Source organism: Benincasa hispida, chromosome 4 (assembly GCF_027475165.1).
Source record: "Benincasa hispida cultivar pf3 chromosome 4, pf3_genome.v1.1, whole genome shotgun sequence".
In the NCBI taxonomy this organism is placed as follows: domain Eukaryota; kingdom Viridiplantae; phylum Streptophyta; class Magnoliopsida; order Cucurbitales; family Cucurbitaceae; genus Benincasa; species Benincasa hispida.
This window is the reverse complement of record NC_143481.1, coordinates 29,330,514-29,402,602: the sequence shown is the minus strand read 5'-3', so window position 1 is coordinate 29,402,602 and position 72,089 is coordinate 29,330,514. Positions and strand designations below refer to the sequence as shown.

Below are 72,089 nucleotides of genomic sequence, written 5' to 3'. Positions count from 1 at the left end.
GGGATTTTAACCCAGCAGGTGCCACATATCAGCGTGTTATGTAAAGGATCTTTGATGATATACTACATAAATGTGTTGAATGTCATATCGATGAACTTGTAGTGAAGTCCAAGAAGCGACATGACCACCCAAAAGACTTGAAGCTTGTCGTTGATCGCCTAAGGAAATATCAATAAGAATGAATTCCCTTAAATGTGCATTCAGCGAGACTTCAAGAAAGTTTGTTGGGTTTGTTGTAAGTCATCGTGGAATTGAAATCGATTAATCTAAAATTGATGCTATCTAGAAGATGCCAAGTCTAAGAAACCTACACGAGTTAAGAAGTCTTCAAAGTCACTTGGCCTACATCAAAAGGTTTATATCTATTCTTGCAGGTTGATATCAACCATTTCAGAGATCGATGAGGAAGGATACAATCTTTGAATGGGATCATACATGTCAAAACGTGTTCGATAGCATAAAGAAGTATTTACTAAACCCTCCGGTCTTGAGTGCACCTATAGTTGGAAGACCATTGATATTATATATTGCTACTCAAGAAAGATTTCTTGGAGCATTACTTGCACAAGAAAGGGAGAAGGACAAGGAATGTGCACTCTATTATTTGAGTAGAACTTTGACTGGAGCTGAGTTGAATTATTCTCCGATTGAAAAAATGTGTCTCGCTTTGTTCTTTGTGATAGATAAGTTGAGACATTATATGCAAGCCTGTACTGTACATTTGATGGGGATGTACATGGAAGTACACAATGATTTGGCTTGAAAATGGCTCTACACATTATATGTTGAGTATCAAGTGCTCATCATCGGCTTACAAATGGCTCTACAGATCAGGATAACATACATGAAAGTACATAATGATTTGAAGTTAATTGTGATTTAGCTATCACGCCAGTATGATCTTAAACATGAGGATTTAAAGACTTAATTCATTTTTGCTAGAAGATTGATGGATAATTATGAAGGTATAATGCTAGAACATATATCGAGGACAGAAAATAAGAAAGCAGATGCATTGATAAAACTAGCCACTACCTTAACGATTTTAGATGATGTACCTATAAATATTTCTTTTTGTCAAAAGTGGATCATTTCGCCAATTAAAGATCAATATGGAGAAATCGATGCAATATTTGTTTGTATGATTGAAGAGGAAGATTAGTGACAATGCATTATAGATTATCTGCAGTACGGAAAGCTTCCCATAGATATTTGACATAAAGCTCAAATACGAAGAAGAGCTGCTTTATTTATCTACTACAATGATAACTTTATTGGCATGAAGGCCTCTTTCTCCAATGCTTAGGGAAAGAAGAATCAGCAAAAGCCTTAGTATAAGCACATTCAGGTGTCTATGGTGCTCACCAGTCTAGACCAAGGCTCCAACATCAATTAAAAAGAATGGGCTACTACAGGTTCACTATGATCCATGACCCAATGTAGTATGCAAAGTGATGTGAAGCTGTTGGGATTGGTGTCCTAATTCTTTCGGAGTCTCATTGTTTTGTAAAGATACACATTGTTTAATGAATAAAATATGTGTTATTTAATTCTGACATTTACTCATATCCAATAAACAAAGCTCCTTGGTTATCTTATGTGAACTTAAGCATGTATATGTGATATACATGTGGATCATGCCCTAAGTCATAACCTAAATAGGTTTGTAGTATAAGGATTAAGGTGGGATACCTGATCCTGGTGACACTATGGATACGACCCGCTTTGTAGAGGTTTTCAAGTGTTGTAAACTACTACAGATGGTAGATCTTAACCATTCATGTGGAGATGTGCGAGTGAGGGTATCCTATACAAAGAGTTTGTATAAGACCTGGACCACGAGATGACTAAACTCTGTATATAACACCGTTGATACTAGAGACTTACATCTCACCTAAACGACCATAGGTGACATGACCTCAATCTTGAGTGTTTTGGGAACTCTTGCCTTTGAGGGCAGTCCTTTGATTAGTATGGGTGAGAGTGGCCAGATTGCCAACTCAACATGCCTACCTTTTTGGAGACTTGTCTGATCTGGGAGTTGGGAACTGGGAACTCAATCACAAGATAGAATTCACTCCTTTCCCAAAGCAGGGATAAGTAGAGAGATTGCTCCCTTAAGGGCTGATTTCGGGGATTGAACATAATGGCCACAACTTCTCTTTGGAAGAGAAGACTCAGTCATAGTAGGACTATGACTTATGTTCATTAGAGGGATCAGTGGTACTTAAGAAGTTAGATGTAACTGTAAGGACATAACGGTTATTGACCCAGTTGTACTTACGAGTGATATGTGTGTTGGGATTGGTGTCTTAATTCTCCCGAAGTCTCGTTGTTTTGTAAAGATACACATTGTTTAATGAATAAAAAAATGTTATTTAATTCTGGCATTTACTCATATCCAATAAACAAAGCTCCTTGGTTATCTTATGTGAACTTAAGCATGTTTATGTGATATACAAGTGGATCATGCCTTAAGTGATAACCTAAATAAGCCTGTAGTATAAGAATTAAGGTGGGATACTTGATCCTGGTGACATTATGGATACGACCCACTTTGTAGAGGTTTGTAAGTGTTGTAAACTACTACAGATGGTAGATCCTGACCATTCATGTGGAGACGTGCAAACGTGGGTGTCCTATACAAAGAGTTTGTATAAGACCTGAACCACGAGATAACTAAACTCTGTATATAACGCCGTTGATACTAGAGACTTGCATCTCACCTAAACGACCATAGGTGATACGACCTCAAACCTGAGTGTTTTGGGAACTCCTACCTTTGAGAACGGTCCTTTGATTAGTATGGGTAAGAGTGGCCAGATTGTCAACTCAATATATCTACCTTTTTGGGGACTTTTCTGATCTGGGAGCTGGGAACTCAATCCACAAGATGGAATTCACTCCTTTCCCGAAGCAGGGATAAGTAGAGAGATTGCTCCCTTAAAGGCTGATTTCGGAACTTGAACATAGTGGCCACAGCCTCTCTTTGGAAGAGAAGACTTAGCCATAATAGGACTATGACTTATGTTCATTAGAGGAATTAGTGGTACTTAAGGAGATAAATGTAACTACAAGGGCATAACGGTTATTGGCCTAGCTGTACTTACGAGTGATCTGTGAAGGTTTGTCGCACTGCTGATTGGTTAAGATAGACACATAATATATCTATGGTAAGGAGAGTTCAGCTATCAGTCTTTAGTGGAGTGCCTGACAATTAACTGATGGTGGATCCCGTGACTAAAGAGTTTAGTCAATTATTCCCATGCCTAAAGAAGATAAGGACTATGGTTTAAATGTGACATATGATGTGATTTTAAACTATAGGTTATAAATATAATATGATAAGTTAGTTATTATATTTATTTATAATTAAAATAATTATGAGATAATTGTGGGTGGTTTCTCCTTAACCATGCATGAAAATGGGAGGTTTTATTCAGTTTTCATAACTGAAGGATAAAAAGAAAAATGTTTTCAGTTTTTGAAAAATAATCGTTGGATCTCTTCATTAAGTACACAGCCTATCGTTTAGCTCACAAGAGACTACATGACAACCTTCAAGTATTTTTCTAAACGATCGTGTACACGCGTCATTCTCTAAATGATTGTGTAGCTTTTTACTAAACGATCGCGTGGCAAGCGAGCTTCACTAAACGATTGTGTAAACGATTACACTTGATTTCCTAAACGATCGTGTACCTGCTGAAATTTTATTAAACGATCAAGCACAAAGTCTAGGTGGTAGACACTATACTCTCCTACTTGTTTGGTCGTTGAGTTCGATCGTTGTTTGCTCCAAATCTCTACCAAATCCAATAGAGCCCACACCTCCTGGATTCTCAATCCGAGAATACCAAGGTTGCTGAGTGGTGGTGTCCGAGAGGTTGCCTGTTCGTGGAGAAGGTTGTTCATGATTGATCAGACGTTTGGGTAGACGATCGTAGCGACAGTGAGAGGTGTTGATCCAAGTCTTCATGAGAGCGAGAGACCTGTGAAAGAAAAGTTCTTCAAAGGTAAGTCTCTCACTTCTTTTGTTATTAATGTCTAAAGCATGCCATAGTTTTATTGAAGATGCATAACTAGTTTGTAAGTTTGTGAATACTTGTAATTCTGTCACAATAAATTTGGATCGAGCGTGCTTCCGCTCATAGATTCTCTTTTATAAGAGCTCCTTCAGTTCAAGCCTATTGAAATTAACCGTTAAAAGAAAGAAGACAATTACAAGTTATTTTAACTTAAAATTTTAACTATATCATCAAACAAATTGTATCAATTTTTGATATCATGGTGACTATCTTAGGATGCGCAAGTATACCTTGAGAAACCAATAGAGATAATGACGATTATATTCACAACAAATTGCCCAAAATAATGATGGATTTCAAACAGTTCTAGGATACTGAAATTTCCAGCAGATTAACAAATTGTTATAACATAGTGAAGGATCCATATCAGTTCAAAGTTGCAATAGATATTAAAAATTAAACTAGATTTGAATGTTAAAGGATTCCCACAACTTTGGTTATCTTCCCTAAAAACCAGTAGAGTATAATAATCGATTAGCTACCAGTTCACATTGCCAAACCAATGACATGGTTCCTAATTTAAGGCATAAAAAAATGGACGAAGTAACTTACTTGGATCTCTGTGGATCTTTTTAAGAAACAATGAATTGAATCTGAACCAAACATACGTACACAAATAAAATAAATTTTCAATACAAAGATACTTTGAGGCCTAAAAGTCCAAAGAAATGTTAACTACTCCTGTCATCAATTGCATTGGACAAATAGCAGAAGCTTAAACACTAAAGTTTCTTAATAATTTCTTGTACTTTCTCTCAAATTAAGAAAGATTGAAATGGACTGGTTGGGTTATTCAACCAATAAAAGAGAAAAAACACATACCAACGCTACAATAATCTGGAAACTTGGAATATTAAACATTAAGATGATCACCATTCTTAACCAATTCGATGTCAAATTAAGTAGATCCAAGGAACATGAAGTTCTTAATAGAAATTAGAGTCCATGTTTTAGTTATGTAAAATGATTAATGATCCATGCAACACATAAATGTTTTTCAAAAAATTGTTTGTTGGGATCAAATTTGCTATCGATAGATATTAAATTTTGACTATAGGCCAAAGAAAATTCTTCTAGTGCAAAAAGAAAAAAAAAAGTAATAAATAAAAGAGAGTGAAATATTTAAACTTTTCAAGTTGAAAGAAAAACTAAATAGTTCAATGAAATGCTAGCCAAGTACAAAATTAGTAACATGGCTCAAATGAACCTTTACACACACACTACTAATACTTCTACTACATGGAGAGATTATGTGTGCTCTACATCAGAGCTCTAGGAGACATTAATAACTCTCTTATTAAGCATTCTAGACGTGAAGCAAATCTTGAGTCAAACTCCCACCAAAGCCTCAAGCACTTACTTATCACAAAGCTGGCCTAGGGGGTTAAGTTCATGTTAAATGAAGAACCAAAATACAAACATGCATAATAACAATAAATAAGAAAATTAAAACTGACAAGTATTCAGAGCTAGAAGGAGATGGATAATTTGTTTGCCTATTCTAATATTCAAGCATTGGACTATAAGTAAAGAATTTCGATGATTTTTGTGATTAGGTATCCAATACATGCCAATATAAAATACCCAAGAAGATAATCAAAACAGGGGGAACAACCATTTCTAATTTACATATTCACAATATAGCAAGAGTAAACCAATATCTCATCACCATAACAAAGAAACGACCAAAAGAAAAAAAAAAAAAATAATAAGGAAATAGCAAAGATACTCCAGCAAATTCTAAAATGTTGCTTCTCTCCCTCACATAAACCCTCCTCATTCAGCCTTGGTTCCCACTGTCAAATTAACTAACTTCACGTCCCTCCTTCACCTGTCCATGTGAAATATCTTTCTTACCCATCCTCTTATATGTATGATAAATTGGAGGTCTTAAAAATATATTGACAGATCATGGAAATTCAGGGCCAAGAAGATGGAATTGGATCGTGGATTCAAAGTTTGGTCTAAGGAAATATTTGAGAACTAAAGGATGGAGAGTCAAATTTCCTTATCAATCATCAATCTATACTAAGAAGAGTCTCACCTCAGAGTTAACAAGAATTGGAATGAAAGATAATTTCTTTCCAAATTACAGTTCTACTTTATGCTTCAAATCATTACCCCAGAGTAGGCTAAACATAAATGGTCAGGAAAATTACACTATGACATTAGTAATTCAGGAAGGAGGAAAAAGCCCTCAAATGAAACTAGCGACAAAACGAAAAAATAATAAATAACCTTAGTCTACTTGCTTCATGAACTCAGCTATAACCCTGCTATAACAGTCCTCACAACAGCTGGTGGAACTTTTACACTCGATCTAACCTGAACACAACATTGATTAAATAAGAATAAATAAAAACAATCCATCAAAGAGAGAATATCACAAAAAAAAAAAAAAAGGTTCAATTTCAAGAAGAAATTTTAGAAAACTCACTATGGAATTGGGCTCTTCAGTCTCGAAAATCTCCAAGTCCGCAGGAAGTTTATCGATCTAAGAGTTAAGATCGATGGAAGAAGGTGATGGATATGGCCGATGATGGATTTTTGGGTACTTTTGACGAGAGAGGGATGGGTATGGTGTTCGAAGGAAGAGGGAGAGGAAAAATGCACTCATCTTTTGATACGTGTTAATCTCTATGCATCGATGGTCATGCGTTGGACTGAAGAATATGCAATATGCGTTAAGCGCGTATGCGATGACCATGCGTTCCTGTCACAAGTTTTCTTGCTTTCTCGCCAAGTATAACAAGAATGCAAGTTTCACGGGATGATCTAAGGTCGAACACAGGGACGCGTAACTAAATAATGTTTGTGAAGTAATGTATTTGAGGCGATGAATAAAAGTAAAAAGACAGAAGTTAATGAACTATGTGCTACTCCTACTCCTAACTAAACAGATTGAGCAATGGAAGTTTGACGTTGAGAATTGGTAGAGATGCAGCAACTGTTAATGCGTAATAAGGTGAATGAAGAGATAGAATTGTGGAGGGAATGAATTCGCCACTTCATTATGCTCGGTCGTAAAAGTAATCCCAGCTCGCCACACTAACGCATCGCACACCTCTTGATGATCGACCACATACTTATATCTCTATAACGCATGGGTGCGTTGAGCATAAGATTGTGCCTATCTCTAGGAACAATGCTTACTTTGCTTTAGTGTGTTCCACTACTTACTCTCTCAGGCAGTTGGTTGTAGCTAATCAACTCATAGACAAGCATTGCGATAGCCTCACACCAAGCAAAAAGGCTTAACTCGCTATACTCGTGCAATGCACATCTCTCGGTGGTTTGCTACATGCATCATATCCCTAGGCCACATGACTTAGTATGTGACTTGTCTTTGACACTTAACTAAATGATGAATGTAAACGATGATAAAGAAGAAGATGATGATGAAGAGGGTGCTGAAGGAACTAAGAGATGCATTGATTACAAAATGTATTAATGTCTTAAGCCAAAATGTAATATAATACAGAGATAAGAGAAGAGGAGGAGGGCTAGATATAAGCAATCTCTTTCTTTTCATCCAAAATGCATCAAGGTTGCTAGTGTTGTTAGAGATGATGCCCTAAACTCTCATGTCCTGTACTTTGTAAACACAGTTTTTGAACAAACGCTTGTGTTGTATAATATATGATATTTTCTTCAATTTTGTCTATGAACATTGGATGTTTTATTTGCTTTACCACAAACCAATAAACTAAGATCCCTGGTTGTCGTTTGTAACTTAAGCATGTATGTGGAGACATACAAGTGGATCATGTCTTAAGTGATAACTAAAATGGTCTGTAGTATATGGATATAAGAGGGAAACTTTATCCTGGTAATGCTACGATGCGGCCCGCTTTGTAGAATAGTTACAAGTGTTGTGACTTGGTACAGATGGTCTGATCCTGATCATTCATATGGAGACAAGCGAGCGGGAGCGTCCTATACAAAGAAGTTTGTATAAGACCAGACCACGAAGTGTTATAGTCTCATTATATAACGTCGTTCATGACAAAGACTTCACTTGACTAAGATGACCATAGGTAACATGACCTCAATCCTGAGTGAGTTGGGAACTCCTGCCTTTAAGGGCGGTCCTTTGATTTGCATGGGTGCGAATGGCTAGATCGTCGACTCAAACCTACCACTTTAGGGATTCATCTGATTTGGGAGCTGGGAACTCAGGTACACAAGATGGAATTCACTCCTTCCCCGAAGCAGAGGTAAGTAGATAGATTGCTCCCTCATGGGCTGATTCCGGGCTTGAACGATGTGGTGCCACACACCTTCTCATGGCCCGAGAGGTGTCCACACATAGTAGGAATATGTTGTATTGTTCATTAGAGGGATCAGTGGTACTTAAGAAGTTAGATGTAACTATAGGGGTAAAATGGTAAATTGGCCCAGCTGTACTTACGAGCATCTGTGAAGAGTTATCGTACTGTTGATTGGTTATATCCGATGGACACAGAAATATATATGTGGTAAGAAAAGTGTAGCTATTAATCTTTAGTAGAATGCCTAGCAGTTAACGGATGGTGGATCGCGTGGCTAAAGAGTTTAGTCAGCTATTCACGTACCGTTGAAGCTTCAAGCCATAGGTCCATAAGGTCCTCTTGGTAGCTCAATGGATTCAAGTTGAGAACCAGTTTTTGGGTCAGTTTGAAATGTTCAAATTGACAAAAGGGAGTTCAATTATATATGGTTAATTATATATGATATGATTGACATTATATATGAGATACATTATTTGGAGAAAAATGATATAAATATGATTTATATCTAGTGGAGGAGAAAAGACTATGGTTCATATGTTGCATTTGATGTGATATTAAACTGTAGGTTGATGAATATAATATAATTATATTTATTATTTATTCTTAGAAAATTATAGGATAATTATGCCGGGATTTTCTCCATAACCCTGTGATAGTGAGAGGTTACATTCAATCTTCATAACTGAAGAATAAAATGAAAATCATTCTCATTTTGCAAGACATCAGTCATTCGCTCACATCTTGGTGTATACAACCTATCGCATAGTAAATCGAGAGTCTACACGATAGCTCAACGTTTCTAAATGATCATATACACGCGTGCAGCTTACTAAACGATCGCATAGGATTTGCTAAAGGATTATCTAGCTTTTTCCTAAACGATCGCATGTCTGAGCATTTACTAAACGATCATCTATACGATCGTGACCTATTTACTAAACGATCATGTACCTCTTCCTAAATGATCAAGCATTGTCTATACGATAGACATCAGACTTCTCTCACTTGCTTAGTCGTGGTATACGATCTTCTCTTCCTCCTTTCCTCTGTTAAATCCAACAGAGCCCACACCTCCTGGATTCTCACATCGAGAATACCGAGGGTTCTAAGTGGTGGTGTCCTCCCTGTTGCTATGTTCGTGTGGTGTCCGTTCATGGGTAGACAACCGTGATTTGGTGAACGACTAGAGTGGACGTTCTCAGCGAGAGTGAGAAGAGCAGTCCTTGTATGAGAACGAGTTCTAAGGCGAAGAAGGGCTCTTCAACTGGTACATTTCTTGTTCTCTTGTTGTTTAAGTTTCAAAGCATGTCAGTAATTTGTTGAATATTGCATATCTATTCTATTTGATTATGAATGCGTTAATTCTATCACAATGAGTTTGGAACGATCTCGCTTCCGCTCAGAGGTACTCTTTGATAAGAGTTCCTTCAGTGGTGCCATGGATGGATGGTGGAGAAGTCTCTCTCGAGCCCTATCTCTGGCAAAACTCCGATCGTCACTCGGAAGGGGCTTTAGAGGTGAAGAACTCTCAAAGAATGTCTTGCTTATGCTCTCATCCGTGATCACAAGAATCTACCTAAGGCAGAAACTCAGATGGTTTGAAGTTAAGCTCCACGGCTTTATTTATAGAGCTCAAATGCCAACAACATTGATGATTCCATTCTGACTCACTGCTACTTTTGTCGCGGTATGGGAGTGAAGGATCTCTTAACTAAGAGCATCTATGAGCGCATTTGGATCTTTCCGATTTCATTGTGACCAAAATACAACATACACATTCTAACAGATAGTTATGCAAATAAACACTAATTAACGGCATGCTTCGAACAATAAAACACAAGGGAAAGAGTTCTCATACCAGTTAAAAACTCTCTTCAAACATCAAACTCAAAGTAGCGGAAGAACCTCTACACGCTCTATCGCCCAGCAAATCAGTCGGCTGTGGCAGCACGATCGTTTACATGAATGACAGCAACTCAAACGAACACGAACAAGTAACAGTGGGGACGACACCACCAGTTGGAGCCCTTGGAATTCTCGGAGTGAGAATCCAAAGTTTGGTCTTTGGTGAATTTGGTAGAGGTAGGAGAAAAGACATATCGTGTAGACGATAAGCAAGTGGGAGAGAAAAAGACAGTTATCGTATAGCAGAGATGCTTATCGTTTAGACAAAGATACATGATCGTGTAGGTTTTATTAAGCGATTGTTTAATAAAAGGTAGACGATTATTTAGAAAACGCGGTATGCTATGCGATCGTTTAGAAAAGCTAAGCGAACGTTTAGGGACAAACATGCGATCGTTTAGGTGCTGGTGTGTGATCGTTTAGATGATGAGACTCTATCGTATAGGCTCTCAAGCTAAACGATCGTTACGTTTACACACCGATTACGAATTTTCGAACCCTTTGCAAAATGAAACAAATTTTCATTTCATTCTTTGGTTATAATAACCGACTACGGATTCTCCCACTAACGCACGACTGAGGACAGGTTTTTGGCCAATTATCATACAAATAATAATTGAATATAATCATATTATATTCTTACCCTATAGTTTGGTATTACATATCTACTATAGTAATTTCTCCTCCACTTGATACAAATCATATTTATATCTAATTTCCTCCAAAATAATGTATCTTATACATTTAGTCAATTATATCATATATAATCGAACTCCCTCTTGTCAATTAGAACATTTCAAACTGACTTAAATACTGATTCCCAAATTTATCCAAGCTACCCAAGGGACCTAATGGACCTGTGGCTCGAAGCTTCAACGGTACGTGAATAGCTGACTAAACTCTTTAGCCACGAGATCCACCACCCGTTAACTGTCAGGCATTTCACTAAAGACCAACAACTGAACTCTTCTTACCACAAATATATTTCTGTGTCCATCGGATATAACCAATCATGAATACGATGACCATTCACAGATGCTCATGAGTACAGTTGGACCAATTTATCATTTTGCCTCTGTAGTTATATCTCACTCCTTAAGTGCCACTGATTCCTTTAATGAACAATACAACATAGTCCAACTATGTGTGAACACCTCTAGGACGAAGAGAAAGTGTGTGGCGCCACATGATTCAAGCCTTGGAATCAGCCCTTAAGAGAGCTATCTACTATTTACCCCTGCATTGGGGAATGAGTGAATCCCATCTTGTGTAGCTGAGTTCCTAGCTCCCAAATCAGACGAATCCCCAAAATGGTAAGTTTGAATCGGCGACCTGGCCACTCCCATCCATACAAATCAAATGACCACCCTCAATGGCAGGAGTTCCCAACTCATTCAGGATATGGTCATCCTAGTGAAGTGAAGTCTCTGTCATGAACGGTGTTATATAACGAGATGTTAACACTTCGTGGTCAGGTCTTATACAAACTCTTTGTATAGGACGCCCCTGCTCGCATGTCCCCTATATAAATGATCAGGATCAGACCATCTGTGACAAGTCATAATATTTGTGACCATTCCACAAAGCGGGTCACATCCGTAGCGTTACCAGGATAAGGTTTCCCTCCTATATCCATATACTACAGAGCATTTTGGTTATCACTCAAGGCATGATCCACTTGTATGTCACCACATACAGGCTTAAGTTACATACAGATAATCAGGGATTTTATGTTTATTGGTTTATGGTAAAGCAAATAAAACATACGACTGAGCAAAATCAAGATGTGAAGTAAATATCATATATTATACAACATAAGCGTTCGTACAAACCATTTACAAACTACAAGACATGAAACTTTAGGGCATCAACCCCAATAGGGAGATGTTAGCGTCACCTTATCTTGTTGATATTCCCAAGGTATGCATTCATGCTAGTTTCTCCTAAAGTGTCAACGCATTCCACCCACTTGGCAATCAATCTTCCATCACGATTATCACTCTGTGGATGCAGCATTCCATGCAACGAACTAGTTTCCATGAAAATCAACGCATGTGATTAACCTTGCAGCGGTTTGGGATTGACGCATGCGATCAATTCCCGCAATAGCTACAAAAATAGACACTTTGATGTAGAATAATGCATCATATAAGGTTAGTGAGGATTTTTGGTGTTGGTATCGACGCAAGCTCACTTTTTCACATGAATTCTTGGTATTATTAACGCATATTCTGCTTATTAGCCCTCATAATTCTATATAAAAGGCTACAATAGCTTGTATTTTTACAAGCTATCATATGGCAATGGGTTTCTGCGCGAAGGAGAGAGTGTAAAGAAAATTTCGAAGTAAACATATCAAGAACATGAATAATTATTGAAACAGAGTGTGAATTTATGACGTCTATACTCATAATATTCCATTTATATATTGAAAGTGATACTATCTGCTCGAACTTATACCAAATTTGAGAAGTCCTCACAGTTCTCAACAAACATATAAAGAAAACCAATAATCCCCACTCATAAAAACCCAGTAGTAATCAAATCACCAATAACTTCCACGAATGGTATGGATTTCATTCCAATCGCCAAATAGAACAATCTGGAAATTTTATTTTAAAAGAGAAATTAGCAAGAAATCCAAAACCCAAGATTTGGGAAAGTAAGATGGATATATTGATTGGCTCTTTGATGAATGCGGTGGCCTGGACGAGTTGCCAACAAACATGTCAAAATAAAAGTTCGGTGAAAAAAGAGAAATATACTAACTATTTATTTCACAATCCGTATATAACACAATCCTTCGACCATCATGAATAATCAAAATTCATAAGTTAGAATAACTTGCATCGGAAGTAGCTGACATCTTCTTTGTTTGGAATCTAGTTCGATGAATAACCATAAACAATTTTGAAATCATGCTATAAGAAAACCAATAGCCTCCATAGCTTAGAGTGAAGAGGATTAAGTAGGAAGGAGACTGAGTGGGAAGAGACGAGCGCGAAGAGTACTGAGGAGATTGAGTGGGTTACGCTTTTTCTTTTTCGAGATTGAGAAAATAATGGTGGGAGAGACAATTTTTTGGGGAAGTAGGTGTCGCCCAAATTAATTAGGGATTTCATGTCTCCCGCCTTTTTTTCCATCCTATTTTTTATAGCCTCTATTATAAAAGGTTATCCCCAAGATGCTATTAAATGGATTATTTCTTATAGTGGAGATTAATTAATTAAATTAATCAACATTCATTAATTGTAGATCACTCCACTAAAGACACACAGTTGTACTCTTCGCATTGTAAATATATTTATGTGTCCATGGATATAACCAATAAATAGTAAGTCGACCCTTCATGAATCGCTTGTAACTACAACTGAGTCAAATTATCGTTTTACCCCAGTAGTTACATCTAACCTCTTAAGTACCACTGATTCCTCTCATAAACAAACAGTTTATAGTTCAACTACAAACTAATCCCTCTCAAGCCAGTGAAAGGGTGAAGCCTCAATGTTCAAAACCTGGAATCAGCCCTTAAGGGAGCAATTCATCTACTTATCCTAAAGACGGGAAGGAGTGAATTTCATCTTGTATATCCATGTTTCCATCTCCCTAATCGGATAAAGCCCCAAAATGGTAGATTTATTGAATCGACGAATCTGGCCACTCTCACCCATACAGGTCAAAGGATCACCCTCATAAATAAGAGTTCATAACTCACTCAGGATTAAGGTTGAATCACTTATGGTCATCCTACGAAATGTTAATCTCTTCAATTAACAACGTTATAAAGAGTTACTAATCATTTCACGATTCGGTCTTATACAATATCTTTGTATAGGATACTCCACTCGTATGTCTTCACATGAACAATTAGAATCAAATCGCCTATAACACTTTACAACTCTTGTAATAATTACAAAGTGGATCGTATCTGTCTGTCACCAGGATAAGGCACCCAACCTTATCCATATACTACAGACCATTTAAGTTATTACTTAAACATGATGCATCTATATGTCAACCACACACATGTTTAAGTTATATAAAATAACCTTGGATCTTATTAGATTTAGTTAATGTAATTTAAATGTCGAATAAAATAACACCTTATTTTATTAAATAATAATTCATATATAAAATTTCCAAACTATGAGAACGATGAGATTTAAAGCATCAACCTTAATAGTTCGGATCCAAAAATTCGTCCCAATTCAAGCCCGTAGTGAAAAATTTGGGCCGAATAAAAGACTGGGCACAAGCCTAAACTTTAGCTCAAACCCAAAAGGGAGTTGGGCCTGAGACCACCTAAAACCTATGGAAATCCTTTTTAAAAAGAAGTCTTGCCCTTTCATTTTTAGAGGGGGAGAGGGAGTGGGTAGAATTGACAACGAAGTGCTGAAGCTTTAGAGATCAAAATTAAATCTTTGAAGCTCTCAAGACTTTAAAGTTTTAATCGATCTCGAGATTACTACCTTCTGAATATTGAAGACTTGGAAGACTCAACCTTACTTGAATTCTAGAAGATTGAAGCTCAAATTGATCTCAAGTTTACAACCGTCTGAAGATTAAAGACTTGGAAAGCTAAAATTTCCTTGGATTCCAGAAGATTGAAGTTCAAATTGATCTTAAATTTATAATTTCCTGAAGATTGAAGAATTAGAAGTTTTAGACTTTATCCTACATTTAGGAGAAAGCATAAAAGTATCAAATATTATAGATTGTATCCACTATACTATACTAAAGTCAATACAAATCCCACGAATTGAATTTCTCTACAAGTCTCATGTGAACAACTGTTTACTTGCTTTAATGTATGTTGGGAAAAAATCATCACTTGCAAACCCCTGAATAAAATTAGAAGAGTTTTTTATAGCTAGAGAATTTAATACTCGATCTCCATAGGAATACTTGATCTTGGACCATTTTACTATACTATATGTATTAGGAAATGATGAATTTTCAAGAGTTTCTCCAAGGGAATAGAGCTTGATAATGTAGAAGAGTCTTTGCCACCTTTTGTAGATGCTCTACGGTTAAGGTTTTCTTCAAATCAAGACGAGAATCCTTCCTTAGCAATTTAGTCGAGAATAAGGGAGATTTGATTTGATTGAAGATTCTATAGATTCCAAGATTTCTATAAAAAATTTCCATCTTTAGTGTTAATGTCTGTTAATTAATTTAAAATAGTTTAAACATTATAATTAATTAAGTTTTACTATTTTTCATGACTATTAAAATTAAATTCAAAATTTCACTACAAACTATTTTAAATTAATGATTAGACATTAACACCAATAACTGAAATTGAGTATTTAATGAAAATTGAAGATGAACAGTGTAAATCTTGAACCTAGGGGCCGATAAGAAACAGAACTCAAATCTCGATAGTAAAATTGTAATATTTTGAAACATAGAAACTAAATTAAAATCAAACTTAAGACTTAAGGATTAAATATGTGACATTTCTTTTAAATGTAATTTTTCCAAAGAAAAGTTAGACATATTCAATGTAACGACTCGACTCCTTAGGATTTATACTAGGTCGTTACCACATGCATGCATACATTTTAAATTGACACATTTTCATGATTTGGTAAAAGTCAATTAAATACTATAAATTTAAATAACTTTATTAAAAGTAAATAACTAAATTTATTTAATAGAGTACCCTTAAAACCATAAAACAAAACTAGAAAATTCTCATGAAAAATTCAAAAGCATAAATACCAGAATTTCAAGTTCAAACATCAAGACTGGAAATTTTAAAACATAAAATCCTGAAAACATGAACAACAGTATATGACTAGTCCTAGTGGCTCGATCACGGATTTCGCTTGTCATTCGCCAGCATGCTCTTACCTTTACCTGAAAAATAAACATGAGAAAGAATGATTATAAAATACTCAATAAGTAACCCCATTATCCGGGTCAAGTTAAGCATCTATGTTCTCTATATGCCACTCTCTAATGGGACGTGTAAAAACTCTACTTTCTGATAGGATGTAGAAGCATGCAACGAAAGCAATCAGAATCAATAAGCACTTTAATTACAATTAATTTGAGTTCTAAAAAGCATGTAAAACATATTTCCACAGACAAGGGTTTCAAGAAGATATATCTTTGAAGAAGCCTCCAAATCCAAGTTGCTCTTCACGAAATCTCAGTTTCAAATCCTTAGTGAACCACCAAGAGATCTTCTCTACTATTCTCAGCCTTGAATTTGAATGGTGGAACTCTAGATTGAAGTAAAATGTGAAAGGAATAATGGAGGGTTTCAGTAGAAATTTTTTTCTACAGAAGTTAGAATTCAACTTCAATCAATCCCCTTAAGACAAAATTGAAATAATTTTATATATCTCATACATGCAGCCATTACGATTGAAGCTAAATGTCACTTTAATTTTGACTTTCAAGTGGGCTAGGCGTAGGAAATGTGTAAAAATACACCAATTTCCAAAATGTTGGAATTTTCCACTATCTTATTAATTTTCAATTTTTTATTATTAATTTAATTAATTCAAAATTAATTTATCAATTTGTGAAATTGAAAAAAGTGAAAATTAATTTGATTTTAATTAATTAAACAATAATTTAATATCAAATATTAAATTAATAAAACACCTAATTTTAAACATAAATCCTATTATGTAATTAATATTTAAATATTATAAGCTCTCCACTTTCGTTTAATTTTGATAAATTAAACATTAATTATATCGAATATAATTATTCAAACCCTAATTTGCATTTGAACATTTCAAATTCAAACCCTAATTTAATTTGAACGGTTTAAATTTAAATTTATTTTGAACACTTAAAATTGAAATCATTTCAAATTCACTCAATTTACTAATCAAGGTGTTCATGTTTTACAAACTAGTAGAGGAACCTTATGGATCTACAGATCACGAGCTCCAAAGATTTAAGATTAATTAGCTAAACTCTTTAGTCTGAATTAATCAATATTCTTTAACTATCGAGTCACACCACTATATTTTAGTTGCACTCTCCTCACTGTAGAATATATGTTGTTGGGATTGGTGTCCTTATTCTCCTGGAGTCTCGTAGTGTGTAAACAGTTTGTACATATTGTTATTAATAAAATAAGAGTTATTTTATTTGCATTTACTCATATCCAATAAATAAAGATCCGTGGTTATTTTATGTAAACTTAAGCATGCATATGAGATATATAAGTGGATCATGCCTTAAGCAATAACCTAAATGGTCTGTAGTATAAGGATAAAGGAGGGATACATTATCCTTGTGACACTACGGATATGGCCCGCTTTGTAGAGATTTACAAGTGTTGTGAACTATTGCAGATGGTCTAATCCTGACCATTCATGGGGAGACATGCGAGCGGGGGTGTCCTATACAAAGAGTTTGTATAAGACCGAACCACGAGATGATGCGTCTCTTTATATAACATCGTTGATAATTGAGACTTACATCTCACTTAAATGACCATAGGTGACATTATCTTAATCTTGAGTATTTTGGGAACTCCCGCCTGTGAAGGCCATCCTTTGATTAGTATGGGTGAGAGTGGCCAGATTGCCAACTCAACAAGCCTACCTTTTTTAGGATTTGTCTGATTGAAGAGTTGGGAACTTAGTTACTCAAGACGGAATTTACTCCTTCCTCGAAGCAGGAGTAAGTAGATAGATTGCTCCTTTAAGGGCTGATTCCAGGTTTTGAACATAGTGGCTACACCCTCTCTTTGGAAGTGAGGACCCAGTCATAGTAGTACTATGATTTATTGTTCATTAGAGGAATCAATGGTACTTAAGGAGTTAGATGTGACTATAGGGGCAAAACGGTAAATTGGCCCAGCTGTAGTTACGAGCGATCTGTGAAGGGTTATCGCATTGTTGATTGGTTAAGATGGACACATCAATATATCTGTAGTGAGAAGAGTGCAGCTGTCAGTCTTTAGTGGAGTGCTCGGTAGTTAACAGATGGTGGATCTCGTGACTAAAGAGTTTAGTCAGCTATTCACATACCGTTGGAGCTTCAAGCTACAGGTCCATAAGGTCCCCTTGGTAGCTCAATGGGTTCAAGTTGAGAATAAGATTTTGGGGTTAGTTTGAAGTGTTGAAATTAACAAGAGGAAATTTAACTATATGTGATATAATTGGTGTGATGTATGAGTTCCATTAAGTGGAGGAATTAATGTAAATATGATTTACATTAAGTACCATAAAATAGAAAAAGAACTATAGTTTATATGTTTCATGAGATGAAATATTAAAACTATAGGTTATAAATATAATATGATAAGTTGGTTATCATATTTATTTATAATAAATTAATTATATGATAATTAATTCTTTTTCTCTAATAACCGATTGAATGGGAAGTTATTGGTAGTTTTATGGTAACCGTGAGATAAAAGGAAAATTGTTTTCCTAAAATTAGGAGTTACTTCATTTGGAAAGTACTCACGGAGACAAGCTATCAAGTGAAAGATTTTCACTAAGCAATAGCATTGAGAGACTACATGATCAAAAAGCGATCGTTTAGAGTTGACTATACAATAGTCATTCAGCTAATCATTGCTACACGATCGAGTGGCTAAGTCTATACGATAGGCTGTTGTTTACTAAATGATCGAGCACATCGTCTATACAATAGACTAGCTTCTTATCTCCTACTTGCTCGATTGTCTACTCAATCGTAGACCTCCAGTCTCTTCCTCAAGCCAAGATTATACAGGGCCCACAACTCTTGGATTCTCACATCGAGAAGAGCAAGGTAACCATTGTGGTGGTGTCCTTACTCAATTCGTGGATCGAGTAAGACTCAATTGGGTTTAAAAAGCTGTTGGCTATTCGTGTTGTTTGTGTGGTGGTCGTTGCGTTCGTGTGTTGTTGTCTTTGGACGCATTGTAGATTGCTTGAGAGATTCTTGAAGAATGGTTCTTCAAAGGCATGCATCCTCTATCCCTTGTATTATTATTTGGCATGTTGTAATTTCTGTATATGCATCTCCTATTAGTTTTCGTTTAGACTGTAATTGTTTTGTGTTCATTTCGAATGGAATTTGGAACGTTCCCTTCCACTTCTCATCGAAATTCTTGTGTTTTATTTCTACCTGATTTAACCATAATTAGTAAGTCGGCCCTTCATAGGTTGTTCATAATAACGACTACGTTAAATGTTGTTTTACCCCCAAAATTATATCCTGCTTCTTAAGTTCAAATGAGCCTCTAATGAACAATTGGTTTGTGATCCAATCACTAAACCAGATCCCTCCCGGGCCAATGAGAGGGTGGGGTCCCTTGTTCAAGACCTAGATTTAGCACTTAAGAGAACAACCTTCCTCCTATCCCTAAATCGAGTAGGCATGAATTCCATCTTGCACCCTTTGTCCCCAGCTATCTACCCGGTCTTACCCCTGAAATGGGAGGCTTATTGAGCCAGCGCTGTTGAGCCAACCCTCACCTATGCAAATCTAAGGATAATCTCGAATAAATAGGATTTTATAGTTAGCTTAGGATTAAGATCAAGTTACCTAGTTCATCTAAGTGAAATAGTCAGTCTTTAAATAGTAAACAATGTTATAAAGTCAGAGTGACTTATTTCTTGGTTCAATCTTATGCAAACTCATTGCATAAGACGCTCTCACTCCTCATGTCAATACATGAACAAATCAGGATCACTTCATTTGTAGCACCTTATAACAAATTGTAACAACTACAGAGTGAATCGCATCCAATAGTGCTACCAGAATAAGGCACCCAACCTCTTTCATATATTATAGACCATTTTGGCTATTTACTCGAATTTGATCCATCTTTATGTCTCCATATAAAGTTCAAGTACTCATGTAATAGTAATAAATCTTAGTTTATTGGATTTAGTCTTTACAAGTGCAATTTACATATTCAACAATAATTTCATTGAATAAATGCTAAATAATATCTTTATTGATAAAAGAAAATGTTTCACTTTACAAACTGCGAGTTTTAGGACATACAACCCAACACGTTCCAGGAGATAGCTAATTAGTGCATAGTTGAACCCACTCTACCGTAGATTAGGTATACCCACAAACCTCTGGTGAATCCCAAAGGAGATCACTACCTCTGGTGAATCCCGATGGAAACACGAACCTCTGGTGAATCCCGAAGGAAAAGTAAACCTTTGGTGAAATTCCGAAGGAGATACCACCTCTAGTGGGTATCTATTTATGGGTAGGGGTAATTATAACTATCATAAACATAACGTTCATCATAAAACATAGTCTGACAAATATGCAAATACATATCATCATGCTCAATGTTCATCTAGAAAATCATATAAACAAAATAATTTAATTCAATCTTGCACTCATAACATGCTTCAAACGTAATCAAGTTCAACTTATATATCTTCATGCATCTAAATACAAACAGTCTTAGGGTCCTCAGAATTATTCTTAAATTTATTGTTTGGCACAGAGGTGGTTCCAGTAGTAGAATTACTCATCTTGATATTAGGTCCAACCAAAAAGAAATTGAAACTTTGTGAAATTCTTGAATTCTTAATCAAGCCTAAACATAAACCAAGCTTTAATCTAAGACCTAATTCCAAACATCCAGATATTACAAAATATTTCCAAATAACCTTGCCTAAGGTGTGGTTCATTCGAATTCACCTCTAAACATTGAATTTAAGCCCAAACAATTATTCGAGCAACCAACCCCTTATAATCTCCACAATCTTTGAATTAAATCCTAGTAATAAACCAAAATAAATTTTAACCTTTAGGATCACACTCCTACGCGTTCAATCATGCCAAAATCAGCAACAAAACTTAATAACTTAATTCGTATAAATTACATTCAAACCGAACAAGTCACAAAGTTCAAATCATACCAAAATTCTTGCTAGAATCACCTTAACTCTACTGGACAGCACGTTGTTCGGACTCCGAGACTAGCGTGTCATGACCGCTCCCAGCCCGAGCAAAGATAATTTATTTTTCCCGATCTAAGGCTTATATTACAAAGGTAGCAAAGTGGTAAGATCGGGGTCGAGTCCACAGGTCCACAGGGAGACTGTTGAATTAACTTAGACCAATTAATGAATTCCAAGTAAAAATGAGGGTTTGATGATTCTTGATTTTGTTTACAAAATAAATTAAAAACCAAATAGAGAAGAATAAATAAAAGTTAGCATAGAAAAGAGGATTGAATCAAATTAATGGAAAATCTTGGGATTAGTTTGTATGCTTTTTATTTTCTATCATTAGATACGAGTTAATTTCTTCAATTATGTGAACCCTTCAACCTATTAGAAATTCTAATAGCCCAATTAGCCAATTTTGATAACAATCTAAATCAACCCTAATTCAGTTTTAAACTTTTCCTTCTCAGCGACATACAGTTAAACCTGAAAAGCATTAACTAAAGGGTTCAATTGTCGAGACACACTACAAGCCGGACAACCACATCTTATAGCATGATTTATTTGGGAAGGATTATACTAGGACATACATGAATTTGGCTAGAAAAAGTATAGACCCTAAACATGCAATCCTAATACGTGCAACTTAATCAATCAATTATGTACAAGCTAGAATGATTTTGCATACAAAAAATTCAATAAATTAATTTGTCAGAAAATTCACCAAATTTCTATTATTAATAAATCAAATCCACCCAAAGGGTTCACAACAATTGAATAAATAGTAACTTAAAGAATTAAGACATACAAACTATCCCAAGAAAATTATCTAGACTTTAAAAGGCATATTGGAATTACAATGATCAAAGGAATGGGTCGAGGCTGACTATGACGATGATCGATTGGAGATTTGGCTTCAATGGCTCTTAAAATTGAACCAAACTCTCAAAATTCACTCTATTGGGAAGAGGAATGCATTAGGCGGTTGCTTGAACTCTTTTCTCTGCTTGTCTCTAATACTGAACACCAACGCAATATTTATAAGTTGGGCTCAGTGTCGCAACATTGGGAAATAGCATTGCAACGCTTGCTTGTATCGTGCGTTCATCAATTTTCCGTCAACCGTCGTAGCATTGCAATGCTTGGAAGGGGCGTTGCAACACTGAGTGTACTGCCTTACAGCGTTGAGGTTTAAGCATCGACATGTGTTGCAACGCTTGCGATGGCTTAATTCTAAAGCGTCACGACGCTTGGGGCAGTGTTGCAACGCTGCCCTGCACTTGATGCTAATGCCTTCCAGCATCGAATGAACATTGAACCAAGGCTTGTGAAGAGCATTGCGATGCTGAGTGTTTTTCCAGAAGCTCGATACTTGCTGATTGCTTACTCGATATTGGTTGCTTGCTTCCTCGGTGCTCAATGCTTGTTTTCTTGGTGGAATCTGACTCGATGGTACTCGATAGTCGACCGTACTCAATGGCAATTTGGCAATCTTAACTTCTTTGAAGCCTGGATGCTTAAATCAACTCTTAATTACTTCAAATTAACCTCGTTTGGCCCTAAATCACCAATTTCATCTCATGATTGCTCAGTACCTACAAAATAGGAATATAAATATATAAAATCTGATAACGAGCTAGAATTAAGGTAGGAATAATAGCTCTTTTTTAGAGCTAACAAATGCTAACGACCTCTTAAACTCCTTCAAACTTTCACATCACACCTCCAAAATCATGATTAAAATGATAATTAAACACATCATTTATTGGGTATTCAAGATTCTCAACAAACCCATGACAATCATTTAGAACTTACCCCAAAACTCAAGAATTTAGTGTAAACAATGGCGAAGGAAAATCTTCGCGATAGACCGACGGTGGTGGCGAACTGCGGTGGCCGGATGGGTAGAGCGTCGTGAAAGAAAGAGAGTCAGCTTTGTAAAAGTATATCAGCATGTAACGGAAGCAACAAGGATCAATAAGCACTCTAATTCATTAATTTTGTCAGAAAGTAAAGTATGCTCATTTAACATAAGAGGGTTTGAAGTCATATCTTTGTAGAACTCTTCAAGATCTTGATTCTTAGCTACAATCTTCTCTGAAATTTGTTGTGAACCACCTCAAGATCTTCCCCACTATACTCTTAGAGCTTTAGAATGAGTTGTGGGACTCAAGAACAACTTGAACGAAAAGAAACTTGGAGTGAAACTCACTGCTACAACCCACTTTGAAGAACAATTCTTCAACACGAATTTTCCTATAAAAACTCTTTGAATGCATGCCTCAATTCCACTTCAATCTTCTTTATTTATTGCAGCCCTCTCAAGCAAAGAAGATGGTTACATGAATTACAGCTCATGCTTGAAGTTAATGAAGCAAAATATAAATGGGTTTTGTGTGAGCTAGTTGAAGATGGTAATGGGGAAATCCAAATTTCCATTTTGTGTAAATTTTTCAATTTTTCGAAAAAAAAAAACAAATGATTTCAAAAAATCAATTTGATTTTAAAATTTATTAATTTTGTAAAATTAATTTCATAAATTAATTTTCTAATAAAATTAATAAATAATTATTTAAATAACTATTTAAATAATTCAATTAATTTAATATCAAATATTTAATTAATTTTTACATAAATTCACCTTCATATATTTAAATATAAATTCTCCTATTCTGTTTAATTTTAATTTGAACGTTTCAAAATAACTTATCATGCTACTCTAAAGCTAATCTACTTACGAGCTAGTAGGGGGACCTCGCGGAACTACAAATCATGGGCTCCAACGATCCGAGATTAATTGGTTGAACTCATTATATCGAATAAATCCTCATTTGTTAACTAATGGGTCACTCCACTAAAGCCCATGGTTGAACTTCCCTCACTGTAGATATATTATGTCCACTTGATATAACCACAATTAGTAAGTCGATCCTTCACAGGTTGTTTGTAATCACAGTTGGGTCAAGATCACCGTTTTACCCTTGTGAATACATCTCGTTCCTTAAGTTCCTACTGACCCTCTAATGAACAATTTTGATTCATAATACCTATGAATCAAGTCCTTTCTCTATCAAGAGAAGGTGGGGCCCCGATTATTCAAGACCTGGAATCAGTACTTAAGTTGATCCTGTTTATGTCACCACATAAAGTTAAAATATTCACATTATAGCCATAGATATGTTCATTGGATTTTCATAATAGAATGCAAAATCAACGACTTTATTGAATAAATTACTCAATAATATTTTATTGATAAATAGAATGTTTAACATGAACTGCGAGTTCTAGGACATTCCCAACAAGCTTGGCATGAACGGGTTCAACAGTGCATGGCTGGGACTCTGACTCAGATCTAGCAGTACGCGAGTGGCTAGAGGAGACGATTGCGCGGCGCGACTACCAAATCTACTAGTCTGAAGGTCTAACAGTGTTGAGGCTGGGTGAGATCGGCAGCTAGCGTTGACCAAATCAGCAAGCTGGAAGAGGGCGGCACAACTGGAACAAGCGACTCGTACAAATGGCTCCTCGACGATCGACCGTGGGATGCGTGGCTGAGACGACCAATGCCTGAAAAGGGGGCGAGCAACGACGACCCTAGGGTTGCGTGAGGAAAAATGACCGTGAGGGGGGTTTCATGACGTGGGTTTGAGGATTGAAGAGAGAGAGGGTGGTTTAATTTAATTCTTCTTTTTTTTTTTTTCCAAATTCTCTCTCTCTCTTTAACCTAAATAACACCTTACCCTTCGATATATCTAATTAATTTTTTCCCCTTTTCTTCCTCCAAATCCAAATTTTCCCTTCTCATCTTCAAATTCCAAATTCCTTTAGAAAAATTCAAAAAAAATAAAAATATCTTCTTAACAATCTAAGTAAATTCAAATCTAACATTTCAAATCTTTTCCAAAATTATTTTAAATCTTCCATCCATAAAACAAATTGAATTATCTTAATAAAATAATCCAATCTCTATTTGCAGGCCAAATTAAACTCTACTTTATACCAAAATAATTAAATCGAATTTAACTTAACCAAAAACTTAAATTTTGAATTTCAATTTATCCAAAAGTCTTAAATAAATTATTGCTTAATTACCTAATAAATTAGGGTGTTACATTCTACCTCCTTTAAGAAATTTTCGTCCTCAAAAGTTTTAATCCTGAAAAACCCGAGATACTGTGACCTCATCCCATCTTCTTGTTCTCATGTTGCTTCCTTGAACTAATGATTCTGCCAAATAACCTTTACCAATGCCATCTCTTTGTTGTGCAAACCTTTCACCTCCTTGGCAAGGATTTGAATAGGCTTCTTTTCGTAACTCAGGTTCTCATTCAATTGTAAAGGCTCATAATCCACAATATGAGATGAGTCCCCCACGTACATCCTCAACAAAGAAACATGAAAAATATTGTGAACTGTAGAAAGAGATGGTGGCAAGGTCAGCCAATAAGCTATGGGACCGATCTGTTCCAGGATCTCAAATGGCCCAGTGAATTGAGGGTCAACTTTTCCTGCCAAATCTCAACACTCCCTTCATAGGTGCCACTTTAAAAAATACTTTATCACCTACCTTAAACTCCAGATCTTTAGGCTTAACATCAGTGTAACTCTTCTGCCTACTTTGAGCTGTCAACATTTGGGCTCTGATCTTCTGTATCGCCTCATTGGTGGTTTGCACTAACTCTAGACCCAACAATTATCGTTGACCAACCTCGTCCTAATAAACAAGAGACCTGCAACTCCTCCTATATAAGACCTCAAATGGCACCATGCCAATGGTAGCCTGATAGCTGTTATTATGAGCGAACTCCATCAAGTACAAGTGGGAATCCCAACTCCTTGTAAACTCCGCGCACATGCATGTAACATATCCTCCAAGGTTTGGTTTAAACGCTCAGTCTGACCATCAGTCTATAGGTGAAAAACCGTACTGAAATCCAAACAAGTATCCAATGCTGTCTGAAGGTTCTTCCAAAAGTTGGATGTAAAACGAGGGTCCTTATTAGACACGATGGACACCGGCACCCTGTGCAATCTCATCACCTCTTTCATATACAACTGCGCCCACCTACTCATAGAATACGTAGACTTACCTAGAATAAAATGTGCTAGCTTAATGAGTCTGTCCACTATAACACATATCACTGTACAATCTTTAGCTGTTCTTGGCAAGCCAACGATAAAATCCATGGACACGTTCTCTCGCTTCCACTCTGGTACACTTAGGGGCTGCAACAAACCCGCTGGCTTCTGTCTCGAGGCTTTAACCCGCTGACACACTAAACATTTACTGACAAACTCATAAATTTCTCTTTTCATATTATTCCACGAAATAACATCGTTTCAGGTCTTGATACATCTTAGTGCTGTGAAGATGCATAAAAAATGGAGAGTTATGGGCCTCTGTCAATAATTCATTCTTAATGTTATTGTCTGTAGGTATACATAAGCGTCCCTGGTACAGAAGACCATGATCTTGAGATACCGAGAACTCACTGGTACATAGGTGGTTTAATTTAATTCTTTCTTTTTCTTTTCTCCATATTCTCTTTTTCTTTTTAACCCAAATAACACCTTACCCTCCAATATATCTAATTAATTTTTTTCCCCTTTACTTCCTCCAAATCCAAATTTCCTCTTCCTTTCTTCAAATTCCAAATTCCTTTACCAAAAAAAAAAAAAAAAAAAAAAAAATCTTAAATTCAATCCAAATAAATTCAAATCCAACCTTTCAAATCCTTTCCAAAATTATTTTAAATCTTCCATCCACAAAACAAATTGAATTATCTTAATAAAATAATCAATTTCCATTTACCGGCCAAATTAAATCCTACTTATAACAAAAATAATTAAATTGAATTCAACTTAGTCAAAAACTTAAATTTTGAATTTCAATTTATCCCAAAGTCTAAAATAAACGAGTGCTTAATTACCTAATAAATCAGGTGTTACATGCAAAGTTTATTACTAAACACATAAAAGGAAAATTCTAATGTCAAATTGGGTATTTATCCTCAAATCCCCTTGTACCAGTTTCTTTCCCTTTTGTTTTCTTTTTTACCTGCATTTTCTTTTTCTCCATTCCTCCTCTTCCTGGACGAAGCGCCATCGCCGACGAAAGACCATTACGAAAACCTCAGTCCGCCGATTTCTGAGATTTATCGGATCTGGCCTGTAAGGGTCATTGATTGCTAGATGAATCTTTTTTCATCATCGCGAAACTCTTCATTTATGCATGGAGTCTTCACCGCCGTTCGATGCCCCATTATGATTAGAAATTCCGCCGCCATTATCAACTCAGGTCAGCTCCTCGTCGTCATTGAATTCAGGCTTAGACTGACATTTGCACTCACGCCTAAGTTCTTCACATCAACTGCTTCTCTTCCTCAAAGCCTTTCTGTAGAACATGATATTTCCGCCCAGCTCTTCTCCATTCTCTCTCGCCCTAATTGGCAGAAGCAACCTTCTCTGAAAAATCTAATCCCTTCTATTGCTCCCTCCCATATTTCTGCCCTTTTCGCCCTCAATCTCGATCCACAAACTGCTCTTGCGTTTTTCAATTGGATCGGGCAGAAGCATGGATTCAAACACAATATTCAATCCTATATTTCTATGTTAAATATCCTTGTTCCCAATGGGTACCACCACGTTGCTGAAAAGATGCGAATTTTAATGATCAAGTCTACGGATTCCTCAGAGAATGCGCTGTTCCTGTTAGAAATACTGCGGAGTATGAACCGCCGGGGGGATAATTTCAAATTTAAGCTCACTCTTAGGTGCTATAACATGCTCTTGATGTTGTTGTCGAGGTTTCTCATGATTGATGAAATGAAAAGTGTTTATTTAGAGATGTTGGATGACATGGTTACACCAAATATATATACCCTCAACACAATGGTAAATGGATATTGTAAATTGGGTCGTGTAGTTGAAGCTGAGTTGTATGTCAGTAAGATAGTGCAAGCCGGTTTGAGTTTGGATACATTTACTTATACGTCTTTGATATTAGGATATTGTAGGAATAAGAATGTAGATGCTGCATATAAAACTTTTCTATCAATGCCGAGTAAGGGTTGCCGCAGAAATGAGGTTTCTTATACCAATCTGATTCATGGATTTTGTGAAGCCAGGAGGATTGATGAAGCTCTTAAATTGTTTTCACAAATGCATGAGGATAATTGTTGGCCTACTGTGCGTACCTATACAATTATCATATGTGCTTTGTGTCAATTGGGCAGGAAAACAGAAGCATTTAATATGTTCAAGGAGATGACTGAGAAGGGTTGTGAGCCAAATGTACATACCTATACGGTCCTTATTCATAGATTATGTGAGGACAACAATTTTGATGATGCCAAGAAAATGCTAAATGGGATGCTTGAGAAAGGATTGATTCCAAGTGTAGTCACGTACAATGCCTTAATTGATGGTTATTGCAAGAAAGGATTGAGTATGAGTGCCTTGGAAATTTTGAGCCTGATGGAATCAAATAATTGTAGCCCAAATGCTCGCACTTATAATGAATTGATATTGGGGTTTTGCAGGGCAAAGAATATCCACAAGGCCATGTCAATACTTCATAAAATGCTTGAGCGGAAACTTCAACCAGATGTAGTTACCTACAATCTATTAATCCATGGACAGTGCAAAGAAGGGCATCTGGGTAGTGCTTATAAGCTGCTTAGTTTGATGAATGAAAGTGGTTTGGTTCCTGATGAGTGGACTTACAGTGTCTTCATAGATACACTCTGTAAAAGAGGGCAGGTTGAAGAAGCTCATTCTCTCTTTGACTCTCTAAAGGAGAAAGGCATAAAGGCAAATGAAGTAATATACAGTACTTTGATTGATGGCTATTGCAAGGTTGGAAAAGTCAGTGATGGTCATTCCTTGCTTGATAAAATGGTTAGTGCTGGATGTGTTCCAAATTCAATTACTTATAATTCCTTGATTGATGGATATTGCAAAGAGAAAAATTTTCAAGAAGCTCTTTTACTTGTGGAAATAATGATAAAGAGGGATATTATGCCTGCTGCTGATACTTACACCATTCTTATAGAAAATTTGTTAAAAAATGGTGAGTTTGACCGTGCTCATGATATGTTTGATCAAATGCTTTCCACAGGTTCTCATCCTGATGTATTTATATATACTGCATTTGTTCATGCATATTGTAGCCAGGGTAGACTAAAAGACGCAGAGGTTTTAATTTATAAAATGAATGAAAAAGGAATATTGCCAGACACTCTGCTTTATTCATTATTGATCGATGCGTATGGACGGTTTGGATCAATTGATGGTGCTTTTGATACTCTGAAGCGCATGAATGATGTTGGTTGTGAGCCATCTTACTACACATATTCTTATTTAATCAAACATCTCTCAAATTCAAAGCCTAAAGAAGTAATTAGCAGTTTAGAGTTGAGTGAGTTGTCATCGGGGGTTGCCTCCAATGATTTTTCCAACTTTTGGAGGAGAGTAGATTATGAATTCGCTTTGGAGTTATTTGGAAAAATGTTCAAGCATGGGTGTGCACCTAATGCTAATACTTATGGCAAGTTTATTACAGGTCTTTGCAAGGTTGGATGCTTGGAAGTAGCTCACAGGTTGTTTGATCATATGAAAGAAAAGGGACTATCACCTAATGAAGACATTTATAACTCTCTTCTTGGTTGTTCTTGTCAATTGGGATTGTATGGAAAATCAACGAGGTGGTTAGATATCATGATAGAGAATGGGCATTTACCACATTTAGATTCTTGCAAGCTGTTGCTTTGTGGTCTATATGAAGAAGGAAATAATGAGAAAGCAAAAACAGTGTTTTATCGTTTACTTCAGTGTGGGTATAATTATGACGAAATGGCTTGGAAAGTACTAATTGATGGCTTACTTAAGAAGGGCCTTGTTGATAAATGCTCTGAACTATTTGGCATCATGGAGACACAAGGTTGCCAAATTCATCCTAAGACATATAGTATGTTGATCGAGGGATTTGATGGTATTGAGGGATTTGATGGTAATCGGGATATTGATTAATCATTTACAGTTCAAGGAGGACAACCCTATTTTCTTTCAGTGGCATATTGATGAATGCAAATTCGTTACCCACTTGCCCACTAGATAATTTATCACCTTTGCAACTAACTTCTCTTCTGATTGAAGGTTGATGTTGCTTCGTGAAGGGTGCACGTTTGGATTTTTTGAGTGGGTACCATATTATGGGAAATTGCGCCTGAATGAGTAAAACTTCAGCAATGATGGGAAGGCAAGCTCTTCTACTCTTTTCATTTTGTATATTCTCTTATACATCTAAAATTCATATGATTGTTTTCCCTTTGAGCTTTCTTCTCTCAGCAACTTCCTGACAACTTTTAATAATTAGAGCGCCTTTTTTAACTTTCTTGGTTTGGAGGTGTTTCTTACCTTCCTTTTGTACATTTCAAATAATAAAGTGTTTCATTAGGGAATTTATGTTACTGAGTTAAACTTATTTATTTGTTGATTTTGAGATAGACCTCAAGTGTCCTGTTTTCATTAGACAGTTTGCCATTAAAAGAAGCATTTTGACAAGATATGATTTTTGGCATAATATCAAGGGGGTGTTTGGCTCACCAACACGAAATGAGTGAGTTGGTATAATATACCAACTCAATGTTTGGCCCACCAACTTTAAATGTTGGTGGAGTTGAGTTGGTATATTTTACCAACTCACCCCAATTCACTCAACTTTCTCTTCTTCCAATGTTCTCAATGGCTCCACCCATCTGCCACTGTCGGCGACTATCGCTATCACATCCCGGAAACTAACTCCGGGCTTCGATAACCACATCCAATGACAACTCCAGACTCCTACAACTACCTCCGATGAAAACTCTGACGAACAACTTTGCGCTTCAACATCCACCTTCGATGGCAACTCCGACGACCAACTCCGGGCTCTGACAACCATCTTTGGTGACAACTCCAACGATCAGCTTCGAGCTTGGACAACCACCTCCGATGACCAATTCTGGTCTCACACAACCTTCGCACGACCAACTCCGGCGATCACCTCTGATGACCTAACGCGGACGACCACTTTTGTGCAACCAACTCTGAAGACCAATTTCAGTCTTCGACAACCACCTCCGACAACAAATTTCGATGACCAACTCCGACAACCACCTTCGTAGGCTCCGACAACCACCTCTGACTACAAACTCCGATGGAAATCACCTTCGATGAGCACCTTCGAGTGAGCAACTCCGATGACCAACTCTTCAATAACCACCTCCGATGAAAAACTCAGGCAACCAACTCTAATATCACCTTCATGCGAACAATTTCAGCCTCCAACTACAAACTCTGATGAAAATCATCTTCGATGATCAACTTCAACGACCACCTTCGTGCAATCAACTCCAGGCTCCGAAAACCACCTCCGACGACAAACTTTGACGACCAACTCCAATACCACCTTCATGCGACCAACTTTAAGCTCCGACAACCACCTCCGACTACAAACTCCAGCGAAAATCATCTTCGATAATCAACTTTGACAAACACTTCCGACTATTGTAACACTAATGACTGTTAAAGTATGTTGTAGGATTGTTAATTATAAGTAATAGTATTCTGTCTATATTAAGTGTAATATTTATACATAAAAAATTGTAAAATATATTTTTATTTAATTGAATTCACATATTAGAAGAGTGTTAAGAAAATTTAAACGAAAAGTATGTATGTAGTTGAAAAGTATGTAACATATAACAAAAAAAACCATAAAATGAAGATTTTTTTTCTAGAATATTTTCTAGCAAAAATTAGTGAAAAATGGAGATTTGTTCTCTGATGAATCTCCAAATTTGGAGGAATTGAAAGTGGAGTTATTGAAAAAATGTGGTGACATTCTATTGGTTGCTAAGATGATAGGGGAGATTTAATTAAAAAAAAATTGATGACAAAGTAAAAATATAGAGCAACAATAGAAAGAAGAAAAAAAAGAAGATGATAATGAAATTCATGGAGAAAAATTAGGAATAAAAAATTTTGATTTCTCTTTTGTTTTTTATTTTATTTAACCATATTTCTTCGAGAAATGTAACGGATTAATTGTTGTTCATTATCCTAAAAAGAAAGAAAGAAAGAAAGAAAGAAAAGCTTTAAAAATTAAAAGAAAAAATTGCAATCCATATTTTATTCAAAGATGGGTAGAATTATTGAATAAAAAACTTTCAAAACAAAAATAGTAATCATGAAAGCAGATTATTTAGAGTTAAAAAAACTGCATTACATACCTCAAACATATGAACTCAACTCTGCACCCCAAACACAGACATATGAACTAAACACAGACATATGAACCCCACAAACATATGAACTCCAAACATTCTATCACAACTCAGCGCCCCAAACAGCTCCTAAGATAATAACTCTTGTTCTTTCTTGATGTACATATTACTTAAATTGCTTTTTGACTTTTTGTTTTCCTTCTTCATGTATTAGCCACCTTGACATTTTGACACTTGTCAAGAACTTTGAAACTAGATTGTTAGTTTCACATTCTCTTTGATTATATTCATCTCAAGTTTTTTATTGTAGGCATTTGAACTTCGTAAATATATTGACTAAAGTTTAAACTTTAGTAGAAACACTGTCCTCATTCTTTTAGCATATTATTGAGTTAATATAATTCATTTTCTGTTCAATGAATAATAAAAACGTTATGAACTAGACATAAGTATTACAAAAGTGGAAAATGGGAAGAGGCGTTGCCTCAATCTAGGCTAAAGAGGAGGTTACTGTTAAACCTCCAATTATTTGTACATACAAAAGAAAGGGCAAGAAGGGAAATTCATAGAAGACAAATATGGCAGGGGAGGAGGAAATCGGTTGAGGGACCACAAGGTGGTTTTAAAAAGGACAGTTTGGGAGTGAGGAAAGCAGAGAAAATTTTGTGTAAAAGTTAGAGGGATCTTTTTTTAGGAGAGGACCACTAGCTCTCTCGAATGTGCTTGTTTATTATCCTTTTTGGGATTATTTTCATTTCTTATTTAGGGCTGAACTTGTTTGTTTGTATTTAGCAATCTCTACTTTTGGTTTCCATTTCATTGTTGAAAGACTATTGCTTATCAATATATTAGGGGCTCTGTTGCCCTATTTCTTTTGTGTTTCTTGTTAGGTTATTCGTTGTGGGGAAGAGGGACCTAACAAATTGGTATCAGAGCCGCTTAATCCTGGGACGAACTAGGGCGATGGCTCAGAAACAGATGGAGGAGAGGATGGAGAAAAACGAGAAAGAAATGTCCGAAATGAAAGATATGCTGTTGGGAATATGTAAGAATATTGAGAAACTTACCGAAGAGATAAGGGAGAACAATTCCTCCTGGAAGGTTGAGGAATCAGGTACCTCGGACGCCTCTCGATTTAAACTCAAAGGGAAGATCAACGATTCTGATTCAACACAACACGCCGGAATAGGGGGGCAATAAAAGAAAATACGAACGGCTGGAGATTCCTGTTTTTTCTGGTGAAAACCCTGAGTCATGGGTGTATAGGGCGGAGCACTACTTCGAGATTCATGAGTTGACAAACTCAGAGAAGGTAAAGGTAGTAGTGGTAAGCTTTGGCCCTGATGAAGTAGACTGGTTTTGTTAGAGTCACAACCAGAATGCGATAACCATGTGGGAGGAATTAAAGAGGCGAATGTTTGAACACTTCCAACCCACCGGAGAAGGAAGTTTGGATGTGCAGTTGCTGAGAATCCGGCAAGAAGGATTGTACATCGATTATGTGAAGAAGTTTGTAACTTATTCAACGCCCCTACCAGACTTGTCGAAGAACATGCTTAAGGATGCTTTCATTAATGGGCTTGAACTTGCCCTAAGGGTTGAGGTGATCAGTAGGCATCCATCCACTTTGGATGAATGTATGCGAGAAGCCCAGTTGGTGAATGATAGGAATATGGCCTTGCGATTGGCCTTATCGGACCTGGGTATAGTTGGGCTGAAGAAAAAAGAAGCCCAAGTAGGAACGAATGAGGGCACATTAACGGATAAAAAGAATGTCAAACCCCACGAAGTCCTAGCAACGAAGCACATTACTATTCCGGTGAAAGGCAACTACATGAAACGAGATCCTCCAATGAAGCGCTTGTCGGACAGTGAATTCCGGGACCGGTTGGACAAAGGACTATTTTTCAGGTGTAACAAGAAGTACGCACTTGGCCATCGCTGTTGAGTAAAAGAAAATTGGGAACTCATGTTGTTTATTACAAATGAAGAAGAGGATCTGGTAGCTAAAGGAGTGAAAGAAGATGAACAACCTGAATTGAAGATAATTGAAGTACCTGAGAAAGCAGAGATCGCCTTGAGATCGATCAGCAAGAGGGACGATGAAGTTGAAAGGAATGTTGAAAGAAAAAGAGGTTATAATATTAATAGATTGCAGAGCAACACACAATATTATTCACCAGAAAATTGTGAGAGGACTGAACCTCCCAGTAGTCAAGAAAACGAGTTTTGGAGTGGTTATTGGCAATGACACGACTATACAGTGGGAAGGAGTCTGCACAGCGTTGGAACTAAGACTCCCTGAACTGACAGTGAAGGCCGACTTCCTCGCAATTGATCTGGGACAAATGGACTTGGTGCTAGGGATGTCGTGGTTGTGCACCATAGGATTTATAGGCATGCATTGGCCCTCATTAACTATGTCGTTCTTGGCACGTAACTCTCAAGTAATATTACGAGGAGATCCATCACTTAACAAATCAAAGGTGTCGTTCGAAGTGTTGGCTAAAACATGGGAGGCAGAGGACCAAGGTTTCTTAATTGAGTTTCAGAACTTCGAAATTGAAGAAGATGGCGAGGCAGGGTACGACAGTGGGCAAGAAAGTGGAGAGAAACTACTAGTAATGATCCAAACCTTGCTAGAACAGAATGAAGACATATTTGAAACTCCAACCACCCTTCCCCCGAAAAGGGCTGTTGACCATCGGATACTGACCTGTGAAAACCAAAAACCGATTAATGTTAGACCATACAAATATGGCCATACCCAGACAGAAGAAATTGAAAAATTAGTGGAGGAGATGCTACAAGCGGGAATAATTAGACCGAGCCATAGTCCCTATTCTAGTCCGGTTTTGTTGGTGAAGAAAAAAGATGGAGGATGGAGGTTCTGAGTCGACTATCGGAAGTTGGATCAAGCCATGGTTTCAGACAAATTTCCAATTCCGGTAATAGAAGAACGGCTAGATGAATTACATGGGGCAATAGTTTATTTGAAACTTGATTTAAAATCAGGATACAATCAGATCTGAATGCACGAAGGAGACATCTAGAAAACAACTTTCAGGACTCATGAGGGACACTATGAGTTCTTGGTAATGCCTTTTGGGTTGACAAATGCACCAGCCACATTCCAATCAGCACGCAGCGGAAATGACAAGGATCGATAAACACTCTAATTGATTAATTTTGGCAAAAAAGAAAACATGTTTAAACAGAATTTAATGGGTTTCAAGAACATATCTTTGAAAAACCGCTGCTAAATCCTCCAAATCTTTGTGCAGTTCTTAGGGAGAAGACAAGACCATTGGGAATGAATCTAATGAATCAGGTATTTCGACCATTCCTCCGCCGATTCATTCTAGTATTCTTTGATGATATTTTGGTCTATAGCCCAGACATTTCAACCCATGAAACGCATCTAGGAGTGGTGTTCAACATCCTAAGGGATAACAAACTCTATGCCAACAAACGAAAGTGCATTTTTTGCCAGACCAGAATACAATACCTGGGTCATTGGATATCTGCACAAGGAGTAGAAATGGACGATGAAACAGTTAAAGTCATGATGGGGTGGCCCCAACCGAAAAATGTGTATGAACTTCGTGGATTTTTGGGGCTCACTGTATATTATAGGAGATTTGTGAGAGGATATGGCAATATTGCAACCCCTTTAACTCGACTCCTCCAGGAGAATGCTTTCAATTGGGATGAGGAAGCCACTCAAGCTTTTGAACAGTTGAAACAGACAATGGTGACCGTTCCAGTATTGGCCATTCCAGACTTTTCGAAGCCATTTGTTATAGAGACAGATGCGTCAAGGTTCGGGTTGGGCGCAGTGGTAACTCAAGAATCCAAACCCATCGAGTCAAAAACTTTCACAAAGAGCATAAGCCAAGTCAATATACGAGAAAGAACTAATAGGTGTTAGCGGTTAAAAAATGGAGGCATTACTTGTTGGGAAATAGGTTCACGGTGATATCTGATCAAAAGGCCCTTAAGTTTCTGATTAAACAACGAGAAATTCAGCCACAATTCCAAAAGTGGTTGACCAAATTGTTAGGATATGACTTTGAGATACTATACTAGCCGGGATTGCAAAAGAAGGCAGCAGATGCTCTATCCCGTGTCCCTAATACAGCTGAAGCCTATGTTTTAACAACACCCACTCTTATAGATATCGAGGTAGTTTTGAAAGAAGTTGAAGAAGATGAAGACCTCCAGAAGATAATAGCTACCTCGAAGTCGAATCCTGATGGAAAACCTAAGTATCAATGGCAACACGACCGACTGCTCTACAAAGGGAGGTTAGTTTTGTCTCGAAAATCCACGTTGATCCCCTTTTTATTGCATACGTTTCATGATTCTGTGTAGGAAAGCCATTCGGGGTTCCTAAGGACATATAAAAGAATGAGTGGGGAACTATTTTGGCAAGGAATGAAGGCTGATGTAAAAAAATACGTGGAAGGGTGTGAAATTTGCCAAAGAAATAAATCAGAATCGCTGTCCCCAGCAGGTCTCCTTCAGCCTCTACAAATGCCATGTTTTTTTTTTTTTAAAGGAAACGATTCATTGTATTAATAAATAGAAATGAGCGAAAGCTCTAAGTACAAGAGAGTTATACGAAGAGCAAAGCGAGAATACAAGTGCTTGTAAAAGGATCAGGAGATGCACCCAGACGACTCAACTAGGTTGACACTTCCTTAGCATCCTCATCATATTCAATTTTAACCCATGACTGAGAGATAAGAGAACAAGATTACAAAAAGAGGACAAAGTCTAAAGAGACAACAAAAGTGAAAAACTAAGGATGAAGCCAAAATAGTGGCCTGAAAATAATAAAAATATATAAAAATGTTCAATAGGCGTTGCTGGAATCTGGAAATCTGGAGGAGTTTAGTGTTGTCCGTTAGGAGGGGTTGAGATAAAGGCCTCCCAATTGAGGTTGAAGTCTGAAAGGCTGTGGGCATGGAAAGGGCCGGAGAGGAGGCACCAGAAGGAGGCTTGATGACTGGCGGCTTCAAGGCGATCTTGGAAACTAGTGGCTTTGTTATGGAAAATTCTTTGATTACTTTCAAACCAAAGGTCTGCCAATAAGGCTTTTACAGCATTGCACCATAACAAACGGATAGATTTGTGGGAGGTGGGTCCGGCAAGGAGCTGAAACACATTACTTTTGAAATCATTGCACAAGGTCCATGGAAGATTGAAAAAACACAGCAGCTTATTCCAGCACCAATTTGAGTAAGGGCATGTAAAGAAAAGGTGAAGCGAGTCCTCGCTATGATGTAGGTAGAGTGGGCAGACTGTGGGGGAAAGGGAGGATGCTGGTTGCTTTTTCTGAAGGACTTCAGCTACATTCAGCTGACCGAAAAGCATAATCCAAATGAGGATGTTGACCCTTCTTGGGCTTTTTGTTTTCCAAATAGCCGAGAAGATGGACTTTTCCAAAGGGGAGAATGGTGTAAGGTGGCTTTTGAGGGATTTAACGGTGTATTGGCCATTGTTTGAGATGGACCACACTCTTTTATCAAAAGAGAAAGAAGGGCTTCTACTTACAATTTTCCTCAACAAGTCTTGGAAGGCCAACACTTCTTCATCTTTAAGCGATCTTCGAAAAGTAATGGACCATGAAGCTATGTTATTGTCCCAATGATCGGCAACTGAGCCATTGGGTAGCTTGGTGATTCTGAATAAGTTAGGAAAAAGGATGCTGAAGGGGGAATATCCTTCCCAAGTGTCTAACCAGAAAGCAATACGACTGTCATTACCAAGTTTGAAAGTGGCCAAGGATTCTACCTTCAGCCACATTTTTGAGATGCTGACCCATGGACTTTTTAGGCTTCTACCTCCTTTCCCTGTCGTATGCCAATCAAAAGCATCCGTACCGTGAATACTTCTAACAACTTTACCCCAAAGAGAGTTTTGCTTATTGAAAAATCTCCACCCCCATTTAGCAAGTAGTGCAGTGTTCATAGCTCTGAGCTCCCCGAGACCTAGACCACCATCTGCTATAGGTTTTTGAACCAATTCCCATTTGACCAAGTGGTTCTGCTTGCTGCCCTTGTTGCCTTCCCAAAAGAAACTTCGTATAAACCTTTCCATTTTAGATGCTACCCCTTTGGGCTTGAGGAAGATAGCCAAATAGTAGGTTGGGATGTTTGAAAGGACTGAGGTACAAAGAGTGGCTCTTCCACCCCTAGATAGATTGAATCTTCTCCACTTGTCGAGTTTACCTTGTACTTTATCTAGGACCGGCTGCCAAAAGGAGGCTCTTTTTGGGTAACCCCCTAGAGGCAACCCTAGATAAAGGAAGGGGAGGTGGTCAGCCGAAACATTTAAAGAAGCTGCTGCATTATAGAGCTCACTATCATCCACATTAATGCCGTAGAGTGCTGATTTATCCCAATTTACCTTCTGCCCTGAACACCATTCAAATAGCTCCACTGTATGTTTAAGTTTTGACAGCAAAGTGCTGTCATGTTTGCAAAACAATAAGGTATCATCCGCAAATTGGAGTATGGAAACTTGGACTTGCTCTTTGCCTACTAAAAACTCTTCAATGATGCCGGAATGATTGAGTTTGAAGATTAATGCACTCAACACTTCGCTGACTAGAAGATAAAAGAAAAGGGGAGAGAGGATCACCTTGTCTAAGCCCTCTTGAAGCGGCCACTCTTTCCCTTGGTCTCCTGTTAATGAAGATCGAGTAAAGTGGGTTTTTGACACATCCCAAGATCCATTCTATCCATTTTTGATTGAAGTTCTTGGCCCAAAGCACTTTTTCTAAAAAATCCCAATCAACTCGGTCAAAAGCTTTTTCCATATCAAGTTTAAGTATCCAATCCTTTTTCTTTTTTGCTCTATACTCTTCCACTGCTTCATTGGCTATAAGTATGAGATCCAAAATTTTCCTTACTTCTATGAAAGCACATTGGGATGGAGCAATCGGACATAACCCCTTTTAGTCTCTCGACTAACACCTTAGCAATGACTTTGTAGATTAAAGAGATTAAACTAATGGGTCTATAATCACTTACCTTGATGGCTACTTTCTTCTTTTGAATTAAGCAAATGAAATTCTCTTTTATACATGCATTGATCTTGCCATTCTTGAAGTCATTAAAGGTATCTTGGAAGCTTGACTTGAGCATAGGCCAAAACTTTAGCAAAAATTCAGTAGTGAAGCCATCGGGGCCTGGGGCTTTGCTTTTGCCAAGGGTTTTTATAGCTGAGAGGATTTCTGTGGCTGAAAAATTGCTTTGTAGTAGAAGATTTTGATTCAAGTTCACACAAGGCCAATCTAGGTTTAAAGGAAGGTGCCTCTGCCCTGGAGATTTTAGCCAATGCCATGTTTGATTGTGGAAGAGTGGATTGTGGATTTTATGGAAGGTCTACCTAAAGCAAGAGGGTATGACTCAATCATGGTGGTGGTTGACCGTCTGAGTAAGTACGCCCACTTTATCACTCTCAAACATCCTTTCACGGTAAAACATATAGCAGAAATGTTTATACAGGAGGTTGTTCAACACCATGGGGTCCCATTATCTATCCTAACAGACCGAGACAAGATCTTCTTAAGTAACTTTTGGAAAGAAATGTTCATATCCATGGGCACTCAGTTGAAGAGAAGCATGACTTTCCACTCTCAAGCAGATGGTCAAACGGAGAGGGTCAACTGCTGTCTAGAGACTCATCTTAGATGTTTCTGCAATGAACAACCCACTAAATGGAACAAATGGATCGCGTGGGCAGAATTGTGGTATAACACGACCTTCCACATATCGATTAGAACCAGCCCTTACCAGGCAGTGTTCGGGAGACCCCCTCCACCCTTTATTTCGTATGGAGAAAGGAGAACAACCAACAACACAGTGGAACAACAGCTGAAAGAAAGAGATTTAGCTCTTAATGCCTTAAAGGAAAATTTGGTGTTAGCCTAAAACCATATGAAGAAACAAGCAGATAGGCACCGGAGAGAGTTGCACTTTGAAATAGGGGATGAAGTTTACTTAAAGCTCCGACCATATAGGTAGCGATCCCTAGCCAGGAAGAGGAGTGAAAAACTATCACCAAAGTTCTATGAACCATACTGGTTAACGGAAAGAATTGGAGAAGTGGCTTATCTGATGGCAAATCAACTTTATAAGCATTATCTCCATAGCACTTTAAGATCTAAAAAGGTCCCATCTTCCTTTGCTTCAACTTGTTATAAATTTATAAGTACCAATTGGAAACCGAGTTTTATCAAGTGAATCATAACTTGATCTCCTTGAAGTTTCTTAAAGCATCTGTGCAAATTAGCCTTTTGTTTATAATTGGTCATCGTCTTGGCTATTTGAGCAGCAACATCCTTTCAGTCATGACATCTGTATCTTGACTAAAATCAACAGAAGTAGGACTATGAGCTAAATGCCTAAATCAATAGTAAGTCTAGGAAGCTTTATGTAAACAATTTCAAATGGTGACTTCTCTGTGGTCCAGTTCTTCACGTGGTTATAAGCAAACTCAGCTTGAGGAAGAAGAAGATCCCATTTCCTTGACTTATCTCCACTTAAACAATGAATAAGGTTGACTAGAGTTTGATTAGTTACTTTAGTCTGACAGTCTGTGGTTGACTGGTGGTACTAAATTTTAAGCTGGTATGAAACTTTTAACATAAAAATGTCTGGAATTTAAGATCCCCATCAGACATTATAGCCTGTACCCTTATAAGCGCATAATCTCTTTGAAGAAAAGATTGGCAACATATATTGCATCAGAAGTCTTCTTACCAGGCAAAAAAAAATGTGACATCTTGCTGAATCCATTAACCTCAACAAGGACTGAATCAAACCCACGCTGAGTCTTAGGAAGACCAAGGATAAAGTCCATGGACAAGTTATTCCCAAATACTCTCATGGATCGGTAAAGGACTATAAAGGCCAGTGTTCTGTTTTTTCCTTTTTCCTTGTTTGACAAAGAAAGCACCTTTTGATAAAGTTAGATTCATCTTTCCACATTTGAGGCCACAAATATCTATCAAGAAGAAGATGTGAGGTCTTATCCTTCCAAAATACCAGCTAGGCCACCCCCATAGATGTCTTTGATCAAGGATTCCGGTAAAGATGTATGTGGCATACATAATTGATTATTCTTAAAAAGATAACCATTTACTATGTAAATTGACATGGGCCATACAGTTGGACCAAATCTTTCCAAAGTTCAAATCATTGTCATAAGGATCTGGAAGGTGATCAAAGGCAACTACCAAACCTTTTAGGACAGCTCCAATTATTTTTTGTTTCTACTTCATACGTTTCCAACAACACATACCTTTGAATCCATTCATGAGATTGAATTAATCCGTTGCCAATTTGATACGAGGTAAAATGCTTTGGAAACATTAGCTCACCCATATTCGTGTGTATATCTGGGCAGCCTCCAATCCATCTTTATGAGGTTTAGTCGATAGTTCTTAGCCAGATAAAATCAACATTTGTATTGGGAAAGGTCTTACCTCAACCTTGCTTATAATAATAATAATAATAATAATAATAATAATAATAAATGTCAAACCTTACTTTTGACATTTATGGTTTAAGAAGTAAAAGTATAGAAGCTTGGATGTTTCATGTTTGTCATAAAAATTGGAAATTGACTCACATACCCATGCAGAATATGAATGAGAAATTCTAGATCTCAGGTTTTTTAGGAGTTCTCGTGCTTTTTTTATATGCTTTGCTTTTTTAACTGGATGCCTATGATCGAGCTTAAGATCATTGAAGTTTATTTATTTTGTAACTGGTTATATTTAAATAATGGGCAGCATGTGTGGCATTAGAGAAGTTACTTTTTTTCTTTTTCTTTTTTTTTTAAGTATAGCTGAGAACTATCATTACTATTTTGACTAAGCTTATTCTTCACTCTGTGCAGTTTTGAACAATTATGCATCAATTACACAAACGTAAGCTACCATAACTTTTCAACCAGGTATTCCTCATTTCTTTCTCTAATTCAAGGTCAACTTTGAATGCCGTAGTGATATTTAGCGCCTCTTCGAGACAGAGCAAGAAGAAACGGATCGAAGCTGGTATACTAATTTTGATAATCAAGCTCTCCTGTAGCTCATTCAGAAGGTTCATCTCTCATCCTTAGAATTTTGATCTTCGGGTTTTATTAGCTCTTCTACTCAGTCTTTTGCAGTTGATTTCTCTTCATTTTAAAAGCTTATGGAAAAGTTTTTCACTTGATTTCCACATAAATATTCTACACACAGAAGGTTCACTATGAGGTTCAGCCTAACCTATTTGTAGGGGATTCAATCAATACTAACTTTATCTTCTTTTTTATCCTCCAGAGAGGTGAAGTGATAATACCAAAGTAATTGGCTGGATAAAATTTATCTTACATGCTTTTTCTGAGAGAATAATATAATATATTAACAAGGGAAACAATACTAGAAAATTGAGATCTCCTATTGAAAGGAAAATTATGGTAGGTCCTTGACATTGCAATCGAAATTGACAGAAAATAGCTCGGAATTAATTTGTACTACAATTTAAACAGTGAAATTCATTTACTGGCTACAATGGGAATTACAGTGCTGAACCCCAAGCACTTTGAGAGGCTCCCAAAATTACTCTTCCAAATTCTACCTATTCCTCATCTCCATAATACTTCCCTTGTGTGTATGTGTGTGTGTTTTTCACACCCCCCCCCCCCCCCCCCCCCCCCCCCCCCCCCCCCGTCCAAATAAAAGATACAAAAAAGGTGGTCAACTACTCGAAAGGCCTCCAATCGAACAAATTTAGACTAATGGATAATTACAAAGAAAGCTGTTAGGCCTCCGATCATCTTACAATATCAAAGGAGGGGTAAAAAGGGAATGGCTTGTTCGTGAGAGCATAGCATCTACATCCAATAATAATAGAGTGGGGCACCACAGTTAAGTTAGGGGGAAGAAGTGAGAGTATATGCGGGGAGGGAAGTAGGGAAGTATAGTTTTCACTTTGGTAGTTTCTTCTAGAGAGTGAGGGAGGGGATCCCAAGCTTCTGTATGGGTTGGAGTGTAATTGCCCTTGGGGCAAGTTCTTTTGATTGAATAAGACTTCCATAGATCGATTCCTATCAAAAGCTTTGTTGCTGAACCCTGCATAGAAAAATTAAATCTAATAAGGGACCAAATATCACTTGGAGAACACTCAAGCCATTTAGAAGAAATTCTATTGTTCCTCTCACCCATTAGCCCCAGAAAACAGCACATACTATTTTAAACAGAGAATATTACTCAAGATGAACAAAAAAACAGCCTAAGGGCAGGGGTTGAGGTAAACTTCTGAGTTCTTTGATCAGTTATGAGACAAATATCATGTTAAACTTGGTATTTTTGTGATCACCGAACTTATTGGACGGTTGGCTCTCGCCTCTCACATATTAAATACAGTCTGTCCAATGTGGTTACCACATGGCCATCAGATATATGCTGTCTTCTGAATTTTCATATTAGGTGAGTTCTTATACCTGCTGCCACAATGAACACCGAACAAGTATTCGACTCATCTTGGTTGCAGTCAGGAGCAATATAAGAGGAACACTGGGAACAGCTGTGGTTGAAGTAAGAAGTGAGCAAAGTTGTAGCAGTAAATGAAGGCACTGATGAAAGGAGAGGTTTTAACATTCAAGCGCTTGATATTAAATATGTATGAGATTCAATTAGTTTTCATTGAACTACTGTAAACATTGGACAGGAAGTGTCCTGGGACTAATTCTATAAATAAAATGGCATCGGCCATTCATTAGTTCAAACATTTGACATGATACATATATATATATATATAATATATATATATATATATTTAAATTGTTTGTTGTCCTTTTAAATCAGAATGGAATATAATCTTCTATTTTGATTGCAAATTTCTTCCCCTCTAAAAAAGATAATGAAAATTTAAAACTATCAAGTAGCTGGCTTAATGTTTATCCATGTGGACAGGCTGATATCAGTCTTGTTTCAGGCTGATAGCTAGACTAAGAGCTAATGAGGGAGAAAGGGTATGCTGAAATGGAGAGATTAAGGATAGGAAAGTCAGAAGGAACTGAAAAATGCAACTTCAGGACTCTTAAAACAGGTAGTTACTACTATTACACTTACATGGTGTCCCTGAGAAACATGTGATTAGAATAGTCTGAACATTTCTAAGCATGAATGAAGCATAGTTATCTTTTCTGAAAATTGAGGTTTTGTTTTCAATTTGACAGATAGGGTTGTTTCTTGTCCCCATACATGGATATATTTCAACACACAAACACCAAACATAGATTAGGAAACATATATGATTTTCATATATCTACAAATGGTATTGATATGATATACTTGTGCTGAGCCCGTTGGTAATTTAGAATTATATGCAATTTCATTCTACTAAGATGAAGTTCAATGAAGCAGCGACTATAACAGAACCTTTGATGGTAAGAAAAAGTAATACAATATAAGGTTGTAATGATTCAAACAGATTTGATACTCATGATGGTGATGCATTTCCTAGGACTTTTATTCTTTCCATGAACTAAGTCACACCTGAATTGTTGCCAGGATGAGGCTGCAAGAAGCTTTGAAAACCGAGTGAATTCTTCCGGAGAATTTTCTTCTGAGACCAAGAGATTCTAGAAGTTGGACGCTTGGTTTACAAGGTAATGTAAGCTGACTGGATACTGTTCTGAAAGAGGAGATAATATATGACATATTTGAGTTAGAAAACATCATGAGGTAAAATTTTGTATTTGGATCAATGGAGTTCAAAAAGAGTAAGGAATTCCTCAATATTCTCGTCTCCAAAGTACTTTTCAAAGGAAATGTTGGAGGAGATGGATATCTTCTCATCCACTGCACTTATATCTACAGACGCTGATGTGAGCTTCTGAACTTTAGATTTGTATGTTGCTTAGGAGTTCTAGGAACAACCTTTACCAACTGTTGTGGTGTACCCTCTTTGAGAGGGGAACTCTGATTCTCTGGTTTTTAATGTATACTTTAGAAAATTTAAGAGTATCACTTTTGAACACGCGGAAACTTCAGATAAACTCTTGGCTTCTAGTAGGAGTAAGGGTGTTCAAATAACTTAATGATCTAGAAAATCCGATCACAACCTAACTCGATCAATATTATTAAATTAAAATTATATTGATTGAATTGGCTCATGAATTCACTTAAAATTAGTTTGATTTGAACTAAATCAAACCCAATATATCATTAAGTCTAAAAGTATTAACTTTTCATATTTAATACATAGATTTATAATTCTTTTTGGATTCTTTATTCTGGGTCAATTAAAAAAATATTGGAAATGTAAATTTTCATAATATAAATAAAATTTATGTTATTAATCGTAATTCTATGGTTTAGAGATTAACATTTCACTTCTTTTCTTTTTCTTTTTTTAATCTTAAACAATCAAAAGACTAAATTATCCAAATAACTCGAATCAAACCAACCAAAATATCTTATATTTGGGTTGGGCTTGAATTCATTATTTTATAAGCGATCCCGAACCATTTAAGTTGAATATAAAAATTATTTCAATTCAACTTAAGTCATGAAGACCCCTAGTTTCTAGTTATATAGTAAAGATTTGAATTTAAATACCTTGACCGATGAGTTATACAAATGCTTGAGGATTAAAACTAGTTATCTATAATAGTTTATTGAAGCTGGTGCCCTATTAAAAATCATCACACAACACGAGATGGTGTACTTTCACCTTTCTAGCTTTCCAAATTAACTCTTATTATCTAATAATAATACGATGAACCTGCAGTCAACCTCACTGGAATCGTGCTCCCAATAGATTCATCAATGAGATGTTAATTATGCCGGAATTTATTATGGTTGCCTACTTGTTTATCTAAAAACTGAAATTTGTGGGGGAAAAAAAACAGAACTTTTTGTCACAATAAATTTAGTTAATCTTTTAACGGGTCTATTTAGTTTATAAATTGAGTTTCTAGATTTTAAATTGTGATTTTTTTTTTCTTTTCAAGATACTTTAAATTGTGATTCTGTTGTGGTCTCCAATCTATTGAGATTTTAAATTGTACTTATATTATTTTTAAAAAATAAAGTAGGTTGCTTATTTCGGTAATTGTGTTAAATGACAAAACTGCTAGAAATATTTTCAAATATTGCAAAATGTCATTGAAAACACTAATAAACCTATATCAGCGTGTCTCTATCAGTGTGTATCATTGATAAATAGTGACATTTTACTATATTTGTAAATAAATTGGTTCCTTCTACTATATTTGAAAATACCCCTCGTTGTTTTCAACCATTATGTCTTCGGAGAAGAAAATATTTACAATATATTATATATATATATAAAAAAGAAAGGAGTAATATGAAAGAATCTGAGTACATCATAAGTAGCAAATAGTTCGCTTTCATTAAGAATTTTCAATTTATGCTTTGTTTTTCAAGATATAATATATATATTAAATTTGAAGTTTAAATATTCAGAACATTTATTTGATAGCTACAATTAAAATTAAATAGAATACGAGCAAATCTGAAAATAGCAAAATTTCAGATTAAGCCACTTTGAAAAATCAAAAGAAATTTCTGTTTTTATCTGATAGTAATTTATTTATTTATTTTTGACCATATGTGAAAAATGTAACAGATTACACTTGCTTGACGAATTAGAATACATTGAGTTTTGGTGTCATCATAATCAGCGTATAAGCAACTTTCTTCACATATCCTTAGTTTAATTAGATTTGTATAATATCAAACTTCACTTGGAGATATCTTTTTTCACAACAGAAAAACTTTTTTATGATGAATTCGATAATCCTTAGAATTATCTTAATGAAAAAAAAAAAATCAATTTAACCAAAAAAATGATAAATAAAATTCAAGTTCTGGATGAGGGATCCCTTACTCTAGCTCGGGATGTACTGGAAAAAAGGACTCAATTATGTAATGATAAAACTAAAAAATACTATTTATCAAAAACATATGATCCGTTGTTGAGCGGACCTTACCGCAGACGAATCCATTTTGTTTTTTCATTCTCAGTTATAAATGAAATTTCTAGAAAAAATTATAGTGAGAATGTTTGGACAAATAAGATTCATGCTATCTTTCTTAATACTAATTACCCACAAATTGAAGATAAAATTGAGTCGAAAGATCAAATAAAATCTTTAAACTTTTTATTCGATGCATTCAAATCTTTGATTTCAGTGACAAATTTCTCTAGTCTTTGATAGGGACCATCAAAGTAAACTTGTTCTTATCTCCATTCTTAGATTGATATAAGTTCTTATTTACACACTTATATAATTAGTACTAGGGTTCTTCATCATTTGTCCTTGGCAACCCTAATAATGTTTGTATTGACATTTTTACAAAAATTGAGATTCCACTTTTAATGTCGGCAACTATATTTAAAACCTTATGATGACATTATATTGAGAGAAGATCTAGAAAGGTATCATTTCCTATAATGTTGTAATAAAAATTGGGTTGGGGTAGGTCAATGTGAATGCAAACAAAAAATGTTCATTATTCAAATTCTTTCCATCATCATTCAAAGCAATTAATTCAGTCTCTCTTTTTTTTATTCAATTGCTTACTTTGGGGAATCTACCACAGATTACCTTGTCTAACTTCCCTTTAATTTAACTATTTATGAATTAAGTACTCAATCTCTTTTCTTTTAATTATTCTTTTTTTCCCCCTAATATGTTATCGTTATGCTTTTTTAAATTAGGAGAACAACAAAGTAGTCAATGTGATCATTGACATATGCTTTGATTGTTAATTGACTAATGATAAAACTAGGTATTGTGAGATTGTTGATTGTAGGGGTTGACAATTTGGAAATTTTAAGTGATTTAATAATAATTATTTTTATGAGGTGGCTTTCATTCTCTTTCCCCCTATTTCCTCCTCACTTCTATAATGCCAATTATTCTTCCCTTCTCCGACAATCTTACCATAATCGTTTCTGTCCTCAGAAATGTCGTTGTCACCAATAGTACAAATCAACCAATCGAAAGATTTCAGACCATGGATCAAAAGAACGAAAAACATAGACGAAGAATAGAATACTCACAGACTGTCAAATACATATAAGCTGAAAACTTGAGATGATAACTTGGATAATTTCAACAAGATATGAGTAGATATCAAATATAGGAATAAAAACTAGTTGATGAAGATCAAAATGTTATTCTCCTAAATTCATTACTTTAAAGCTATAAAGAAGTTAACTTTACAATAAAGTATAGCAAAGATTCATTGACTTTAGAAATTGTATTCAATGCTTTGAGATTATTAAAGATATGTATGTAATTCTACAAGGGTATATATGTAATTTTACATTTTCTCCCTTTAGGGCTTCTTTTCCATGTAGTCTCCCCCTTTTCTCGAGGAAGTAGAAGTCGGCCACTCCATCTCCTGATTCATCACCTTGACTGGTTGAATATGGTACCAGAGCAAATCTTGAAGCTTTTATACCCAGTTTCTTCATGAAGCCCCAACCTATTGTCGACGTTGACATCAGATCTCACCGTTAATCATGTTCAGCCATCGTGCTCACCACCGTTGATCGACGTTCATTCGTGCACCTAGTGCATAGTGAAGGGAATCCATCGAAGGTTTCACAGCAAAAGCGGGGATCATTCCCAATTTTAGTTTTCACATAATTGATAAAAGTTACAAAACATAACAATTATGCATTATCAAACAAAAAAACTTTACAACATGCTATTAATTTGAGAAATAGGGAAGAAATATACGCTTACCCTTGAAGCTAATTTTCTTTACGTATTCCCTCTCGATCCAAATCATGTACCGATCTCTAAAATGAAATCCCAATTAGGCACCACCACTTGAGAACCTTCTGTATTCTCTTGGGAATGAGAATGTGCAGGAGTGGTGGGCTCTACACAAACTTTTGGAAGACAAAAAGAGTTTGAGAGAGGAACGAGATGTTTTCACAGAGACTCTTCTATGACATTCAGAGGAAGAAGATGAAAATGGAATGAATTGCTAAACTGTTCCCTACTCACTGCACGTTTTCCTGAGAGAATTAGGGAGAGGGAGTTATAACTCCCTCCCTTTAATTAAATTAAAAAATTTAATTTAATTTAAATAATATATATAATAACCACCCTATTATATATATATATATATATATATATATATACACTGTATGCTATATCAAATATAACATATAACCTATAGTTTTATATTGTATCAAATACAATATAATCTATAGTTTTATTTCCTCTCAACAATGCATGACATTTAATATAAATCATATTTATATTAAATTCAATATATGAATCTCATCTATATAATTAGTATTCGAATCATATTCAAATATTTTATTTCCTCTCAACTATTTATAATATTTAAGATAAATCATATTTATATTAAACTGAATTATATGAATCCCATTCATATAATTAGTATTTGAATCATATTTAAATTTCTCTTAGAATACCTTATATTATAATGTATCAAATACATTATATTAATTATATCACCTATAATTAATTAATTAAATAATTAATTTTCTCAATTAATTTAAACAATTCAAATTAATCCAAAATTAATTTTCAACTTAATCACTATTGAGCTACAAATGAGACCTTATGAACCTGTAGATTGAAGCTCCAATAGTACTTGGATGATTAATTGAACTCTTTAATTAAATTACCTAACATCCATTAACTATCGGCCACTCCACTAAGACCGACAATTGCACTCTTCGCACTATAAATATATTTTTGTGTCCATTGGATATAACCAATCAACAGTTTGATGCCCCTTCATAATTGCTCGTATTGCCCATGTAGTTACATCTAACTCCTTAAGTACCACTGATTTATCTAATGAATAATAAGTCATAGTCCAACTATGAGTAAGTCTCTCTTCGACCAGGAGAGGGTGTGGCCACATTCTTCAAGCCCCAGAATCAGCCCTTAAGAGAGCAATTTATCTACTTATCCTGACATCAGGGAATGAGTGAATTCCGTCTTGTGTAGTTGTGTTTCCAGCTCCCCAGTCAGACGAATCCCCAAAATGGTAGGCATATTGAGTGGCAATCTGGCCACTCTCACCCATACAAATCAAAGGACCGCCTTCATAGACAAGAGTTCACAACTCACTCAGGATTCAGGTCATGTCACCTATTTATCCTTGTGCTATTATTAATAGTGTTATATAATAAGACTAATCAATTCGTGGTCCGGTCTTATACAAACTCTTTGTATAGGATACCCTCACTCATATATCTCTGTTGGGGTTGATGCCCTAAAGTTTAGTGTCCTATAGTTTGTAAACAGTTTGTACGAACGCTTGTGTTGTTAATATATGATATTTACTTCACATCTTGTATTATGCTCAATTGCTTGTTTTATTTGCTTTACCACAAACCAATAAACATAAAATCCCTGGTTATCTGTATGTGACTCAAGCATGTATGTGATGACATACAAGTGGATCATGTCTTGAGTGATAACCAAAATGGTTTGTAGTATATGGATATAGGAGGGAAACCTTATCCTGGTAACGCTACGGATGCGGCTCGCTTTGTGGAATGGTCACAAGTGTTGTGACTTGTCATAGATGGTCTGATCCTGATCATTCGTGTTGGGGACATGCGAGTGGGGGCGTCCTATACAAAGAGTTTGTATAAGACCTGACCACGAAGTGTTAACATCTCGTTACACTGTTCATGACAAAGACTTCACTTCATTAGGATGACCATAAGTAACATAACCTCAATCCTGAGTGAGTTGGGAACTTCTACCATTGAGGGCAGTTCTTTGATTTGTATGGGTGCGAGTGGCCAGGTCGCCAATTCAAACCTACTATTTTGGGGATTCATCTGATTTGGGAGTTGGGAACTCAGTTACACAAGATGAAATTCACTCCTTCCCCGAGGTAGGGGTAAGTAGATAGATAGCTCCCTTAATGGCTGATTCCGGGGCTTAAACGATGTGGCGCCACACACCTTCTCTTGACCTAAGAGGTGTTCACACATAGTTGGACTATGTTGTATTGTTCATTAGAGAAATCAGTGGTACTTAAGGAGTGAGATATAACTACAGGGACAAAACAGTAATTTGGCTCAGTTATACTTACGAGCATCTGTGAAGGGTCATCGTACTTATGATTGGTTATATCTGATGGACACAAAAATATATCTGTGGTAAGAAGAGTTCAGTTGTTGGTCTTTAGTAGAATGCTTGACAGTTAACGAATGATGGATCTCGTGGCTAAAGAGTTTAGTCAGCTATTTACGAACCGTTGGAGCTTCGAGCCACAGGTCCATTAGGTTCCTTGGGTAGCTTGGATAAAGTCGATAATCAGTGTTTGGGTTAATTTGAAATGTTCAAATTGACAAGAGAAAGTTTGATTATATATGATATCATTGGACTGGTTAATTATATATGATATAATTGGCTAAATATATGAGATACATTATTTTGGAGGAAATTAGATATAAATATGATTTATATCAAGTAGAGGAGAAAATACTATAGTAGATATGTGATATCAAACTATAGGATAAAAATATAATATGATTATATTTATAATTAATTAATTGGTTTATTATACGATAATTAAGCCAATTTTTTCACGTTCGGATGTGGGTTAGTGGGGCAGCGTCGATTATTGTAACTGATGAATTAAAATGAAAATAGTTTTCATGTTCAATCGTCCATCCAAAAGAAAAAGAGAGATCGCACTGGTGAAATCGTAAACGATCTCTTAAGTATTTCGAGAGCCTATACGATAGTAACTCTCTGCCTAAACGATCGTCCACCTCGCGCTTAAACGATCGCACACTAGTTCCTAAATGATCGAATAGCTTCCTTAAGCAATCGTATAGTGTGCCGTGTTAGCTAAACGATCGTATACCATTTCTTAAACGATCGTTCAGTAAAACCTACACGATCATGTAGTGTCTCTTAAACGATAAGCATCATGTTATGCGATAGCGCCTTTTCCCCTCTCACTTACTTATCGCCTACACGATCCATACTTCCTCCTTTCTCTACCAAATTCACCAAAGACCACGCTTTGGGTTCTCACTCCGAGAATACCTGGGGCTCTTTTTTGGTGGTTTCGTCCTTGTGGCATTCGTTTCTGTGCTGCTGTAGTCGACGCCGCTGCTAGGTGTTGGTTGATCGGGTGGAGGGTTCCGATGCGTTGAGTTCTAAAGTTTGAAGACCGTCTTCAACTGGTATGGCACTCTCTCCCTTATTATATCTTGTTCATAGCATGACAATAATTACTGTTTGTCTGCATAATTGTACGTTTTAATGTATATTGTTGTATTTCGGTCACGGTGAGATCAGAGTGATCTGAACACGCTCATGGAACTCTTCAGTAAGAGATCCTTCAATATCTACATGAATGATCAGGATTAGATCATTTATAGCACTTTACAATACTTGTAACATCAACAAAGTGGGTCATATTCATAGTGTCACCAGGATAAGTTATCTAATCTTATCCCTCTATTACAAATCATTTAGGTTATTATTTAAACAAGATCCATCTGTATGTCTCTACATACTTGTTTAAATTACATAAAATGACCTAGGATTTTAGTTTATTGGATTGAGTGTATGCTCATAAAATAACAATTATTTTATTAATAACAATTTGTGTATACAATGTTTACAAACTACGAGAACACAAGAGAGATTTAGGATACCATTTAGGATACCAATCCCAACATACAGATCATTGGCCTGAAGTGTCGCTCATTGACATTAGTTAAGGCCATCCGTTGATCGCAACTGGTCTCGTCTTTTAGTGCCGCCAGTGTGTAGATGGCACCCTCATTGTCAGTGGGTTTGTCAGAGGCTTTTTCATGGTTCTTTATTTTTTTTTTCTTTTCATTCGTGGTTTCATCTATGTCACTGCTCAGTCATCATCGATATATCCATTTGTGGTTCCGTGGGTCTTTCTCCTCTGTGAATGAGATTTATAGGTTCTTGATTGGTCCAACATAAAATTACATAGCCATCTCCCAATGTTGCTGGTATATGTCTATCTGCTTCTCCTTTTGCTTCAATTTTTGATAAGTGGATATTAGATTTGGGAGCTTCGTTACACATCTGTCGTTCTTGATAATTTTTTCATCAATTGATTTTTTTTTTGGGAGTCTTTGTATCTCCTTTAACGTTTCTTCTGTCAATGTGGAATTTGTTGGCGATGTTTATCTCAGTGAACGTATTGTTTTGATTGATGTTCTTTATATTCCCAGTTTTTCTTTCAATCTCATCTCCATCAGTGCATTAATTCGACACATACCTATAATTGTTCAAATTGATGGAAATACTTGTGTTCTTCAGGACAAGTCATCTTTGACAACGATTGGCAAGGCTAACTTTCATGGATTGTATGTTATGGATAATGTTGCTTTTATGCTGGTCATTTATTCTGCTATCACCATTGACACTTGGCCTTGTTGTTTAGGTCATCTTTCTCCTAAACATTTTCTTGCTTTTAAGGATGTTATTCGTGTTGATAAGAAACATCTTGACGCTCCCTTATCACGTGATGTTTTTCCCTTAGCAAAAAAAAAAAAAAAAAAAAAGCATTTATCTTTTGTATCTAATAATCATGTTGCTGCTCATGCTTTCGAACTAATACATTGTGATATTTGGGGACCATATCATGTTGCTTCTCATCCTAGTTATTTTTATTTCTTATCATTGTGGATGATTTTTCACATTTCACTTGGACATTTATGATGAAAGCAAATAGTGAGATTTTGGTTATAGTTCCTCAATTTTTTTCCATGGTTGAATGTCACACCCCCTCCTAGATTACCTTCTTAAATTAGAAAGAGATGTGAAGACAGCAGAGGTTGTCACACCCCCTCCTAGATTACCTTCTTAAATTAGAAGAAGATGTGAAGACAGCAGATGTCAACCCTTTTATGATATCCACTGCCCATCTCAACTTTAGAAACTTATACTCTAAAGCTTTACGCATCTGATAAATAATTTATAAGCATGCATTCAACTAAATACTCCCCAACAACAAACCAGCTAACTCAGATGCACATGCTAAATATATATGTGCCAAAATAATCTACACAATAGTGGATCCCATCTTAAGTCTATCCTCAGTCCCTAACATGCACAAGGAAATTTACTTAAACAAAAAAAGCTTAACCACATAAGCTTCTTATTTTTTTGCTTTTCTCGAGACTTGATCTATGTATGGCAGACTGGCAGATCAGCTAAGCTCTGAGGTGTGGGCCGCTATCTAGGGAAAACGAAAACATTGGAAAAATTGAGTTAAACGCCCAGTGAGTGACTTCTTAAAATTTTCTTTTTAATGATACGATACGAAAACATAATAGTACTCAAAGTCGAAACTAATCAAATTCAGGGCACAACAACATTAAAAGAATTAAAAACATAACATCTTTGAAAATGCTTTAGGGACCCTAGAAACCTCGACTATCATTCAAATCGTTAGGAAAATATCATCCTTTTGCCTTAGTTGAGGGAGAGCCATTTTTGCTCAAGTGTTCAACATCAAATTTCTTAGCTGATGTAGAATATTTCCAATACAATCAACATTTTCAATTTAGAACCTATATGCAAGTGGTCAAGCCCTATAGGTTACTCAATGCCCTGGATACCGTCATCCCTTAGGTATCAGGGGACCCAGATACCTTCATACTGAAGTATCGGGTTTCTTCAATACAACATCATAAAATTCTTACTTAAGATAAACTCTAATAATCACTAGCATAAAGCATTCCAATAGAAAATATATCATAAGTGTCAAATTATTAGAGAACGATTTAACTCATGGAATGCTAGTAAAACATGTTGTCAAGCCTTTAAAGCTAAGTATATATCGTAAATCTCCTTTAGGATTCATCACATACATGCTTTAACTTAGTTTTGGAAACTAGGAAAAGCACACTTAAGAATTCATAGTACAACTCATAAAATGCATGCTTAGTTTCACATAAAAACTCAATCTTTTATAAAGAAAGGGGACATGCATCCACTCAACAAGTCATAATCAAAGCATGTATTGAAAGCTACTAAATGTAAAGCATGTTCTGTAAAAGTAGACATCTTTGTAGAGTGAGTAACTATGCGTTGAAAACTCATTGAAAACCTAGTAAATTATAAATCTTACTTCACGAAAATCAAATAAAGTTCAATTTAATGAAAATCACTCACTATCTTTAAGTTACTTCCTCAAAAGGTTGTAGGCTTCCCCTATATGTATTCGCCCTGTGAAAATAATAGGAACCTTTGGTTAATGCCTTTATCTCCCTCTTGAGCTTAACTTCAATCTTTGGATTTAACACTCTTATATAAAAATTCCACGTAATATTCTAAGTCTAAACCTAGCTCAACGCATCATCACACTTAGCCATACTCAACGCATCCTCAATACTTTGGTAAACTCAACACATCACCACACTTAACCAAATTTTACCTTGTAACTAGGTAGGTGGGTGACAGCACGCACACGGGTGCTCACTGACACCAAATGCGCCTACTTGCCTATGTGAGTTGGTTATCATGACCCTAAGCATGCCTCAACCAATGCGCATAGCCTCACGTTCACCCCGCACACATATCTCAGCCAACGCCCGTCTATACCAACTTGTGCCTCGTCAAGACGCGTGCTCGCCCATGCACAACTTCAACCTGTCAGCTGCTTGCTTATCCTTGAGTTGCAGCAGCCTGCTTGTTCATCCAGCTAAATTCCAAATTCAAATTCTAGCTTAAATAACTTAATTCCATACATTATCTCACAAAATTTCATTCTAAGAACTTGTTTCTAAAATCTTAACTATCTTACCTTAAAATTTCAACCTCTGATTTCTCTTAATGAGCTTGGAATTCTACAATTTTTCCAACCTACCCGAGTAACTCGAGAGCTTCAAGCACTTGCGGAACTCTTCAACTTTTAGCTCAAGCTCGTGAGAATTTTCTTTTGACGGCCCTAGATCAACTTCAGCACTGATCAAGCTTCAATTTGGCAGCAATTTTTCTCCTTTGGCACGAGTAAATTGCACAAACCGAGCTCTACATTCCCAACTTCTTTTTATACTAAGGGTTGCATGATCAAGTACTTCATTAGGGTGACACCTGGCCCATTAATGCTTGCTTAAGGCCTCTAACCAGGCCACTTAGCCCACTAACCAGATGATTAAGCTGGGTGCTTCAACCTTTCACCAATACATAGGCTTGATATGCAAGCCTCTGTTCTCGACCAACGCATACCCCAACCAGCGCAACACTCCCTTGGTCATTGCATCACTAGCCAGTGCACACTCTTAGGTGCTCGTGCCTAGGCCTACCACTTACCAACGTACTGGATAACCTCTAAAAGTGCCTTAGTGCCCCTTGCACTATCGCATAGGCCTTGGATAACCACATGCCTTAACCTTGATGCCTCCCAGTCAACTACTTTTTGTGGCCGCCTAGCCCTTGCCTTGGCTTAGTCTACTAACCTCCCTAACATTGCTCGGTGCACACCATGAACTTACCTAGGCAAGCTTGGCTGCTCGCATTCCACTTACTTTAACCTTTACTAACCTCTTATAACGCTATCCTGTCCTTGGCAACCACGACCAACTCCCCTTCGTTAGGCACCACTAACCTCTATATGGCCATCAACGCATGCCTCATGTTAAACTTAGCCCATTTTCTCCCTTAGACCCTTGAGCGCATAGCATGGCAAGGTCTCCATCTCCAAGCTCTCTCATTTCTTCTAAGTGTTAAAAATGAAGGAATGGTGAAGTTCCACGGTGGAAGCGGGATCACCCCAATTTATTTTTAACAGAATCCCAAATTTATAGAACAAAAAACAAATATTTATGCATTATAATATTTTATAGCATGCTGATCAGAAGGAAGAAAGGGAAGAAAAACAAGCTTACCCTTGAAGAACAATTTCTTCGTTTACTCCCTCGATCTGATCACGACACTTCAACTGAATCTCGATCTCCAAAAAACTAAAATTTCAAATGGCCACCACCACAAGAGAACCTCCTGTATTCTCCTTAGAGGATGAGAATAAACAGGAGTAGTGGACTCTGCTAATATTTTGGGAAGAGGGAGAAAGTTTTGAAAGAGGAAGAAGAAAACCCTATTCTTCTCTATGTTCTTAGAAGTAAATTTTAGAGAATTCACAGAGAGGCCCTCTCAACTGTGAAGAAGACGAAGAAGTAATAAAACAAATTGTCCTTTAACGTTTCATGATGGTTAGAGAGAAAAATTAGGGAGGGAGTTATGAACTCCCTCGACTAATTTAATTCAAAATTAAATTAAATTTAATATATATGTATATAGAAATATATATATATAATAACTAACTTATTATATGTATATACAACTATATATTGTATCAAATATAACATATAACCTATATTTTTTATATTGTATCAAATACAATATAACTTATAGTTTTTATTTATCTCAATCATTTATGGTATTTAATATAAATCACAATTATACTAAATTTAATTATATGAATCTCATTCATATAATTAGTATTTGAATCACATTCAAGTACTTAATTTCTCTCAAAATAAACTTTATACTATAATGTATCAAATAGATTATATTAATTATATCGCATATAATTAATTCCCCCAATTAATTTGAACAATTCAAATTAATCTAAAATTAATTCTCAATAATCCATGTTGAGTTATAGAGGGGACCTTATGAATCTGTAGATTGAAGCTCCAATGATACTTGGATAATTAATTAAACTCTTTAATTAAATTATCCAACATTCATTAACTGTCGTCACTCAATAACCGACAACTGCATTCTTCACACTACATATATATTTCTATGTCTATTGGATATAACCAGTCAATAGTGCGATGACCCTTCAAAAATTGCTCGTAAGTACAATTGGGCCAAAATTATCGTTTTGTCCCTATAGTTGCATCTAACTCCTTAAATACCATTCATCATAGTCCAACTATGACCAAATCCCTCTCGGGCTAAGAAAGGGTGTAACCACATTGTTCAAGCCCCGAAATCAATCCTTAAGAGAGGAATTTATCTACTTAACCTGATATTAAGGAATGAGTGAATTTTGTCTTATGTAGCTGTATTCCCAGCTCCCTAATTAGACGAATCCTCAAAATGGTAGGCATATCGAGTTGTCGTTCTGGCCACTCTCACCTATAGAAATCAAAGAAATGCCTTCATAAGCAGGAATTCACAACTCACTCAAGATTTAGGTCATTTCACCTATGGCCATCCTAGTGAAATGTAAATCTCTATTATTAACGGTGTTATATAATGAGACTAGTTATTTCGTGATCCGGTCTTATACAAACTCTTTGTATAGGATACTTCCACTCACATGTCTCCACAAGAATGATCAGGATCAGATCATTTGTAGCACTTACAACACTTGTAACATCTACAAAGCAGGTCATATCCATAGTGTCACCAGGATAAGGTACCCAACTTTATTCATCTACTACAGACTGCTTAGGTTTTCATTTAAACATGATCCACCCGTACGTCTGATAACTGGTAGAAATACAAGTTATTGTAGCATTTAATTTAGAATTATGAGGGCTAACAAGTAAAATATGCAGTGATTATACTAAGAATTCATGTGAAAAGTGAGCTTACGTCGATCAGCATGGGAAATCTCTGCTAACCCAATATTATGCATTATTTTGCATCAAAATGTCTATTTTTGTAGCTATCGCAGGAATCGATCGCATGCGGTGAATCCCAGACCATCGCAAGGGTGATCGTATATGTTCATCGCATGGATGTTGCGGCTATTGATTGCATGCGTTCATCACATGAATGTTACGGCTACAAAGTAATAACCATGATAGAAGGGTGATTGCATGGTTGGTGGAATGCGATGGTACTTCGAAAAAAACGAGCATGAACACATACCTCGGGAGTATAAAAAAGATGATGTTGACATTTCACCTACTCGCCGTTAGTGGCAGTGATTTAGAACGAGACCATTAATGCTATCGGCGATTGAGCTCTATAAATAGAGCCTTAGAGCCCAGATTCAAGGCATTCGAGTTTTTGCCTTAAGGTAGATCCTTGTGATCACAAATGAGATTGTGATAAGACATTCTTTGAGAATTTTTCATTCCTTCAACTCATTCCGAGTGACGACCGGAGCTTTTCCGGAGATAGATCTTGAGAGAGACTATTCCACCGCCCATCCATGGCACCACCGATAGCCTTGACATACATCTGATGGAAGCAAGAGATTGCCCACATCTAGCCCTCCACCTCTCTTCTTATCTCTGTATTGTATTACATTTTGGCTTATGACATTAATACATTTTGTAATCAATGCATCTCTTTATTTCCTTCGATTTCTTCTTCATTAACTTCTTCTTTATCATCCCTTACTTTCATTGCAACGAACTAAGTAAGATTGCAAGAGTATTGCATACTCAATCATGTGGCATAGACATATGAAGCATGTAGCAAACCACTGAGAGGTGTACGTTGCATGAGTATAGTGAGTTGATCCTCTTTGCTTAGTGTGAGGTGATGACATGCAGAAATGCATGTCATCTTAGGCCTTTTACTTAGAATTATGAAGGTTGTTATGCAAAATATGCGGCATTTATGCTAGGAATTCACGAGAAAGTGAGCTTGTGTCGTTCAGCAGGATGAATCTCGGCTAACTCGTAATTATGTGTTATTATGCGTTCAATTTTCTATTTTTGTAGCTAATACAGGAAGAGGACGCAAACGCGAAAATCGAACCACTGCATAAACGACCGCATGCGGAGAAACACTCCATCGCAAAGGTGAACGCATTGATCAACGCATGGATGTTGCGATAATTAGTCGCATACGTCCATCGCATGGGAGTTGCGCTTGTCAAGCGATTGCGGTCACCATGTAGAGTTGCGGTATTAAGTGAATACAGACACCGAATGATTGTGGCTACACAATAACACATGATAAAGGGATCAACGCAAGGTTGGTGGAATGAACACATCAACGTATCTACCTTGGGAAAATCAAAAGATGATGTTGACATTTCATCTACCACGCCGTTAGTGGCAGAGGTTCAGAAAGGACTAAACGTGTCGAATGTCAGAATCAGAGCAGTCCATCAATGCTGTCGCCGATCCAAACATTATAAATAGAAGCTGATAAGCAAAATTTCAACTGGTCCGGGGGTTATCCCTGCAACCCAGGGTTTTCCCTGCGATCCAGACAAAATGCGTGAGAAGACGCTTTAGAGTTCTTCACCTCCTCCATCCATTCCGAGTGACGACCGGAGCCTTTGACCGGAGCTAGATCTTAGGAGAGTTAACTCTACCGCCCATCCATGGCACCACCGGCAGCCTTGACGCACATCCGCTAGAAGCAAGTCTTTGCTTCCAGCCAGTCATTTCATTTTCCTTTCTTTTCTTATATTGTATTGTATACATTTTGTGATTAAGGAATTAATACATTTTGTGTTCAATGCATTCCTCTGTTTCCTTCGACTCCATCTCCATCTTCTCTGCTTAACATCCTTACTTTCATTGCAACACTTAGTGAGATTGCTTGGGTATCGCATACTTAGTCATGTGGATTAGGGATATGAAGCATGTAGCAACCCACCGAGAGATGTGCGTTGCGTGAGTGTGTGAGTAACCTTATTTTCTTAGTGTAAAGCTGCGGCAATGCCTATCTATAGGCTAACACATTGCTTGTCTATGAGTAAAGTCAGCAACAACCAACTGCCCAGGAGGGTAAGTGGTTGGTCGCATTAAGCACTGTATGCATTATTCACTAGAGATAGGAACAATCTTAGGTCAACAGAGTTCATGCAGTTACCTTGTCCTATAAGCGCTTCATTCATCATTTAGGCATACTCGAGAGAGTAGTCTAAAAACAAAATCTAAGACTCAAGAGAGTGGGTTGGAATGCATAGTCAAGAATGGGGAACTTAGAGATAAACTCCGTTTGCTATCACACAGCGTATGCGCCCTACAGATAGGATATTGCATGCGCCCAGAAAGTAGGATAAGGTGGTATGCGGCTAGCACGTTCATGCGGCGAGAGCTAGTGAGTGGGTTATGGAGGTCTAGGTAGGCATAGGCTTCTCGGCATTATCGTAGATCCATCGCATACGTCCTAGAGTTAGGCTCACGTTTGTGTAGCATGATTGCATGGATTGCGTTGACTAAGGTTGCCCTTGCGGTCACTCTTAAGGGTTGCAATGAAGACATCTCCGCATTTTATCTATTTTCCCATTCATTTGTTTCATGTCAAGAGTTGTCGTGTCTCTACCTCTCATGCATAATCTCATTGCGTTATCTGTTATTTAGAATTAGGAGTAGGATTAGCTTAGCAACCTTCCCATCCATTCTATTATTTAAACCGCCGTATACACATTATCGCATTAATTTTGCTACAAGTCCCCGTGTTCGACCTCGGATCACCCGAGAAACTTGCGTTCGCGTTATACTTGGAGTGAGCGCAAGAAAACTTGTGACAGGACGCATGATCATCGCATACATTTATTAACGCATATCCATTCCAACGCATGACCATCGACGCATGACTATCAACGCACACCTCAAGAACGTGCATCGCATATTGCGTCCAAGGGATTTTAGTTGTTGAATAAATTGACGTCTAATTTCCCATCACCATGAGGCTGTAGCAATGCTTGTCTATGAGTGGTCACAATGCTTGTCTATGAGCTGATCAGCAACGACTAACTACCTGAGGGGGTAAGTAGTGGAACTCACTAAGCAAAGTAAGCAGTGTTCCTAGAGATAGGAATAATCTTATGTTCAACACAACTAAGCTTTGTGTGATTATCTTGTCTTAATTATGCATCACTCCCCGGGGGCCGTTTGGGGCACCAAACGAGCTCCACTCGCAAAACCGTCTAGCACACGACTTTTTATCATCATGCTTAACCCCTAGGTCCATTTTCGCCTTTTTTTGCTCCGGAAGGTTCGCGCACAAAAAACGGCCCCCTGGCGCAGCCCGCGGGACCGTTTGGAGAACCAAATGAGCTCCGTTCGCAAAACCATCTGGCACACGACATTTTTCATCGTTTTAAACCCTAGGTTCGTTTTCGCGCATTTTTGTGTCGGACGGTTCGGGAGCAAAAAGTGGGCCCCGGGGGCCGTTTGGGGCACCAAACGAGCTTCGTCCCCAAAACAAACTGGCACACACGTTTTTTTTCATTGTTCTTAACCCATGGGTCCCTTTTCGCACTTTTTCGTGACAGAAGATTCACGCACAAAAATTGGGCCTCGTGGTAGCCCTGCGACACCTCAGCAGTGCATGGCGACACCCCAATAGTGCCTAGCGATACCCCAGCAAGCCCCCGTGACACCCGAGCAAGGCCATATGACACCTCAACAAGGCACCGCGACACCCTCGCGGGGACCTCGGAACCATTTGGAGAACCAAATGAGCTCCGATCGCAAAATCATGGCACACGCCTTTTTTTCATAGTTCTTAACCCCTGGGTCCGTTTTCGCGCATTTTCGCGTCAGAAGGTTTGAAAGCAAAAAGTGGGACCCACGGCATCGGGGGCCGTTTGGGGCACAAAACGAGCACCATTCACAAAACCATCTGCCACACGACTTTTTATCATCATTCTAAACCCTTGGGTTCGTTTTCGTGCTTTTTCGCTCCGAAAGGTTCACGCACAAAAACCGGCCGCCAACGTAGCCCACGGGGCCCCAGGGGCCGTTTGGGGCACCAAACGAGCTCCGTTTGTAAAACCGTCTGACACACAGCTTTTTTTCATCATTCTTAACCTCTGGATTTGTTTTTGCGTATTTTCGTGCCGAAAGGTTCGGGAGCAAAAAGTGGGCCCTAGGGCTCTGGGGGCCGTTTGGGGCACCAAACGAGCTCCATCCCCAGAACCGTCTAGCACACACCTTTTTTTCATTGTTCTTAACCCCAGGGTCCGTTTTCGCGCTTTTTCGTGACGTAAGGTTCGCCCACAAAAATTGGACCCCGTGGCAGCCCCGCAACACCCCAGCAGTGCATGGCGACACCCTAGCAGTACCTAGCGACACCCCAGCAAGGCCATGCGACACCTCAACAAGGCACCGCGACACACCCGTGGGGCCTCGGGGACCGTTTGGAGCACCAAACGAGCTCCGATCGCAAAATCGTCTGACACATGCGTTTTTTTCATAGTTTTTAACCCCTGGGTCCATTTTGTGCAATTTCGTGTAGGAAGGCTTGAGAGCAAAAAGTGGGCCCCACGGCCTTGGGGGCCGTTTGGGGCACCGAACGAGCTCCGTTCGAAAAACCATCTGGCACACGACTTTTCATCATCATTCTTAACCCTTGGGTCCATTTTCGTGCTTTTTCGCTCCGGAAGGTTCGCACACAAAAAATGCCCCCCCCCCGGCACAGCCTGCGGGCCCCTAGGGGTCATTTGGGTACCAAATGAGCTCAGTTCGCAAATTTTCATTGTTTTTAATCCCTGGGTCCATTTTCGCGCTTTTTCGCTACGGAAGGTTCGCGCACAAAAAAGGGCCACACGGCTCAGCCCACGGGGCCCCGGGGTTGTTTCGGGCACAAAACGAGCTTCGTTCGCAAAACCGTCTGTCACACAACTTTTTTTCATCGTTCTTATCCCTTGGGTACGTTTTCGCGCATTTTCGTGCCGGAAGGTTCAGGAGCAAAAAGTGGGGCTCCGGGGGCCGTTTGGGGCTCCAAATAAGCTCGGTCTCCAAAACCATCTAGCACGCGCCTTTTTTACATTGTTTTTAACCCCTGGGTCCGTTTTCGCACTTTTTCGTGACGGAAGGTTAGCACACAAAAATTGGGCCCCGTGACTGCCCCACGACACTCCAGCAGTACATGGCGACACCCTAGTAGTGCCTAGCGACACCCCAGCAATCCCCTGTGACACCCCAGCAAGGCCATGCGACACGCCAGCTGGGACCCAGGGGCTGTTTGGGGCACTAAACGAGCTCCGATCGCGAAACTGTCTGGCATACACCGTTTTTTTTCATAGTTCTTAATCCCTGGGTCCGTTTTCGCGTCGAAAGGTTCGGGAGCAAAAAGTGGGCCCCACAGCCCCAGCGGCCGTTTGGGGCACCAAACGAGCTCCGTTCGAAAAACCGTTTGGCACACGAATTTTTATCATCATTCTTAATACCTGGGTTTTTTTTCGTGCATTTTCGCTCCGTTAAGTTTGGGAGCAAAAAGTGGACCCCATAGCCCCAGGGGCCGTTTGGGGCACCAAACAAGCTCCGTTCGCAAAATCGTCTGACACACGACTTTTTATCATCATTCTTAACCCCTGGGTTCGTTTTCGCTCTTTTTCACTCCAGAAGGTTTGCATACAAAAAACGGCCCCCCAGTGCAGCCCGCGGGGCCCCGGGGCCCGTTTGGGGCACCAAACGAGCTTTGTTCGCAAAACCATCTAGCACACGAATTTTTTTCATCGTTTTTAACTCCTGAGTTCTTTTTTGTGCATTTTCGTGCCGGAAGGTTCAGAAGCAAAAAGTGGGCCTCGCGGACCATTTGGGGCACCAAACGAGCTTCGTCCCCAAAATCGTCTGGCACACGCTCTTTTTCATTGTTCTTAACCCCTGGGTTCGTCTTCGCGATTTTTCGTGACAGAAGGTTCATGCAAAAAAATTGTGCCCTGTGGCAATCCTGCGACACCCCAAAAGTGCATGGCGACACCCGAGTAGTGCCTAGCGACACCCCAGCAAGCCTCTATGACTCCTTAGCAAGGCCATGCGACACCCCAGCACCGTGACACCCCCGCGAGGCCCAGGGGCTGTTTGGGGCACCAAACGAGCTCCGATCGCAAAACCGTCTGGCACACGCCTTTTTTCGTAGTTCTTAACCCCTGGGTCCATTTTCGCGCATTTTTGCTCCTGAAGGTTCGGGAGAAAAAAGTGGGCCCCACGGTCCTGGGGGCCGTTTAGGGCACCAAACGAGCTCCGTTCGCAAAACCGTCTGACACACGACTTTTTATCATCATTCCTAACCCCTACGTGTGTTTTCGCGCTTTTTCGCTCCGAAAGGTTCGGGCACAAAAAACTGCCCCCAACGAAGCCCGCGGGGCCCTGGAGCCGTTTGGGGAACCAAACGAGCTCCATTCGCAAAACTGTAAGGCACACAACTTTTTATAATCATTCCTAACCCTTGGATTTGTTTTCGTACTTTTTTGCTCTGTAAGGTTCGCGCACAAAAAACGGCCCCCGGGCGCAACCCACGGGGCCTTAGGGGCCGTTTGGTGCACTAAACGAGCTACGTTTGCAAAACCGTCTGATACACGGCTTTTTTCATCGTTCTTAACCGCTGGGTCTGTTTTTGCGCATTTTCATGTCGGATGGTTCCGGAGAAAAATGTGGGCCCCGGGGGCCATTTGGGGCACCAAACGAGCTCCGTCCCCAAAATCGTGCACATGCCTTTTTTTCATTGTTCTTAACCTCGGGTTCGTTTTCGCGCTTTTTTTGAGACGGAAGGTTTACGCACAAAAATTGGGCCCCGTGGCAGCCTTGTGACATCCCAGCAGTGCCTAGTGACACCCAGCAAGGCCATGCGACACCACAGCAAGGCACCGCGACACCCCCATGGGGCCTTTGGGGCCGTTTCGAACACCAAGCGAGCTTCGTTCCCAAAATCGTCTAGCACACGACTTTTTTTTCAACGTTCTAACTTCTGGGTCTGTTTTTGCGCATTTTCGTGCCAAAAGGTTCGGGAGCAAAAAGTGGACCCCGGGGGCCGTTTGGGGCACCAAACGAGCTCCATCTCCAAAACCATTTGGTAAACGCCTTTTTTTCATTATTCTTAACCCCTAGGTCTGTTTTTGCACTTTTTCGTGATGAAAGGTTCGCGCACAAAAATTAGTCCCCATGGCAGCCCCGCGACACCCCATCAGTGCATGGCGACACCCCAGCAGTGCCTATTGTCACGGTCATGCTTGTCCAGGGCGTGTTGTCATTGGCCACATGACCACCTCCACCTCTTTTTACTATGCTTTTATCCTAAGTATTTGCTTTTCCTAGGTAGTTAGGTTTATATGTACTTTTCTTAGTGAGTGACCGCTCGCCCATTTCCATATGCAAGGGTGGCGGATGTATTTTTGTTCAAAAGGCACTATATGGGGATAAGACTAACCATCACTTCCCCATACCTGGAGTAGTATGTTATAAAGCTGTTGTTGCTTATTGCTTTCTAGCCTACTACAATCTTGTTGTTGCTTATTGCTTTCTAGCCTACTACAATCTTTCTCTTCTCTATTCATACAATAAAACTGTTTGCGAAAACCTTTTCTCCAAACCCGTTTTATAAAACCATTTTCTCCGAAACAGGGGTGGAGGTTGCGAGAGGCACCTGGTGTGCCATTGGCTGTGCGTATTTGAATTTGCTGACTTGTTTGTGAGCGGGAACAAGTGCCGCAAAATCGCTAAGTGAAGCTTCAAAAGGTGCGATTGTGACACCTAGCGACACCCCAGCAAGCCCCTGTGACACCTCAGCAAGGCACCGTGATACCCCCACGGGGACCCGAGGGCAGTTTGTGGCACCAAACGAGCTCCAATTACAAAACCTTCTGACACATGCCTTTTTCTTCATAGTTCTTAACTCTTGGGTCTGTTTTCGAGCATTTTTTCGCTGGAAGGTTCAGGAGTAAAAAGTGGGCCCCACGGCCTCGGGGGCCGTTTGGGGCACCAACAGATCTCCATTAGCAAAACCGTCTGCCACACGATTTTTTATCATCATTCTTAACCCCTGGGTCCCTTTTTGCGCTTTTTTGCTCCAAAAGGTTCGCGCACAAAAAAAGGCCTCCTGGCATAGCCCGCGAGACCTCGAGGGCCGTTTGGGGTACCAAACGAGCTCCGTTCGCAAAACCATCTGGACACAGCGTTTTTTCATCTTTCTTAACCAGTGGGTTCGTTTTTGCGCATTTTTGTGTTGGAAGGTTCGAGAGCAAAAAGTGGGCCCCAGGGGTCGTTTGGGGCACCAAACGAGCTCTGTGCCCAAAACCGTCTGGCACACATCGTTTTTTCGTTGTTCTTAACCCCTGTGTCCATTTTCGCACTTTCTCGTGACGGAAGGTTCGCTCACAAAAATTGGGCCCCCTGGTTGCCCCGCGACACCCCAGCAGTGCCTAGCGACACCCAGTAAGCTCCTATGACACCCCAGCAAGGCACCACGACACCCCCGTCGGGCCCCAGGAGCCGTTTGGGGCACGAAACGAGCTCCGATTACAAAACCGTCTAGCACACGACTTTTTATCATCATTCTTAACCCTTGGGTCTGTTTTTGCACATTTCGCTTCTAAAGGTTCGCGCACAAAAAACGACCCCTCAGCGCTGCCCCTAGGGCCCTGGGGGCCGTTTGGGGCACCAAACGAGCTCCGTTCGCAAACCGTCTGGCATACGACTTTTTATCATCATTCTTAACCCCTGGGTCTGTTTTTGCACATTTCGCTCCTGAAGGTTCGCGCACAAAAAACGGCCCCCCGACGCAGCACCCGGGGCCCCAGGGGCCGTTTGGGACACTAAACGAGCTCCATTCGCAAAACCGTCTAGCATATATCTTCTTTTCATCGTTCATAACCCCTAGGCCAGTTTTCGTCCATTTTCGTGCCGGAAGGTTCGGGAGCAAAAAGTGGGCCCTGGGGGCCGTTTGGCGCACCAAACGAGCTCCGTCCCCAAAACCGTCTAGCACACGTCTTTTTTTCATTATTCTTAACCCCTGGGTCCATTTTCGTGCTTTTTGGGCCCTGTGGCAGCCCTGTGACACCCTAGCAGTGCATGCTGACACCCAAGCATTGCCTAGCGACACCCCAACAAGCCCCTGTGACACCCTAGCAAGGCCATGCGACACCCTAGCAAGCCACTATGACACCTCCCTGGGGCCTGAGGGCCGTTTGGGGCACCAAACGAGCTTTGTACACAAAACCGTCTGGCACACGACTTTTTATCATCATTCCTAACCCCTAGGTTTGTTTTTGCGCTTTTTCGCTTCGGAAGGTTCGCGCACAAAAAACGGCCCCCCGGCACATCCCGCAGGGCCCCAGGGACCGTTTGGGGCACCAAACGAGCTCCGTTCGCAAAACCGTCGGCCACATGACTTTTTATCATCATTCTTAACCCTTGGGTCCGTTTTCGTGCTTTTTCATTCCGGAAGGTTCGCGCACAAAAAATGGCCCCTCGACGCAGCCCTCGGGGTACTGGGGACCATTTAGGGCACCAAACGAGCTTCGTTCGCAAAATCGTTCTTAACCCCTGGATTCGTTTTCGTGCATTTTCGTGCCGGAAGGTTCGGAACCAAAAAGTGGGCCCTGGCCGTTTGGGCACAAAACGAGCTCCATCCCCAAAACCATTTGGCACACACCTTTTTTTGTTGCTATTAACCCTTGGGTCCATTTTCACGCTTTTTCATGATAGAAGGTTCACGCACAAAAATTGGGCCCTGTGGCAGCCCCGCGACACCCCAGCAAGTCCCTGTGACACCTCAGTAAGGCCATGCGACACTCTAGCAAGGCACGTGACACCCCCGCAGGATCCCAGGGGCTGTTTGAGGCACCAAACGAGCTCCGATCGCAAAACCGTCTGGCACAAGTATTTTTTTCATAATTCTTAACCCCTGGTTCCATATTCGCGCATTTTCGCGCCCGAAGGTTCGGGAGCAAAAAGTGGGCCCCACAGCCCTGAGGGCCGTTTGGGCACCAAACAAGCTCCGTTCACAAAACCGTCTGACACACGACTTTTTATCATCATTCTTGGTCTATTTTATGGAACACGAGACATACGTAGCGGAATTAGGATTTAATTACACTCTAATTGCTTTTAATTTAAAGAAAAAGATGCATGCAATTAAAGAAAAAATAGTAAATAAAATTATCTTTGTAACTCTCGAAAATCGCTCTTCCTCGCTGAATCTCAATCGGAACATAAACGGACCACCACTAGAGTTGACCTACTATCCTCTGGACTCAGAATCGAGTTCTGGGACTCGGTGGATGAAGAAAACCGAGAGAGAGAAAGAGAATGAAAAAAGAAGATGGAATTTTGGTTTTGGGTTTTCTTTTTTTCCGCCCAATTTTGAAAAACTAAATTTGATAAAATTGACAAAAGTCTTTAAACCAAATTGAAAAGCCCATTTTATAGAAAAAAAAACCATGCAACATTTGCATGAAACAAATCCATAAAAACCCAACACCTATAATCCACTATCGTAGTGGGCTTAATGCCTCCACTATAAGCCAACACCTAGCCCACTATTTGTTTAGTGGAATTATCCAACAAAATTTTGGATTTTCCCACTAACTTTAGTCAAAGGGCAAAATAGTCATTTGGTCAAAGTCAAACATTGACCAAAAAGTCAACATTTTGACTTTTTATAATTTTTTCCATGTTGACTAATTTTGACCTCCCGAACATGAATCCGCATTCATTTTCTTGAAATTCATATCACATTTGAATATAAGGTCGGTCAAAGTTTGACTTTTCAAAGTCTAAAATCAACTCTTTGACTTTTTACATCTTTGACCAAAAACATTATTTTCGAGCTTCTGAATATGAAGGTATTCATATTCTTGATATTTAAATCACATTTAAATATTAAAACTGTATCTCTAAACTGAAAAATCCGACCACTATGTCACATATACTTGTCGGTTTCTCTCTCTTCACCTAATTCGAACAATTCGAATTATTCTATCATACTGTTCTAAGTTTATTCTATATGAGCTAGTAGGGGAATGTAATGGACCTATAGATCAGGGGCTCCAACGATCCGAGATTAGCTAGCTAAACTCTTTAGACGGAGCTAATCAACATTTATTAACTAACGGGTCATTCCACTATAGTCCCGTAGTTGCACTCCCCTCACTATAGATATATTTGTGTCCATTTGATATAACCATGATTAGTAAGCTAATCCTTCACAAGTTGTTCATAATCTTGGTTGAGTCATAAAACCGTTTTACCCCCGAGACTGCATCTTATTCCTTAAGTTTCACTGATCTCTAATGAACAATTAGTTTAAAGTCCAACCTATAAATCGAATCCCTCTCGGGCCAAGGTGAGGCCCCTTGTTCAAGACATGGATTTAGTACTAAAGGAAACAACCTATCTACTATCCTTATAATGGGTAGAAGTGAATTCCATCTTGCACCCTATGTTCCCAGCTATCCACCCGATCTTACCCCTGAAATGAGAGGCTTATTGGGCCAGGGATGATGAGCTGCCCTCACCTATTCAGATCTAAGGAAAATTCCGAGTGAACATGATTTCATAGTTAGCTCAGGATTAAGATTAAGTTATCTAGGTCATCCATTAACGAAATAGTCACTTTTATACATAAAACGGCATTTAGAACGTAAAAAGAGACTATTTTATGGTTCAGTCTTATGAAAACTCATTGCATAGGATGCCTCCGTTTACATATCTCTATATGAACGATTCAGGATCACATCGTTTGTACTAACTACAAAGTGGGCCACATCCATAGTGTCCTCAAAATGAGAAGCCTAATCTTATTCATATACTATAGACCATTTTGGCTATATATTTGAACTTGATCCACATTTATGTCACTACATAAAGTTCAAACTACATTAAATAGCCCCAGGACCTTAGTTTATTGGATTCAAGATTACAATTTCAATAACAACTTTATCAAAAAACAAAACAGAATATGTTTATTAATTTTCAAACTACGAGTTTTAGGACATAAAATCCAACACTGTTTTCACACTTTTTCGCTCCAGAAGGTTCGTGCACAAACAACAACCCCCCAGCGTGGCCCGCGGGCCCCGGGGGCCATTTGGGACACCAAACGAGCTTCGTCCGCAAAACCGTCTGGCAGACGGCTTTTTTTCATCGTTCTTAACACTTGGGTCCGTTTTCGTGCATTTTCGTGCTGGAAGGTTCGGAAGCAAAAAGTGTCCCCAGGGCCCAAGGGCCGTTTGGGGCACCAAACGAGCTCCAACAGTGCACGGCGACACCCCAGCAGTGCCTAGTGGCACCCCAGCAAGCCCCTTTGGACGTACTCGAGAGAGTAGTCTAAAGATAGAATCTAGGCTTGGGAGAGTCGGATTAGAATCTAGGCTTGAGAAAGTCGGATTAGATCGCATAAGCAAGAGTAGAAACTTAGATATAAGTTATATCTGCTATTTACACATTGCATGCGCTTTCTAAATAGGAATGGTCGTATGCCGTCATCTTGTCTTATGTCTAGATCGCATAAGCAAGAATAGAAACTTAGAAATAAGTTCTCTCGACTGTTTCGCATATGCATCGCATGCGTATATTTGTGTATAGCATGATCACACAACTATAATTTAATAGTTGGGGTTACCCTTGCGATTAAGCTTAGTGATGTGGTGAATTTATCCCCTCCACCATTTTATTTGTTTTTCTATGCATATTATTACGCGTTAATATTTTCCGCGTCTCTACCAACCCTCATAGTCATACTTCTATTGCTCAATCTATTTAGTTAGGAGTAGGAGTAGGGCATAGTCTTTTAACTTCATTACTCTTTTATTCATCACTGCAAACACATTGCTTCGCAACATGTAGTTACAAGTCCCTGAGTTCGACCTCGGATCACCCAGAGAAACTTGCGATCTCGTTATACTTGGCGAGATAGCAAGAAAACTTATGGCAAGAACGAATGATCATCGCATACACGATT

The 72,089-nt window shown here is 38.2% G+C and overlaps 2 protein-coding genes and 1 long non-coding RNA gene across 10 annotated transcripts; 2 read left to right on the top strand and 1 right to left on the bottom strand.

Annotated features, from left to right (window-relative positions):
* Positions 1-27,160: 27,160 nt before the first annotated feature.
* On the top strand, positions 27,161-45,463 carry LOC120075772 (Pentatricopeptide repeat (PPR) superfamily protein). Of its 8 annotated transcripts, none has more exons than XM_090313328.1 (5): positions 27,161-30,412; positions 42,336-42,392; positions 42,468-42,538; positions 44,395-44,530; positions 44,995-45,463. In XM_090313328.1, the coding sequence occupies exon 1, from the start codon at positions 27,346-27,348 to the stop codon at positions 30,181-30,183; it is 2,838 nt and encodes a 945-aa protein (XP_090169454.1). In that variant the 5' UTR covers positions 27,161-27,345; the 3' UTR covers positions 30,184-30,412; positions 42,336-42,392; positions 42,468-42,538; positions 44,395-44,530; positions 44,995-45,463. The 8 variants fall into 8 exon arrangements, with proteins under 8 accessions (XP_090169454.1, XP_090169458.1, XP_090169452.1 ...); XM_090313332.1 differs by having other exon boundaries at positions 27,187-30,412; positions 42,336-42,366; XM_090313326.1 differs by having other exon boundaries at positions 27,190-30,412; positions 42,336-42,366; positions 42,442-42,538; positions 44,417-44,530.
* Positions 34,523-35,314, top strand: LOC150036621 (uncharacterized). The gene has a single exon (XM_090313190.1). The coding sequence runs from the start codon at positions 34,523-34,525 to the stop codon at positions 35,312-35,314; it is 792 nt and encodes a 263-aa protein (XP_090169316.1).
* A 3,153-nt stretch (positions 45,464-48,616) lies between the features above and the next one.
* Positions 48,617-49,496, bottom strand: LOC150036620 (uncharacterized). Its single transcript, XR_016529352.1, has 2 exons — positions 49,209-49,496; positions 48,617-49,031 (listed from the first exon to the last, which is right to left on the bottom strand). It is a non-coding gene; the product is annotated as an uncharacterized LOC150036620 (long non-coding RNA).
* Positions 49,497-72,089: the final 22,593 nt, after the last annotated feature.

Bases quoted from the DNA above. Each gene is read 5' to 3' on its own strand.
- LOC120075772 (XM_090313328.1), top strand. From the start codon at position 27,346: ATGAATCTTTTTTCATCATCGCGAAACTCTTCATTTATGCATGGAGTC.
- LOC150036621 (XM_090313190.1), top strand. From the start codon at position 34,523: ATGAAGTTGAAAGGAATGTTGAAAGAAAAAGAGGTTATAATATTAATA.